This window comes from Limanda limanda, chromosome 7 (assembly GCF_963576545.1).
Source record: "Limanda limanda chromosome 7, fLimLim1.1, whole genome shotgun sequence".
In the NCBI taxonomy this organism is placed as follows: domain Eukaryota; kingdom Metazoa; phylum Chordata; class Actinopteri; order Pleuronectiformes; family Pleuronectidae; genus Limanda; species Limanda limanda.
Genome location: NC_083642.1, coordinates 30,351,869 through 30,413,191, shown reverse-complemented (window position 1 = coordinate 30,413,191; position 61,323 = coordinate 30,351,869). Strand labels below are relative to the sequence as shown.

The 61,323-nt window shown below is 40.0% G+C and overlaps 2 protein-coding genes across 5 annotated transcripts; one reads left to right on the top strand and one right to left on the bottom strand.

Moving 5' to 3' along the window:
- Positions 1-2,204: 2,204 nt before the first annotated feature.
- LOC133004503 (EF-hand domain-containing protein D2-like) lies at positions 2,205-19,441 on the bottom strand. The gene is made up of 4 exons (XM_061073964.1): positions 18,976-19,441; positions 8,099-8,246; positions 7,870-8,004; positions 2,205-6,354 (listed from the first exon to the last, which is right to left on the bottom strand). Exons 1-4 carry the CDS (start codon positions 19,260-19,262, stop codon positions 6,223-6,225), a joined length of 702 nt encoding a protein of 233 aa, XP_060929947.1. The 5' UTR covers positions 19,263-19,441; the 3' UTR covers positions 2,205-6,222.
- Positions 19,442-23,205: 3,764 nt separating this feature from the next.
- mthfr (methylenetetrahydrofolate reductase (NAD(P)H)) lies at positions 23,206-51,899 on the top strand. 4 transcript variants are annotated; one of them, XM_061074901.1, is made up of 14 exons: positions 23,206-23,498; positions 23,870-24,150; positions 28,185-28,446; positions 28,810-29,048; positions 30,983-31,093; positions 31,181-31,374; positions 32,843-33,093; positions 37,361-37,495; positions 37,691-37,871; positions 46,184-46,366; positions 48,084-48,185; positions 48,268-48,387; positions 48,690-48,916; positions 49,115-51,899. In XM_061074901.1, exons 3-13 carry the CDS (start codon positions 28,199-28,201, stop codon positions 48,903-48,905), a joined length of 1,980 nt encoding a protein of 659 aa, XP_060930884.1. In that variant the 5' UTR covers positions 23,206-23,498; positions 23,870-24,150; positions 28,185-28,198; the 3' UTR covers positions 48,906-48,916; positions 49,115-51,899. The 4 variants fall into 4 exon arrangements, with proteins under 4 accessions (XP_060930884.1, XP_060930881.1, XP_060930882.1 ...); XM_061074898.1 differs by having other exon boundaries at positions 48,690-51,899; XM_061074899.1 differs by lacking the exon at positions 23,870-24,150 and having other exon boundaries at positions 48,690-51,899.
- Positions 51,900-61,323: the final 9,424 nt, after the last annotated feature.

The window sequence follows — 61,323 nt, the reverse complement described above, 5'->3', positions numbered from 1 at the left end:
TCAGTCATCTAGCTTAATCAAGGAGAAAAGCGCAGATGCAGGAGAAAAGAAGTGCTTTGGGATAACAGAAGTAGATAATGTAGAAACTGATGAAAGGCTTGCTGCCGACACACACACACACACACGCACACACAAACATGTTACTCGTGGTTGCATTAATTAGCTACCAGCAATTAAGTTGCTATGTTTTTTTCTCTTTGTTGTAAACGAGAATTACAGTCATCAACCACTGACTTGGAGAAATAATCTAAAGCATGTTAATATAACACACGTAGAACAGTAAATTGACTGTTACAAAAAGTAAAAATACTTACACTTTGTATTTCACATTTCAAATTACTTATTACAGCCTGAATTTTCTTTATGAAAATGATCCTGTCTCTAAAGTGGTTGTTGGAATTAAAAGAATGGTGAAAAACAGCATCAACCTGGTGCATGTAGGCCTACACTTCAGATAATGCAGTATAATCTAAAGGAAAATGAAAAGAGACTTTAGTCCTACCTGAGGTGTACTTGTCCTTCATGAGAGGCTTCATGAGAGGCTGTCAGAGAACATTAGCCATCGTGTGGAGCTGACACACTGATACTTTGGAGAGTAATGTTACTTGAGAGCCCTGAATGTGGAACTCGTTCACTGTCTCCCTGTAGTCAGTCACACAGCCACAGTGTTTAAAGTGGACAAAACACAATCATACCAACAACCGTGCTTTTGTCTGTTTCTACGTCATATGATCTCCTTTGAAACACTGCAAAAAAAAACTGCTTATTATGTGGGCAAAACATTATTGTTATATAATAGTTATCCCTATTTTTACATATTACATAAGAAGTCTGCTTGATCGTTATAATAATGGCGGATCCTTTATCGCGTTGGCATCAGATAATTGTGGTGGACCACGACCGAGGTGGCAGCTGATGATGGATCCTAACTGGCGGCAGTGGACAATGACTGTGGACTATAGTGGCATCCGATCTTGATGGTGGATCATGATCTTGCTGGCTTGTGACCATAGACTATGATTGCAGCAGGACTGCTTGACATATAGTATTGAAGTTATCCTTCAAAATGTTTACCCTCATCATTGCTGCTAAAACCTTTATCTTGATGATGTTTTCCTACACTTGACATCTATTTCACCTCTGTCCATCCTGGGAGAGGAATCCCTCACATGTGTCTCTCTGAGGTTTCTACGTATTTTTACCCTGTTAAAAGGGTTTTTAGTAGTTTTTCCTAACTCTTGCTAAGGGTTAAGGACAGAGGATGTCACACCATGTTAAAGCCCTATGAGACAAATTGTGATGTGTGAATATGGGCTATACAAATAAAAATTAACATTTTCTCTCCATTTGACCATATCATAACTCTTTTGTTAAGGTCCTTAAATTATTTAATTTTAGTGTTGTGGGGGAATGTTACAAGTCATCATTACCATAAAGAGGAGCTTTGTCATGCATGAGAAAATAACTAATGATTTTGTAATTGGGTTGAGCGGTGATACAGATAAGCTCAGGTCTGTGTGTAGTTTGAATGTATTCCCTGTGTCTGTGTGGGTTTTATCCAGGTACTGTTGCTTCCTCCCACTGTCTTAAGACAAGCAGTTTAGGTTTGTTGATGGCTACTCTTTTAAATCTATATTTTGCCTTGAGTGGTCATCTAGACTAGAAAAGCGCTTAATAAATACAGACCACTTACCACACAGACCAGATAATCAGATCCTACATGTGAATAAAGTTAAGGTTAAGGTTACTATTTGTACCCGTAGGTAGATTTGTTTTGCAGCAAGAAAAAGAGAAAGCATTCATTCCAAAGCGGTACACAATTATAAACCTCAGACAGAAGACAAGACCTTAAAAACCATAACAAAGTTTAAGATCACCAAATAATTCAGTAATAAATGGTCTGTATATAACGCTTCTCTGGTCTTAATGACCACTCAAAGCACTTTACAGTAGTTTTCACCCATCCACCTACGCAAACATTCATACAGTGCATCTATACGTAGCACTTTATCATAAATCAGTCATACATTGCCTGCACAGCTGTCAATTTTGGGTTCAGCATCTTGCCCAAAGACATGGCTCTGGGAGACGGGGATCGAACCGCCAACCTTCAGGTTAGTGGACGACCAATTCTACTTTAAAAAACAAACAAACTATTATGTTATGCTTTCTGTTTGATGCTGTTTACAATAACACTGATAAAACACACTAGACATTTTATTGAAATTAAAACATAAGCTGCATTAGAACGTTCTCTTTTGTTGTTAGTAAACAAGACAGTACAACTTAACAAACTAACAAAAACAAGGAAGGAAAGTGGAAATTAAATCAAACCATAGCAGGGAAAGCAATTGTACAGGTAAAAAAAAAGTCTCAGTGATAATGTAATACAGTCCTTAACTTTTATAGCAACTCTCAGACCAAGTGGAAACATGCAAGAACTGCAGCAGAATTTTTTTTTTCCATGACATGAATGGTGGGATGGGATGTGTACCTACAACAGGATCACCACTAAATACTGCCAACAGTTTTCCAAATATAGAAAGATCAAATATTTCATCATTGTCATTTAATTATATTTCCATTCACATTTTTGCTGCCGTAGCATGAAAAGCCCCATTACAGTAGTTTAAACATTTGGCACTTTCCTTGACATAACAGAATGAAAGGTTTGGAGAATGAAAGGTTTGCGTCATCAGTAGATGACGCAGTGTGTGTACTCAACTCCAACTCATTGTTCTCTATCAGTATGAGGGAATGTTCAGTGGAATGAAATTTAAAAAAAAATGGTTTTGTTCCCTCTGAAACCCTAACTAATACAGTGTGGGCTTGACAATATCAATACGGAAATGAATCAATAAAATATTTGCATATTTAAACATTGGTTTTCTTTTAACACCAAAAAACAACCAAATGGAAATGATCTCTTTTGAAAATTTGGGAATTATACAAAAAAAACCCATCAATATAGTAACCGATCTATTACAGCAGATCAAAACCAAAAACAATGAGCCTTACTATAGAAATAATAAAAACCAGGAGATACATATGACAGATATGACAAAACCCACAGTTACAACTACTCATTGACTGTCCTCCACTTTGTTGAGCAACACAACACCACATTTGGGTTTTGCTAGAATGTTTAAACAATGAACAAGGAGTTTTCAAAGAAATGTTTCATCCTAGAAAAGATAGAATATTTTTCATACAGTGGAGACAAATCTGATATGCTTTTGATGTATTACGAACATTTCAGCCACAAAGTGCTGAGAAATTCTGCCATGCATCAACAGAATATCAATAACTACACTAAAGGCTCTTGCATATTATTTGATGTAGTTCTAACCAAACATGTGTCCCCAATACATTTACAACCTGGCTCAAAAGCTAAAATAACGATCTCTCCTATAAAGATTTGAAATCCCTCTATGACATCATACAAAAATTAGAGATCTCAGATTTAGATTATATTATGGGATAATCCTGAAGATCATGTAAAAATCAACGACTCATTAAATACACTGCGCCTGTTTTATAAATCATTTGAAATAATGAAGGAATTGGTCATAATGGTTGGATACAGCATTCATAAGAATATATATTTCTGATACATAAGGTGCCAATGTGTAATAATATGTAAAGTGTATCACACTCAAGCTTTATATTTAGTAGCTTGGAGTCACTCATGTGGATACAACGTTTGGATCAGTTCATAACATTGTCAATTAAATCAATACTATATGCTATAAATACAAAACTACTGAAAGGGAAATTACCCTTGCATGTACAGTATGGGTGCATTGGTCCATTAACTTAACTAACAAGAAGCTAATTCAGTTAAAGCCACAAACAAAACACTGTTTATGTTTCAAATATTAAAATTTGAAACAAACACGAGCCTGATCTGTGTGACCTGTTCATTTGTTGATTTGTTCTCATAGGCTGCATACTTAAAATAGATTTTTTGAAAATCTGTACCAACTGGTGGCCAACAGGTGTAATTATACATTTATTTGTTAAAGATGAGTGTATGTTAAAACATCCCATACTATTCCCTGATTATTTTACAAATAAATGGCAACGCATTATCTGACTATATAGAGTACCAGTTATTTTACTGATTAGCTCGGGGTTGCTGTCTGTGCATTTATGAGCCCCATCAGCCACACAATCTTCAGGATTAACACCATGTTTTAAAGACAGGGACATTTAATCTTGGATTAAATGTAACATTTACATCAAGTTTAATCCAAAGTTCTTGATAAAGACACTTACAACAAATTATCAAGTTAGTTCAAAACGCGCAACTTTGTTTGATAAATTATTTACCTGATTACAAAAAATACACTAGGGTTTCACATAGTAAGGGCAACAGAAAAGGGCTGATTAGGAAAAGGCTGGTTTCAACTACCGGTCGAGGATTTCACATTAGTTATGATTTTACCATGAGAATGTAAAACAGTGTAAGTGTCACTAGTCTAACTGCTATAATGGCACATGTGATATTGTGTGTTAAACCTCCAGGTTAATCAGGTGAGAGAACGTAGAGTGGGAGAAGTTTTCAAAAAAATCTAACGCGTGGGACTTTTTTTCAAAATTTTGATCATTCCTTTCAGTTATTGAAGCATTTTACTCAAGCTGATTTCAGGAATGCGGAGACCCATAACCTCCAGACATTCTCCAGAAGGGCTATGTGTGTGAACGCAAATGTCCGAGTGAAAGCCTCCGGACCTCCCCTAGTATTAAAGCCAGAGGCAGTCTGAATTAGCCGGGGTGAGAGAACAGCAGGAGATCATCCGAAGGGTTAACCATGAGCGGGTGAGTGTGAAATGAACAGATGAAGAAGCAGAGCCATAGATGTAAAAGACACAGACAAGGTTGTCAAGAGATCTTTTGGCCGACACCGGTGTCCATGTACGGTAAACAAAAAAACACGTGATACCACAGCATTACGTACTGCCTCTGCTGCATCACCCCTTAACGAAGGTGTCTGAGCGGAGAATCTCCTATTGTGCTGTGTGAAAGGCAGACTCTGGAGAAAATCCAGACCCAATTCTCCAGATATTCTCCGAAGGTCATGTCTAAAATCGGCTTTAGTGACATTTTTTCTCTGGGTACGCAAGTCCAAACCACTCAACTATTGATCGGGAAATGACAACTAAAGTAAATGCAGGTAAAAAAATAAGTATTTCCTGAATCATATCAGCCATTACCTGAACCAAGTAGACTGTAGACAACTGTAGATTTCAAACAGTCTGATGGCTCATGTGGTTGAAGTGAACTCCAAATTTAAGCAATACAACGCAGTCAAAACATCCCCTGATGTCAGCAATGAAGTTGGTGACACTAAAACTGCAGAGCTCAGCTATTTCTTCAACATGTGACATTATTATGTGGCAAGCATATTATGAGACTGTTAAGTGTCACTGTGGACTGAAATCTTTAATGAGTAAAGTTAATCAAATATAGTTTAAGCAAGCTGACACTGTAGTCAGGAGAGTTCATTAAGTGCATTCATCACCACTCGATGCGAATACTAGGAATGAGACTTGAGTCATTTCAACTACAGTTTAGGATGAATCTAAGAGCTATCTGTCCAAACACAGCAGGTACTGGGAGCTGTGTTGGTGTGTGCTTGTCGTAACAGGTACAGTGGAGACTGTCAAACTAGTAAAGGCTGATTTGAGCAACAGTTTGAAGGTTTATTAGATGCCAACGCACTGCACACCCGTTTACAACTCTATGAGACCAGATTTTAATACCCTGTAAAGTAATCATTTGTTTTGTTTTGCCGAAGCCCTCTGGGTCAGCAGCCCCAAAGTGCCAGCACAGTGCGCCACAGTAGATATTTGGGTAAAAATAGATTCTTTGAAATTGCAGACGCTATGCCTAATGACAAGATACTGTGAGAACCTTTCATTTAGATCAGCAAAGACTTCTCTACTGACAATCCTGCACTAAACTTTTATCAATATTAGAAGGCGTGACCGAGCTAGAGAGTTAAATATACAAATGAATCATTGATTTTCTATATATTATCTGCATAAGCATAGACAGTGGTAATTATTTCATTGTGTACCTAGTCTGACTATTGATAAACATGTATGGGACATTGAGCTGACTCAGGACTACCACTGCCTAACATACATGGCGCATTAAAAAACACTCATTGACTTTGTGCAGCACAGAGTGAAAGGTCCTGAGATGAGAGAAGGGTGGTCAATTGAAGGCTGACTGTAGGTCTTTGAAAGCTGCTCGTCTTTGTTTCTGGTCCTCAGCCTGCTTCTTCTTGTCCTCCTGCTCCTGGCGAATCTCTGCTTCAAACCGGCTGGACTCATTGATGGCCTGGACCTGTTCAACAGAAATACACATAGTGGTCAAGCATAGACGTGCAGCAAGGAGGGTGGAAGTAATGAGTTACATTTACTCTCGTAAACCAAGTTCTTGAACATGGACTGGATTGGTGATATTTCGCAGTGATTCTATATACCATCTCCCTCTTTTTTTCCACAGGACAAAGTTCATGCACACCTGACAATGGATGTTCATAAATAAATCATGTAACCATTAACTGGGCGGCTGTGGCTGAGGGGTAGAGTGGTCGTCCTCCAACCTGAAGGTCGGCGGTTCGATCCCCAGTCTGAACCATCTGCATGCCGAAGTGTCCTTGGGCAAGATGCTGAACCCTCAATAGCCCCCCATAGAATAACAAAGTGCTGCAAGTAGATGCACTGTATGAATGTGTGTGTGAATGGGTGAATGTGAAACTGTACTGTAAAGCGCTTTGAGTGGTCTTCATCAGACTAGAAAAGCGCTATATAAATACAAATCCATTTACCATTTAACTGACAATACGATTTTTGACTGATTAATACTTTCGGTTAAACTGTTAATAAACATTTTTCTATATTTTAAACAGACGCATCTCACAAATTTGGCAGATCTAGAGAGGAACCATCTCTGCATTCCCTTATAGTTGTTATTCTCCACCACGGGTCTCATAGTTTATAGGCTGCGTAGAGAACTAACGGAGGCAGGCCTGCTCTGTTTAAAACGGTTGATTATTGTGATTGCCCACTGAACATGCACACAGTTTACTCGCGTGAAAAACTACAGCAGATGTTATGCTGAGGTCGGCAAAGGACAGAAAGTATTTCATGGAGGTTTCGACCAACGCAACACAGATTTCTCACGGCGTTGCTGATAGTCAGTCTGACTTTGAGAGATAACGTTATCATATCATTTTGAAGCTCTTAGCATGATGCTACCCCGATGGAGACCCAATTATTACTTTGAGTATTTCTGTTGATGCCACACAGAAATTCCATCCTGCACAAAATTTTACCAACACATCACTCAACATTACCTTCAAGATGTTTTTAATCCATTCACCAAAGATTGTCTTTCTGATTGGAAAATATTGAACTTAAATGATGATAAAAATGTGTCACTCGTTCATCAGCGTCATTTATTCTCTCTTGTCGTATTCCTCCTTTTGCCTTTAAAATAGTTATTTTGAAACAACTGACCTTTCATCCTTTATAATCATATTCAGTGTCTGTATAAAAGACAGCATGACCTGGATTTGTCTACATTGTATATCACTGGATTTGGAAATGGTTGATATAGACTCACATTTGTGTCACTACAATTTGAAATGGACTATGCTGGTATTAGAGGTGGGTGGGTGGGTTGGTGGTGATGCTGCTGGAATGTTGGTGGGAATGTTCAACCCTCTCTCAAATTCCAGTGGCTGGCTTTTCTCAAAGTAACTGATTGTTTGCATGTGTAGTTTTGAATATTTTGGGTATTGACTGTAATGAAACTTTATCTGTGTTAATTTCTTACATTTTGGAGTCAACTTACTTTAGCTTCAAAGAAGGTCTTGGCTCCTTTGACCCCCTCTGTAGAGACATCGATTTCAGAGAGGCGAGCAAGGACACAGAGGCCACTGTCCTCTGACAGCTCTCCTGCTGCTGCCTTCCTGAAAATCAGCAGGAACTAAAGACGACAGGAAAAGCAGAAGAACACGGATGTAAGAAAAAAGGAATATCACATATTCTCACTAATTTGTATCTGGTTGACCTCTTTTCACCTCTCTGAAGCTGAGTTTGTTGTCCAGGTCCTCGTCCACCTCCTTGATCATATTCTTCAAGCCAATGTGTGTCTGTGGAGCACCAAGCTTCTCCATCATCAACTTCAGCTCCATGAGGTCAATGTAGTTGTCTTTCCCAGAATCATACCTTGACAGAATCAAATATGAAAAATGCTTGTTACAGCTTAGCAACAGATCTGAAAGATTCACTTCCTATCAACAAATACTGAGTAACTTCTGAGCCGTGCAGCTGGTTGATTTTAGATAGATAGATAGAGTACTTTATTCATCCCCGAAGGGAAATTAAGTTGTCATAGCAGCCGGTATATTTGAATACAATAAAATACAATACAATAAAATTAAAAATATTGAGGTAGAAAGAATAAAAAAACAGAAGCACAAGATAAAATACAATAAAATAGGTAGATAAGGTGCAGTGGCAAGATGATGGTAATAGTACTGATGATATGATGGTAATGGTATTGTTAGAATACAATAAAATAGGTAGATAAGGAGCATTGGCAAGATGATGGTAAAAGTACTGATATGATGGTAATGGTATTGTTAGACAGTATATAAGAATAGTACAGTATATATAGTATATAATATAACATAATATATATTTATATATGATAGTAATTATACCAATATAAAAGCAGTATATGGTAATAATGGCAGCAACAGTATATATAATAATAATAGTAATTATAACATGTACACATGTATAAATATGTGTATATAGACTTATGTAAACAAGAATATACAGAGAGTATGATATGATATACAGTAGAGGTATGAATATGAATATAAGTATTTGACTATACAATAGGTAATATAATATACTATGAGGGTTAGAGTGTGCAAAAGACAATATTATTGTATAAAAGGGGCAGCATGCAAATGGAAAAAAGAATAAAATCATGCAGTTATTGTCTTTCTGACATACTCTTGTCAACCTGTGCTCCCACAAACTAGATGAACTTCCACCTGAGCATGAGTACAACAATGGTTACCACTCGCCAGTCTGTGTGTTTACTATCTTGTATATGTATTTTTCCAGGGACTTCTGGGACAAATAAAGCAAGACAAGGTCAAATTTCACATGAAGGCAGATGTTCAGAGTTGCCGACTGGGATGGTAAACAAAGATACGAAAACGGGTAGAACTCCTTTGTGTTACAAGGTGCTCAGGCACGTGCTGATTATATAATTTGCCCACCCGCCACACCGTCTGTATCATTTATATAGACCTAAACAGAGTTTACGCTAAGTAACGCCTCCGTTTCAGGATCAGGATAGACGCACATTAGGCCCAGCGGCCTTGTACAGTGCTGAGTTATCCTTTCAGTGTCCTCCCTCCACACTAACATTGAACTTTATAAATAAACATCAACAACAGTTATTGAAGTTTACTTTGTGTTTATATGATTGGGCACATATTTTCCATAAATACACAACACAACAATTGTCACACATATTGTGCAAGTGCGCAATTCACTTGCCACACACACACAAACGATACACAAAGCCAGGACATCAGTCTTAAAGTGACTGCAAGAAAACTAAAGCAATAAATGACAGAATCACGGAATTTATCGCTCTTGTTGACCAGCCGTTTTCCGTGGTAGAAGACAAGGAATTTGGCCAGCTAATGGAGATAAGAGATTAAGACGCACTTTTACATTTTGTTTCAACTAATTGTGTTTAATCATTGACATTTCTGTTAAGAGATATTGTCAGTGCATTTGATTGATTTTCAATCAATCAAATTTTATTTGTATGGCCCATATTCATAAATCACAATTTGTCTCATAGGGCTTAATCAAGGTGTGCCATAACCTTCAACAAGAAAAAAAAAAACCTCAGAGAGAGCCACATGTGAGGGATCCCTCTCCAAGGACGGACAGAAGTGCAAAATATGCCACGTGTAATGGAGAACATCAGAAAGATAAAGGTATTTGCAGCATTGATAAGAATAAACACTTTGTAGCATAATGGAAGGTAAATAAATTGATGGATTATTGTCAGTAATGTTCGAGTGTCTGAGGAGATATATTGTATATCAAGCAGTCTTGTTGTAATCATATTCCATGGTCAGCAGCCACCACAATCACGATCCACCATCATCTGCCATCTTGATCGTGGTCCACCACCACGATCAAATGCCAACATGATACAGGATTCGCCATTACTATCACGATCTGCCAGCACGATTCCGGATCCGCCATTATGATCCCGATCTCTGATACACGATCCACCATCATAATCAACGATGTGGATCTGCGGACGATATGGCATAGGGACTCCGGGGAAGAAGTCAAGTCAGAAACTTGTATTGATGAGATATTCATTTCTTTGATGTGATAAGGAGGGCGAAGAGGAAGGAGAAGCTGGGATGAGAAGCTCTGTGTGTCACGTGTTCCCTGACATTCTACATCTATAGCCGCATAACTAAGAGCAGGTCTAAGACAACTCCGGACTGGCTTCAACTATAAGCTTTATCGTAAAGGAAGGTTTTAAGCCTACTCTTATGGTACAGATGGTGTCTGCCTCCCGAACTGAAAGTGGAGCTTGATAGCTAAAAGGTCTGGCTCCTACTCTACTTTTAGAGACGACAAGTAAGCCTGAAGCTATTAGAAGGTCATTAGTGACTTTTGCCAAGGCTGTCTCCATGTTGTGATTAGCTCTAAACCCTGACTAAAAGTAAATGGATTTGGTAAATGGATTTGTATTTATATAGCGCTTTTCTAGTCTGATGATGACCACTCAAAGCGCTTTACAGTACAGTTTCACATTCACCCATTCACACACACATTCATACAGTGCATCTACTTGCAGCACTTTTGTTATTCTATGGGGGGCCATTCAGGGTTCAGCATCTTGCCCAAGGACACTTCGGCACGCAGATGGTTCAGACTGGGGATCGAACCGCCGACTTCAGGTTGGAGGACGACCGCACTACCTCTCAGCCACAGCCGCCCTGTATATGAAAAGTCTTCATATACAGTACTATACTTGATGTACAATCATCCTGTGAAAGTGCACTTTACTTATAACGTTTTATACAAACCACTACAGTGAAAAGGTGTATATAACTTACATACTCCGCATTTTTCTTTTTTCTATTCTATTGTCTTTTTATATTTCTGAATTTCCCCAGTGTGTGGATCAATAAAGTTTTATCTCATCTAAAATCAGCACCACTGCACTGAGGCACAGTACTCCGCTGGTCAACAAGTGACTCTGCTCCTGTGATGTTTTGTAATCATCACACATAGAACTGATCTTTATAAAAAGTCCAAGTTTCCTTATAAAACTATTTGTAAATCTCATTCCTATGCATTCCTAATACCTGAAAAGGAAGGGCAATGTAAGTTAGAGATTAGCCCTAGAATAAACATAATTGTGCCTTTATCTGTTGGATTAAAAGACATGATACAATCAATATTTTTGTGGGGAGGCTTATTGGGAAATAGTGGGACAGACCCTGTAATAAAATGCCTTATCTGTAAATATATATAATTTAAAAAAATGGAACTGGGCATCCAATTTCCTTGTCTATAAAAGAGGTCATGAAAACGTTACAGGCCCCTCCCATGCCGCATGTTGAATGCTATGTCATGGGTTGAGGATAGGAAAAGATATGCTTCTGATCAAAATCTTAAGACCAGTTAAAAAATTGCATGAATTTGCATTTTGCACTGTTGGATCTTAGGAAGGTTCTAAGTAGAGTTTCAAAATGCAAAAAGAAGAAATGGGAACAAGAGACCAAAAGTTGTGAGCAGGCAATTTATTGAAAACAACAATTTAACTCAAATAGGCTGTTCATCAGCTGATCAAAAGTTTAAGACCACAGCCTTTAAAAGCCAAAATCTGTGCAAAAATTTGGATTCCATGTCATTTCCTGTCAAGTAATCACACTGTGAAGATCTCTTGATGGCAAAGGCAAAAAAGCTCACCGTCTTTGAACGTGGTAGGATTGTTGAACTGCATAAACAAGGCCTCTCACAACGTGCCATCGCTGCTGAGGTTGGACGCACTAAGACAGTCATTTTGCATTTCTTAAAAGATCCTCAGGGTTATGGAACAAAAAAATCAAGTGGTAGACCCAAAAAAATCTCACCGGCGCTGAGCAGGAGGATCCGAATGGCTATCCGTCAAGACACGGGACGATCCTCGTCCCAAATTAAGGCCATTACTGGTGCTAACTGCAGCCCAATAACCATCAGACGGCATCTGCGAAGGAAGGGCTTCAAAAACAAGAAACGTCTTCAAAGGCCACGTCTCCTTCAACGCCACAAAATTGCCCGTTTAGACTTTGCAAGGGAGCACCAAACATGGGACATTCAAAGGTGGAAGAAAGTTTTATTCTCTGACGAGAAAAAATGTAACCTTGATGGTCCTGATGGCTTCCAACGTTACTGGCATGACAAGGAGATGCCACCTGAGATGTTTTCTACGCGGCACAGTGGAGGGGGCGCCATCATGATCTGGGGTGCTTTTTCCTTCAATGGAACAATGGAGCTCCAGGTTGTGCAGGGGCGTCAAACAGCAGCTGGCTATGTGGAGATATTGCAGCGGGCATCCCTCATGACTGAGGGCCCTCGTCTGTGTGGTAACGACTGGGTTTTTCAGCAGGACAACGCTCCAATTCACAATGCCCGTCTGACCAAGACTTTTTTCCAGGAGAATAACATCACTCTTTTGGACCATCCTGCGTGTTCACCTGATCTTAATCCAATTGAGAACATTTGGGGATGGATGGCAAGGGAAGTTTACAAAAATGGACTTCAGTTCCAGACAGTGGATGCCCTTCGTGAAGCCATCTTCACCACTTGGCGCAACATTCGCACTAGCCTTTTGGAAACACTTGCATCAAGCATTCCAAAACGAATTTTTGAAGTGATCAACAATAATGGTGGAGCTACTCATTACTGAGTCAGTTTTTGACACTTTAATTTCTGTTTTAGGAGGTTTTTGGTTGTTTTTGAGCTGTGGTCTTAGACTTTTGATCAGCTGATGAACAGCCTACTTCAGTTAAATTGTTGTTTTCAATAAATTGCCTGCTCACAACTTTTGGCGTCTTGTTCCCATTTCTTCTTTTTGCATTTTGAAACTCTACTTAGATTCAACAGTGCAAAAGTACAAATTTTTTAACTGGTCTTAAGATTTTGATCAGGAGGTAGTTGAATGCCACTGGGCTGGAAAGGTACATATCTAGTAGGTTAAAATGTTTTCTGAATTGTGAGTAGATTCTAAGAGAGTGATTGACTACAGGAGTAATGTTAGATATGGACACTGGAAGGGCAAGGGCATTGACACCCCTATTAAAGCTGGTAAGGAGACAGAGCCACAGAAATGTGTCTCCATCCCTACCCAGGTGGGACAACATTTGTATAAATAATGGTGTGTCCAATATGACACACAATGCAGATTAGATTGACAGTAATAAAGTCAGAAATTTGGGAGGACGTGATTTTTCTAACTATACCTTGGCATGTCAGAGAGCCTACGGATACTCCTTGGCTGTGATTGGTCCGCTAACGACATCATTTCCGAACGACATCATTTCCGGAATCTCACATTTCTGGACCTCACACTTCCTGTTTCATTCCCTCCTCTTCTGCTGTTGTACTCGTCTCATAAAATATGTTACAAGCAAGTCCTCTTCCATGTCAAGCAGCTCCAGCTCCATCAACAGTCTTTGTCTGTTAGTTGCCATCGTTCACTGTGTGTGAGAAAAGCCGGGAGAAGGTAAATAAACAATCGACGACTTCTACATACAAAACGGCATGAGCCGTTGTGCCACCTACTGTTCTGGCGGTTAATTGTTTTCAACACCCACAGCCTTCAGAGAACCATTAATGAAAAAGAGTCCGTCGTATCCGTCCGTTCGTCCGTCCGTAACGGAGTCGGAGTAGCATATTTCAGCCTTTAGAGTGACAGTGTAGAAAGTCTCCAGTATTCATCCAGATCATTATCTTGAACATGCTAATGTATCTATCTGTATCATTTGCTTTCCAGTACATCGAAGTTTGTGGCAAGCCTTGGTAGGCATGTGTTGACATTTGCCATCATCGATGATCAGCAATTCAGATCTCACCCAAAGACAGCAATCGTCCTGGTTGATGAAACCAAAGGAACTTAATCTATATTCTTTGTGTCTCAGAAACTGTTCCTTGATGTCGATGGACTTAAACCAGTGCCGAAGTGCCAAATCTCAAAACATTATTTTGATATTTTGAGTTGACTTTTACATTTACATATTTTCAGAGTTTAGTACATAACTGCAGGTCAAAAAAGTTAATTGCAAAACTAATTTGTTGTGAATAAATTGATTTATTCAAAGCTACAAGAACAAATACTTTTAAAAAGCTAAAACTACTGAAGAATGTAGTTAAATGGTTGTCAACTTAAAACCTTGTGTTCGTAACTATTAAAATAAAGAAAAAAGACTTAAAAAAGTAGTTTGAACAACTTAATTTGAAGCAGTATTCAACTTAAACATTTGTGTTTATTGTAACAATTCTTAAGTAAGTACAAATTTTAAATACCTTTCCTTGCAGAGGAAAAGCTAATTGACCTAACTCAATGTTGGTTGTTGCCATGACTCAAAAAAAACCATCACAAAGTGTTGATTTTCTTTGTTGAGACAAGGCATTCGTTTTTAGAGTGCATTGTACTCAAAAAAGATCCAATGGAGAAAAACTGTCTTTTCAAATGTGAAATACTTTAATTTACAAGTTAATTGCTCAAACCATACAAGTCTGCTTGGGTTTTCTGTACAGAAAGTATGTGCAACTAAGCTGTGCAATTACAATGCCTGGACAAGCCCGGACGTGAGAGGAACCTGAAAAATCTGGGCAGAGCATCTCAAAGAAACAGCCGAAATTCATGGACATAGAAAAAACAAATCTCAGGGTCTAGTTTCCTCTCATGAACTAAAAAAGAAACAACAGAAGGCTCTGTCACAGAAAGATATTACCACGTATAGTTTAGTTGCCGGTTATAACTTAAATATCTGTGCCGATTTTTACATTTTCACAACTTAACATTGCACGGCATGTTGAGGCATGCAGGAAAAAAACTAGAGACGCCGGGCCGTCTCACTTGGATGGATGGATGTTTACCAAATGTCACTTTACTGTGATAGCTGCGGTGCTGGTGACTTAAAATGGCATCCCTATTAGGGTTGGTAATGAATAATCGATATTCGATTATTCGTCATTAAGAATTCATTCAAATAAAAATCCAAGCCTAATGAATAATCGTTCTAGTCCCGCGCATTATGAGAACAACATCCTCCGGAATCTTGCGCGAGCGCGACTTCCTACAGCAGATGAGTGTAGCGGGTGCTGAATCCCCGTCAGATATCTTAACGGACTATTAGTTCAGGTCAGTGATGTGTACATCTAAAGAAAATATGTATTCACTCTAACCGCCCCATCCCTTCCCGTAACTCACAGACCAGGGTTCCTTAACTGAAAAATAAACACATTTATTTATTGTATATATGTATATTTATTTATCATTCAGATAATAGAACATATATTTTCACAGTGAGCCTCTTTAACGCAATTCAATTCAGGTTGTTGTTTAGGTTTGCTGCCTTTTGCCTAGAGGTTCCATGGTGGAGGAAAGTATACTATAAAGGGTGTTGTTGCAACTTAAAGGTCGTTGACCATGATAGCATAGGTAATATTTGAGCCTTAATGTCCAGTTATACTTTTATAGTAAGCAATAATAATACAACCATGCTATATTGCTAATGTTTCATGTTGAAATATCAATTATCTCATCTATACTCCCCAGTTGAATGCAAATGTGAAGCAAAAAAAAAAGTAAAATCACAGAAGCAATCTATTCTGTTGCCATAACATGTGATGCCTGGACGTCGAGAGCAACCCAATATATATTTGAGATATGAAACTCTCACATGCCACCATATTTTTCCAGAAATTGTCTCACGTGTCCTGCAGACCAGAGCTATGTTTAAAAGCCACAACGGGTAAAATATTGCAGATTTGCTACGGGACGTGCTGGATGAATCGGAGCTTGTTGAAAAGAATCCTGCGTTGGTGACATATAATGCCTCCAATATGACAATCGTGGCACAGCTGGCGAAGTTAGTGCAAGTTAGTGCTCTAGCAGATTTATTTTGAGAGACATCTTCTCTACCCAAAAGACAGGACTCTATCTCACAACATGATCAGGCACTGGATGAAATCAAGAAATACAAAGAGGCAGAGCCATTGGCTCTTTCTTGGGTTCCACTCAGTTTGTGGAGGGAGCACCAGACTGCTTTCTCCTTACTGTCTAACTTAGTAGAGATACCCTATGCATCCCAGGTATACTTGTAGCTGCAGAGAGGGTGTTCTCCACTGCTGGAGACATAGTTACAAGTCAGAGAACTGCTCTGAAACCTTAGTAGGTTGATCAACTCTTGTTTCTGCACAGAAATCTGGAAACATGTTTAGCCTTAGCTGCCAGTACAAGCATTTGTTTGTTAAAACAGATTTTTTTTAAATATATATATATATATAAAAGAACTGATATGCCAGGTGGACATTTTTACAGCAAACAGAAGTGCATTTAAAGTCAAGTGAATCCAGAATATTATTGCTGCATCGAAAAACAAAATGCATAAGAGACAACAGAATAGGCAATTTTAGTTGTGCAAATCCTTAAAGCTTTGCCTTTGGTGTTATACAGAATAATAAAGAACAGCTGTTTAAGGGATTCCTGTGCAGGACATTAATCAAAAGCAACGTGAAGCGCGATACGTTTGGTATCATGAGGTTGTAGGCAATACCCAGCCCTAGTGAGGACCAGACTAGAGGACCCAGCAAATGGAAGCGACAGCCAGTTACTGTGATGATGACTCTTTTGATGAAGACAGTCCAGCTGCAGTAGTAACATCTAACCCTTTCACCTCTTTATCTTTTGCATTTCAGCCCTTAATAGGCTAATATTTATTGTTGAGGCAGCAGATAAACAAGTAACGCTAAGATTCCCAGTTCAATTCTGTCTTTTAAACAATATAATTTATTATTACTATTATTATTATGTTAACAGAAAACTTCAAGTTGTGGTAAATGGGTAAATTTTTTGTAAAACCAGCTCCCCATGGCAAATAATTCAGACCGGTCTAATCAATAACAAACGTCCTTGGTGTTTTTATAGCAGCGGCCATATCGTGCATCCCTATATATTGATTTATGAGGGTTTTTTTGGACATTTTACTTTGTAAAAATTACTTGGGTAAGAAAGACAGCCACATTAATTGAAGGTTTGATTAAAATGTTTTAACAAATTAGTTTAATGTTTTCTGTTCCTTGTCTCTACTATACTGAAAAGGTACCAAACCTTGACCTCAAAACCAAGGTACATACCAAACTGGAAATTTTGTGTAACGTTACACCCCTACTTTTGAATGATACACATCCCTACTAACCTCACATATTATAGAAGAAGAGCTAAAATATTAATTGATTGGCAAAGATTTAATCATCTTAATCTTTTACAGCACCTTCCAGCAGCACAGCCTGATTTCTGCTACAAGGCTTTGTGCATTTCCGGTCATTCATTTTAGGCAAAACATGGTGTTAATGACCTTGTTTCAGGTCGAATTTTAATGTCGGGGTTTACTGACAACTGGATGACACCACACAAGCAGTATTGAGGCATGATATGTTTTTTCTGTTGTTTTATTACGTCTGAAGCTTTGGTCACTAGTTTGGTCACAAGTGTTTTGTGGACTCAAACACTTCACCCACCCCTCCATCGGCATAGTGTTGAGTAGATAATGACTGAAGGCCGGAGCATGCTTCTGCGTTGTCAGGGGCCCGCAAGATCGCAGTTGTAACGCAGGACTCGTTCTCATTCATGGTTTTCCAAGCGTTGCGCGTGTTGCCATGCAATTCCCCGCCAGACGACTAGGCGGAGTAATGTTTTTTGTCGAAGTCGGCTCTTCTTCGTGTGTGGCACGAAGAAGAACGATTTATTTACATCGCCACGGCGGCTCCGCAGAGCCTTTTTCTGGCAGAAAAATCCGCCGGTCAGTGATGGGTTATACTAGTGGTCATAGTTTCGGATCTCTTCTGCCAAGTGCTCTTCTATTTGGTCCATATTTGTTCTTCTAAATCTTCCGTGGTTTCCAGGCATGAACCGGAAATGATGTAGTTAGCAGACCAATCACAGCCCTTGCGGGTGGGTTACACTTGCGGGGCTTTGCCGTCTAGTTAGAAAAATTGGCCGACGCACATAAGCACGTAAGAAGGGCTACGATAGCACGTAAGGGGCCCGGGAGGGCTCTTGCACTTCCGGGCCCGTGAAAACGCAGAAGCATGCTCCGGCCTTGAGAGTTTCACATTCAAAATGGTAGTGTTATTACATTTTTGCATCACTTGTCATAAAAGCTAAACTAACACTTAAACTGTAAACTCTTCCCAATCAACTACAGAAAGAGGGTTACTGATGAAATCAATTCATCACAATTTTGTATCTATTAATCACATCAGTTCCTGGTTTGAGAAAAGTCTGTATGTCATTTCCTCATCAGTGAGTAGTGGGAGGTCCCCAGCCTGCAAATACTCTACATTTTCAATTGGATCTATTACCTTAGTTGACTCAACATATGATGAGTTAGTGCGCTCAGAGTAATGTCTTTATGTTTCCTCACTGATCCTGATTTTCAGATGAGTGGTTCATTCAGCTGTGACCTACATAAGCGATGTGCCAACTGGACTTCCTTATATGTGCAATCTCATCGTGACTTCCCTTACTGAATCACGTCATATCACATGGGACCAGTGGCCTGGAGGCATGATTAACACACGTTAAACATATGTAACATGTTGAGAATTCCGTGACACTCACATTTTGAACATTTTCTCCATGTCCTTGATCTGCTTTCGGGAGAATTCCTTGAACTCGGTGTAGGGGTTGAAGACCTTCATGCTGGGCTGACAGTGCTCACCCTGGCCCTCGTTCAGCTCTCCTCTCCGGGACAGTTTGGCGCCCAACTCCGAATCTGCGTTGGCGGTGCTTGGCTTCTCCTCGGAGCCATTCTGGTGTCCGGGCGGGTCCAGGGCCACAGGGTCCTCGGCTCCGTCTTCTATCTGAAGTCGTCGGCTGAGCTTCGACGACAGCTCATCTGTCGCCATGTTCAGACTGCGGTGTGGCTCAGTGACTAGAGAGGGGGAATACAGCTGCGAGTCCCTCTAACAGCTTTAAAATGGTGTTCGAAGAAAACGTCGCGCTGCTCTCAAACAGTGTGCGTGTTTTTGCTGCGTTCAGGGATCATCAACACAGCTCAGGCTTCAGGATGTAGTGTCATGGCTCATCAGCTACGCAGCTTTGCGTGGTCGTGTCACGGACACGCCGCACCTTTTAAAGAGACACCGCACTAACTGAGGTTTCCCTCCAGTCAATCAAAAAGTCCTGAAAGTCTTCATGAAAACACTTATTAACAAGACAATGCATCTTTATGTATGTATTAATGTACAGAGATGTCAATACAACACAGACTAAATTAAAAGAAAAATACTTTAAAATCAGAAAGCAGAGTTTAAGCCGCACAATAAAATAAATAAAAAATAAAATAAAAAGCTAAATAAATTGTAAGAGTAGAATAAAAGAGGTACATTTAAAAAACCTTTAGTAAGTTGAAGGAGAACATTTTTTGATAATACTTATAATACAAATATTTGTAACATACAAAATAGGAAGAGAGCATATTTTAAGACACACGCTAACATAACATTTAACAGGAAGGTAAAGAAAAAAGAAAAAATGCAAGATCTAGTTAAAGGCTGAAGTAAAAATAAATGTTTTAAGTTTTCTTTGAAAGACGTTTACTGAACTAGCTTCTCTCATATCTAGCGGCGGTCTGTTCCACCACTTTGGAGCATAATTTACAAAAGCTGGATGTCCGACTTTCTTTCGTCTGTTGTTGGGAACCCCTTATAGACTGCAGATGATCTCTGCGTTCTATCAGTCCTAGCCCATTCAGAGCCTTGTGTAGAATAATAAAATAAAAATAGAATAAAATAGAATAATGGTATGATCTTGTAAAATAGTTTAGTTAAAGGCCCTTGTGAACTTCACTCATGTTCATTTTTTACATCATTGTATCCATGTTGTATTCATTATGTGAAATACCAGGAGCGAGAGAAAATGTGTCTGTGTGTGTTCCCAGACAGCGATCGCACGCACACACACACACACACACACTATCTCTCTCAGAGACACACACAGTGAAATCAGAGCTCGTTCAGGTGAAGCAGCCGGTCAGTGACTTTGTGGAAGAACAGTGGAAACAGTGAAAACGCAGAGTTTCTCTGGTCTCAGCTGTTCAGTGATCAGAGCTGAAACTGCAGCTGGTTTGTACCGAGCTGGAGTTTCTGTCTCCTCCTCCACTCTAACCTGCTCTCACTAGAACTTATAAACACTCATCACTAGTTATCAGGACCTGATCAACACATGAAGTCACTTAGTTTTTGTTTGATTCATCTAGAGTTTGAGACTGCATTTAAAACATCATGAAAAATTCCTCACCATTTTGTGCTCAGTACACCAACTTGTAGGCATGATCCGACACAATTGATTCATAACCAAAGACATGACCATACGTTTGTCACCTAAATCCTCCCAATAACAAATGGAAAAAATGAACATGAACTATAGATCATTTTAATCTGCATTAACTTAATTCAGTTAATTTTAATTGTGAACTGGCACAACACTGAGTATAACTATATATACAACTTTATAAGCTGTGTTATCAAATATGTTTTGCGGCTCTAGACAAATTGTATTTGGTGGAAGAGGGGGCCAAATGTCTCTTTTGATAGTAAAGGTTGCCGAACCCTGGCTTAAGTGGTCCTCCAAAGGACGCAGCTCCTTATTAAAGACACAGCTTAAAAGGTGCTTTCCCCTGGCCTGGGTACCACTAGCAAACCACTCCCTCCCTAGTGATCTCTGAGGCCACACAAGCAAGTCCTGTTTCATGTACACTTGTACAACTTCTGAAGATACCCTGACCTGGATGACTGAGAATCAGATATGCTTAAACAATATTTAAGGCCTTACAAATTTCTACGGTTCTTTTTCCTTTATTATTCTTCAATCCATGTAATGTTTCAACATAATGTTAGATAAAACAAATAGTCTCAGTTTCATTATTGTAAAACACAACATTTACATCAAAATTCTCTTTGAGTCTAGAAAGCACATCTAGAATTCCACAAAAACTTGGCAGAAGGAGTTGTGGACCCCTTGCAAATGTACCTAAGATGAATATTAGAATAGTTTTTGTCTTTGCTGCAGACACCATCTAATGTAAGGTTATATTTAAACTGTGAATTTATGTTCTAAAACGAAGGGGAAAATTGCGGGAGAAGTATGAAAGAAACAGGCACACAACTCTCACCTTCACTTCCCCTATGTGCAGGGGTGGATCAGGAGCGGAACAGAAACATTTCTCAAAAGCAATTCCTTGTAGGTGATGAGGGCCCCAGTGGCCTTAGTGGTCAACTCACTCTTTAACAGCAAGGGGCCTGGGGGCATTGCTAGCGAGTCAATAAGGCAAACTAGGCGATTGCCTAGGGCGGCACTTTGGCAAGGGTGGGCGAAATGTGAATAGCTGAGGAACATGTTATTCACGCTTCACCTACAGCCGCCGCTTTCAACGCCTCCTGCCCACAGCTCTCAAGAACCAATGGGGGATTCAATTTGACTTTGTTTAACTATATTAGAGCTTGTCTTTGAGAGGAAAAAAATCACTGAGAGGATACTGTAAGTCGGCCTGAGTGGTCCAGACACCCAGAGGGGAAAAACACACTATACAAGTTATGGTCAGGCTTGAAGCTATTTTATTCACCCTGCTGCACAGGTGATACAGCATCGCCACACATCCTCAGACTGGCTCCTTATATAGAGATGCCTTTCAATTTCTTCAGACAGCACATACCATCTTCCAAGAACCCCGCACATAACCCCCAGTATAAATATACAATAAATATTTACACAAAACTATTACCAAAAATATGCATATACAACTAATACATATTTACCTACCAAACCATCCCAAATCAATACTATAAAATATCATATAAAAATCTAATAAGAAACGCAGATTCACTATTTAGGCAAAGACATTCAAAACGATGAATGAAAAAGAATCTTGACTTATCTCATGCACTGGCACAGCTGAACGTGATGAAAAAAATCCTGCTGGACTATCGCACATCGCATACCCGTCTCCCAGCTGAGGGCCACAGCGCTGCTCACGTTTCCTGTCAGCCTTGCAGAGATCTTCTACAGGGGGATGTTTGGCTCTTTACAGACACTGGAATCCGTGGTCCTTTTTCACAACGCGTCTCAGTGTATTCTCCGGGTGAATTGGATGATGACAAGCCTTGTTTAGTTTTTCTGTTTTGATGGTGCACAGAATCCATGATGTGGTTGATGTTTGGGGACCATGAGGGTGAGATTTTCACCGCAAGTTAGCAACCACTTAGGGTGGGTTTTCTTCCTCTACTTCTTTTATGCCCGGATCCTGATATTCCACCGACGTTTGTACATTCCAGGTCTAGGACCCGGTCCCTTAGCTCAGTGTTGTCTTTCATTAATGCCGTCACTTCTCCCAATGTGGGTAGACCTTCATGATGGACGACAGTAAAAGTGTCTTAATCTGAATCATGTGTTATTTGTTTAGAGTTAAAAGACCATTCCTCTGTATTGAATTGATAGCAAAGTTAAAGTTAGCTATTCTTGTTTACACTTTAATGTGAAAAATATATATAAATCTTGAATTTGCACCCAGAGTTGTTCTTTTAACTTGCTTCTCTCCAACCTTTAAAATATCTGGTTGAGATCTAGTGACTGCAAAGGCAATAGGATTCTATCTTTATTTTACTTGATGATGAACTTATTCTGATTTCACAAATTATCAACTTGCAAGTCTCAGCGACAAAGACAGTGTTCATTTGATGGAAATAAACCTTTAAAACGACATATCATCCACCTCGCTAGGTGGCGGTGTTGTCAAAAACCAAGGATCCTGGAACATTGGTCCTTTAACTGCAGCCTCCGGTTTTTCAGGAATCTAATATTGATACTGTACTCATCGTGCATTTAAAATTCGTTGTTTGTTTTCGGGGGTTCGTAGCAATGTCACATCCTGTATGCAGGCAGGTCAGTGATTCTGCAGCACGTGTTTTCAGACCATAGACTGTACCAGACAGTGACAGAAATGATCGATAAAGTCTGACCCGCTTCAACTTTTACCACAAAGTTGTTTATACGGGCGCACTCCAGGATCCGGTGGCTGGTTTGACTACGGAGATCCAAACAGCGCTGGCCGCAGTGGTAAACCACAACATCGTCGTCCGAAGGAGGTGGGAGAACCATTGTTTGCTTTATTTTGCTACGGGCTGGACATGTTACCTCCAGATGTAGTGTGGTTCTGTCTTTGTGTTTTCATTGAGTCATCACTTGGCTAATATCGCTCATGTAGCTAGCTGAGCTCAACATGAGGTAGCAGTTGCTAAACACACGTTTGCTGTCCAACTTTGAACGAACATGCGCGTACAAGTGATATTAAGCGACCGTCTTTTTAACTCTTTAACTTTGAGATCTGTTTTGAAGCTTTGCTGTAACAGGACGTACCACGTGGCTGTAGCGGTATTCTGATGCATTGTGTGCAGAAGCAGATGTTGCAGTTTAACTGGTGATCATGGCAACTTGTGATATGTTGTCTTTATTCCAGATGTTGCTGGTCGGTTGCAGACTCGGTCGCAGATTCGTCATTTTCACAAAGTGCCTGTGTGTGAAGTGCGGTGACTACTGAAGGTGTCGTTCAAATAAACAACAAAACCCCATCACGAGTTAATGTAACATGTCAACATCACGTTGAGACAACAATATAAATCATATGGGTGAAAAAATAAATTGTGTAAAAATCTTATACGGGATTCGAGACTGCAAGCCGAAGCCGATTTGTCTTCTGGCCGAATGACGATCAGACTACGCCACCGAGTCGCTGTACAGGTTTGTGCACTTTACTTTAAAAATCTGTCTTTTTACTCTGTACGCTGTATAATACCAAATGTGGTTTCAGGTAACGCCCATGTGACCTGGTGATAGTCCGAAAACAAAATAAACGCTCCATAGTTAATACCAGGCCTGTGGCCAGCTCCAAAGTGTTTTCGTTTGACGCTGGTGATCATTACAATGCGCACACAAACAAGTATCATATGAAAACATCCTTCATATCAACAAGGTGGAAGATCGTGTGGTGTTTTTGTGAGTAATTTGGTGAACGTGCTTTTATTGGATGTGTTGAGCTTCATGTGTCCTCCTGTCGCTGCTTGTTAAAGTTGTGTGCAATCAACTCAAGTGGGTCGAGTGTGTTGTCAACATGACACGTGTGACGAGGCAATTAGTAATGATTACGTGCTTTGTTGGAAATGTGTCAGTCGGAGGATTAAATAAAGTTCCCTGTGTAACTATGACAACTCTGGCAAATTATAATGATAAATAATAATAAAAAAACGATTTGGATTTTCACGAACAATGTGGTGTGGTGATGCAGGCAATTGTGGCCGCTTCAGGAAACATCATCATTAAAAATTAAGTGCCGTCTTGTGTCAGCAGCATCTTCAGACAACCACTAAGTTGTGGGGCTAAATATAAATGTGAAAGAAACCCCTGCAAATCGATGCGCTGTGGTCCACATCACGTCTAACGTAATGGCGCTGCCCACTACGCCACTGATCGGGCTGAAGTGAAGCGTCACCTCTATGTTCCACTGACTGTGAAGCTTGTGAACCACTTACCATGTGTCATTGTTTCAGGGAATACGTCCAGGTTCACATGTGACAGTCACAACTTAACCGTAAATTCGGACTTATCGTTCATTCTAGACACATTTGGACACCGCTGTGCCCGTGTGCTTATGAAAAACGTATCTCCTGCGCACAGACAAAGAAAAGACACAAATATTTTGCGTGCTTACCATTAGTGCGCGTTTCGTGATCTCGTTGATATACTGGTTTTGTCATCAGTTTGTGAAGCCTGTTATTAAGTCTTCAGCATGTATTCTGTGTTTGGACTCTCACCAGATAACATAACAGATTTATATTGTTTTCTTAACGAGATGCTGACACGGACACATTACATTATATCGTGATGGGGTTTTGTTTGATGTTTATTCGAACGACACCTTCAGTAGAGATCAGCGCACACGCGCTTCGTGAAAATGATGTCTGCAAGCGACCAGCAACATCTGGAATAAACGTATCACAAGTTTCCTGGAACACCGGTACGAACCTCTAAAGTATACGTGTTCGTGCTGAGAGTTGTAGTCAACAAGAGATGTAACTGTATTTGTTTTTATATCGCTAATACCTCAAAGTATTGATTGAACAGAGTCGGACTTATTTAGTGTCTTCATCTCGTTTCTATGGGGGACGAAACATGACTTAAGTATCAATTATTTAATAAATAAATTCATAAGGAAATTAATAAATAGACACAGAAATAAATGTCTTAAATTTATATCCACATTTATTTATTCCTGTTTCTACCAGCTGCTTCACATGAACAAGCTCTGATCTCAATGCTTGTGATGCTGTGAGCGAGGGGAATTTCTGTAAGAGGTCCTAACCACAGTCTCGAGCAAGATTGTCAACTGAGTGATCCAGACAGATGCAATCTATTCCTAGCCAGTCTTCAAAATGTATGCTCCCAGACACATATGCTCCCCCCTAATCACTGCAGTGAATGTGTTACTGCCATCAGGCGCACAGAACGCACTGGAGATCACTTACAAGAAATGAAGAAAAACTATTCACTTTCCAAATTATATCCCAGAGTTGAGGTTAGGATCCACTAATGTGAGGTAATCGGTCCGTTTGCTCTTATAAATGAATACTGCCATGACACTGGTGCACCATTCTGTTTGTTGTATTCACGCAAATGGAAGGATGAGGAGGAAACGAGGGGTCAGCAATGTCTGATCAGCATCTTTGTGCTGAACTGAATCCAGTATCACACAGATCGACCGACGGAACCGAACAATCCCAGTACAAACACAAGCCTATAAATAATTCTGTTAAATTCTATAGATTGAGTCCATCACATCTGTCTCTGAATTTAATAATCCTGCAGTTTTGGATGATTAAAATAGGAACAGACAATACAACAAGTTCCCTCAAATTCTGAGCGGTTGTTTTTTTTGCCTCAACCTTTTGAATTGGATCTTTTTTTATTTCAGGCTCCGTTCATTCTATCGTACTCACTCTCACTCACTGTATTATCTGTAGCAGGAGCAGAATATCAGTGTATTTTCTGTATTGTTGACATCACTGCTGTCCCATAAAATCGCTCTTCACCTCCACCTCACTAACAAACACATTGTTGTCAGTTTCAGAAAGTTGCTTTCTCTTCTCATCGCTTGATGCCGTGACTCTGTCAGGACTCGCCGTGGAAACCCATTAGTCAGCAGCATAATTTAATATTCAAAAGTGCTTTGCATTGACCATTTATGGTTGAAAGTGGGCTTGTAGAGGGCGGAGTATGAGCCAGATCCAAGTACAAACGTTTCCAGGTGGACTGTGATTTATAAAGCGCCTGGTTTTATAAATCAGAATTTTCATTTGCGTAAGCCATTTCCGGCTTTTGTGCGCATGTACCCTTTTAGTATGAATCCCACGCACTGTTTTATATATGAGATTTCTGAGCTCGTTCTCGTGAAGCAGCCGGTCAGTGATTTTGTAGAAGAACAGTGACATACAGAGTTACTCTGGTCTCAGCTGCTCAGTAAACAGAGCAGAAGCTGCAGTTGGTTTGTACCGAGCTGGAATTGCAGTGTCCTCCTCCACTCTGCTCTCACTCTAACTAATAAACCCTCATCACTAGTTCAGGACCTGATCAGTACATGAAGTAACTTGTGTTTGTTTGATTCACTCCAGAGTTATGAGGCTGCATTTAAACATCATAAAAAATGACTCGTCCACATTTTGTGCTCAGTACAACATGAGACGAGATGCTCAGTCAGGACCTGTGACCTAAATCATCCCAATAAATAATATAAAGTAACTCTGATCGTGAACTAGTTTATTTTCATCTCCATGAACTGAACTTTGAATTAGTTCCTTTTAGTGTGAACTTGGCACAACACTGAAAACAGCTAGTGGACAACAGTCAGCATTGAAAGGCTGAAGTAATAGAACTGGATCATCACACTCCTGTGACCAATCCTGCATGAGACTGAGGTTAGAACCGCATTTCTCATTAGCATGCGGACACAAATACAGAAATAAATCAATAAGCCCCTTCTTTTCCTAGATTTGTTTTGTTTTGTTATGATAATATTTTTTTATTATAATAACAAATAGGGGCAAGCATATGGCACCAGTAAAGCCATCATCATCATATATCACAACATCACATATCACAACATATATCACAGCCTTCTCAGCAGCTGCCACAGCTTTGAGACAGATTTAAAGTCCAGCCTCCTTTGTTTTTGGTTGTAGCCTTTGATGCTGAGCCGTCAACAAACAACTCCACTCCTGCATTATCAGCATCAAAGGATTCATGGTCCATGTATGTCTGAGATTCAGAAGCCCGTGTTTGATAGCGTGTCAAACTTTGACGCCATGCCACGGTCACACCGAAGACGAAAAATCGATCTTTGAGGTAGTTTTTGATCTCCATCTTGTTTAGACGACTCTCATCTCAATTTGAAGATGATCTGGTGAAAGCCCTGGGACCAGATCGTCAAAGTAAAAAAAATTGAAAAATGGCCACTAAATGCAAAATGGAGGGCTTCCTGTTACGTTTTTCATAATGTCCCCATAATGTAAATTTTCCCCACTTTCTAATTTTCTGCAAACTTTGGTAACAATTTGAGCATGATAAAGCCATCAAAGAGCCAATTCATTTGCCTGAAAAAATAAAAATAAACAATCCTTACAATTTCAATAGGAAATTGTATGTCGTTATTTATTTCTGTATTTATTTATACATTCATTAATTTATTTATACTTAAGTTATGTTTCGTCCTGTATACTTTTCAGTATAATTTACCATCATGGTGAACAAGGATCAACGAGTGGACGCTACTCTGCAGCCATGTAAGAGTGACTCTAGCGGAGCCAGCAACAGCAGCGGGGAGAGCTCGAAGGAGAGTTCCCGGTGTTCCACGCCACTGCTGGACGCAGACCGGTCGGTCAGGCTGCGGGACAAGATGCGGAGGAGGATGGAGTCCGGAGACCACTGGTTCTCACTGGAATTCTTTCCTCCTCGCACAGCCAGTGGAGCCGTCAACCTCATCTCAAGGCATGTGAGATCAAGCTGGAATGAACATAACATTTGATATAATGAAGATGAAGTGATTATACTCCTCAAAGCCCAAACACAAAGACACAAATGTGCTCAAAGAATTTAGGGGAAAAAAACTCATTAGTAACTTGTTAATATCTGCTCTAACAGAACAAACTGTCAATTACAGCTGTAGCCGACAAGAGGTTCTTTGTTATCATTGCAGTGAAACAGCTCAATTTGCACAGTAACCGATTTTGATTTAGCCAAAGTTCTCAAGCTCTATTGTTAATGATCACAACATTTTTACTAATCCTTCAGGAATTGAGTATTGTAACCAAATAGCTGGAACAAATCTCAAGTCATGTCACTGTATTTCAGATTTGACCGAATGGGTTCTGGTGGCCCCCTGTTTATCGACATTACCTGGCACCCAGCAGGGGATCCAGGCTCAGACAAGGAAACCTCATCCATGATGATTGCTAGCACAGCCGTCAACTATTGTGGCCTGGAAAGCATCCTCCACCTGACCTGCTGCAATCAGACTAAAAAGAAGATTACTGGTTACCTGGCCAAAGCTAAGCACTTGGGCCTCAAGAACATCATGGCACTCAGAGGAGGTAGGAGAGCTGACATTTGTATACCTTTTATATAAAAGGACTATCTCTTTCTCTTTTCAGTGATTCAAAGTGGTAAGGAAAATAGCATTTATTGGATGTAACTCTAGTTCTATGAGTATTTGCTTCTGTCCTGTGATGTTCAACCTCAGCACCCTGAGACAGACCTTTGCAGTCCCTGACCAGTCAGAGGGTAGCAACGATAATGCAGTCCCCTTTAAAACATTGTGGCTGTATGCTTGTGATCCAAAACCATCTAAAATACTCTCAGCACCAGCAAGTTTGATGAATGATGATGATTATAATGATGATGAATTGCTACTGACCACATACTGCCTGTCATTGCTGGGTAAGATTTAAAATATACACTGCTCAAATAATCCTACTGCTAGGTTGATGCCCTTCTACGGCCCTGTCCAGCTCTCCCCCTGTTACAGCTGATCTTCGGGTATCTCCTCCATGCTTTTGAGACTGTGCTGGGTGACACAGTAAACCTTCTTGTCATCGCACGTATGGATGTGCCATTCTGGAGGAGCTGGACTACCTGTGCAGCCTGATTGGGCTGCAGGTACCACCTCATGCTACCAGTAGTGACAAGGACACTAGCAGAACACAAAACTAGAGAAGATTCAGTCAGGACAGATACGTAGAGAGCAACTGTCTGTAGACACCACATGCAAAACCAGGGGGGGGGGTCTTGCTTTCGCCTCTCCATGCATGAAAGTTGTCACCTTCATTTGGACCATAGCAGGTGAAATTGATTCATAATCACTTCTGCCTCCTAAATGAACAGATTAATATCTCGAGTTTAACTAGCTTGCTGTTATACTGTGACGATTAAGTGTTCTCTTCATTTTTTGGAGAAGTGTATTCAATCATATATACTGCACCTGTTGACTTGGTTGAAAAATACTGTGCAACAGTATTGCACCTAAGACTTTTTTGTTTGTCTGGTCATGATACACCTGTGTATCGATTTTTGTGAAGATCGGTCAATGTGAACACGTTCCGGGGGTCTGGTTGAGCACCGTTGAGCCATTTTGCGACGCCCATTATAAATTCCTCCAGAATACGTACATTTTCACCACTTTCTAACTTTCTGCAAATTTTGGTAAGAATTTGAGCATCGTAAAGCCCTCAAAAATCAAATTAATTTGTAATAATAATAATCCTTACAATTTCAACAGGGCCTCACCTGACCTTTGATGTCAGTGCTCGGGCCCTAATAAATTGTTTGCAATAGAAAATCATCATGGCTTTCAAAGGCTGTCACTGTCAGAGTGGCTTGTGTTGGCCCTTAGTCAAGACCGTGAATGCTACCTGATTACCTTCATGAGTGAAAGGATGACTAGGAGAGTACTACTGGCTCTGACGTTAACTAGTTGGGTCACCGAGGTCTGCGTCAGTGGTCATTAAGTAGCTTTTTCAAGCTAACTGAGAAACAGTTGTTTAATGTCTGCAAAACAAGCTGCTATCATAGCTAGAGGTTGATGAGGTTCAACAAAGATTCTACAGCAAGGGAGAGTTGGGACGACGATCAGAGAGGAGATAACATCATAATCCCCACAGCCTGAGATAGACTTCTAGCCCCAATTATTGCTGCTATTTTATGTGCAATAATCAAATGTTCGCCACTCAAGCACCTCATTGATATTACCAGTGTTTACGGTTACTCTGTGCAAGAATCCAACCATTGTGAGATGAAGTGCAAGTTTGTCAAACTTTCAATAAAAAAAAAAAAAATCTATGTCTTAGTTTGTCTTAAGGTCTTTTTGTTGTATTAAGTTTCTTGCCTTTTTCGTTCTCCTGTTCATTTATTGTTTCATGGTCTGAATGACAAAGTTCACTTTGACTTAGTACGTGGTGTGTGTGTATGCATGTATTTGTCTTTTGTTTTTTACTAATTTTAAGATTTTTACTTCATGATATCTCAACAGACCCAGTAGGAGCAGACTGGGAAGAAGAGGAGGAAGGCTTCAACTATGCCATCGACCTTGTTAAACATATCCGTTCAGAGTTTGATGACTACTTTGACATTTGTGTTGCTGGTATGTTTTCAACCTTGTGATTAATTGTTGTTACTAAAAAGTGGTATTGTTCAGTGAATTTATATTAAAATATGCTGCTATGTCCAGGCTACCCCACAGGCCACCCTGAAGCAGAGAGCTATGAGGCGGATCTTAGACACCTTAAAGAGAAGGTGGATGCTGGAGCAGACTTTGTAATCACTCAGTTGTTCTTCAGGGCAGACACTTTCCTCAAGTTTCTGGATGACTGCAGAGCAATTGGTATCATGTGTCCCATCCTACCTGGAATCTTCCCCATTCAGGTATCTCACTGCTGCTTCAAGAAACCAGAATACTGTTATTATCATCATGTGAAACAGGTTTATCACAGTTAAATTGAGAAATTCAGCATGTCCTGTTAAACTAAAGATATTTTAGCAATTTCTATAACTCTAGTCCTTTTTATAGTTTTGACCACAATAAGAGAAGGGTCTGGGATGCTTTGAGTCTGGTTTCTTGCAGTTAATGAGGGAGTTTTTTTCTCTCCACAGTCACAAAGGGGCCATTCACATTGTGGAAACTGTTGGGTTTCTCTATAATTTGAGTGACAATGTGAAGGATGATTTAACTGACCTAACCTTACCTTCTCTGACTGGAAATCAGATGTTCCCACATCACAGATAGATGACAAAGAAAGGCATTATTATTGTTCACACCATGCAGCATCTGTCCTGCCTTTTTACACAAAGAAAGAAATAACTTCATCTATAAAGTTTGCTGAATTTACGAGAAGGCTCAAATAATTTTAGAATTAGTTGTAAATAGCATTTTCGAAAGTTTCTCCTCACTCAACAACTCTAAAAAGTGCATGATTGTAAAAGGAGTTTGGTGTTATTATGGAACACAAACTGCTGCTTAAACATGTCAGGCACCTGGTACAACTGCTAGACCAGCGGAGCCATGATGCAGTTTTCATTGTCATGTTTAATAGATACTGCGCATGTGCAACTCTCAGAAAAGATGAGAAGCGAAGCAAGATGCCTCACATGTTAGCTATTTCCACCATCAGCTCCAGTAAAAAACTAAAAAGGTGTCATCAAATAACTACCTAAGTAAGAATACCAAAGTATTTTATGAAAAAAGGATGAGTGAGCCATCTCAATTCCAAGTGGTCTCAAACGGAGCATCCTTACTTTTATTTTATCATGAGAAATGTAAAAAATTCAAGATCATTATGAAACTGTACTGAGACAAATAAGACTATACCTAACAATCAAGGTATTTAATGGAAAACCCTTTCCCTCCAGGGCTGCATTGATGGACTGAAGCCAAATCCTTATTTTCAGCCAACCTGTGGATCCCTGTGTTTCTCATTAAGCAATTTATTAAGATACATTTATTTGTCCCAAACATGCACAGACACAGACATGCACAAGCACACTCATGCAAGTAGGGAAAGTTAACCTCTGCTTTTAACCCATCTGGTGCAGGACATACAGAGCAGTGGGCAGCCATGTACAGTGCCCGGGGAGCAGATGTTGGGGGAGCAAGGTGCCTTGCTCAGGGGCACTAGACAGGGTAGGGAGAATCCTCTTGGATTTTGGACAAATCAATCCAGGTTCGTCTTTTTGTTGTTTCTCCGTGGAGTCGAACCAGAGACGAACCAGAGACCTTTTCTGCCCATAGTCCAAGTTTCTGCCACTACTCCACCGCCTTTCCCTTATTATCTCTTTTATAAAATTCTATTGAACAGTTCAGGATAAAGATGGATTTGAACCTGCTTTCCCCTAGGGTTACCAGTCCCTGCGTCAGTTGGTCAAGCTGTCAAAACTTGAGGTACCAGAGGAGATCACAAAGGTCATCGAGCCCATCAAAGACAATGATGCTGCTATACGTAACTATGGAATCCAACAGGCCATTGAGATGTGCCGTGTGCTGCTGGACAGTGGCAAGGTACCAGGCCTTCATTTCTACACACTGAATCGAGAGGTCGCCACCATGGAGGTGCTCCGACAGCTGGGCCTGTGGATAGAAGACCCAAGGTCAGTTATCCCCGTGCCTGCTTACAGAATCTTGGTAATTTTATCCGAAGTCAGTAGTCATGGATTTTTAGGCAATAAATAGTTACTTCTTTTACTTTAGTTAACAAGTTAGTCAACTAATAATGCATTCAGAGAGATGCCACATCTGCGCCCGCAGTCGTAAATATTCAACATGTAAACAATTATTTAAATGCTGAAGCATCAATATTCTGTTGTTAATTGCTACAATGACAAAAAAAGTCAAACTTTACAATTCTGAGTGATGCAGGCCAGCAAAATAATACAATGATAATGCCACTGTAAAGTGAGATTGTAATACCTGGTTTGTAGTCTATTCTATTAGGTGGGTTTATGTGGTGTAGCGATCAAAGCTTTCAAGCTTTTTATTTGTTTTAATGGCTAATTATAGCTCCATTAGGCCGATTGAGGTGGAATTTTGTGCAGGGTTTCCCCCAGTGCTGTATAGGCCTGGCGGGCTGCCAGGCTTTTCTCCCCCCCCGCCAGGCTAAGCGTCGCTTGTTTTTTTTATTTAAAAAAAAAAAATCCGTCACTCGCGCACATCAACAACACTTCACTTCCTCCATGAGCCCCGATCCCCAAGCAACCCCATCCTATTGGTCCAAACAGTCACATGTCCCACCCCGACCCCTTCACTGACCCTCAGACATCAGAACGCTCCTTCAACACAGTGTTTTACTGAACATAAGTCAAAACCCAACATAAACATAAACCTAGTCCGTTACACGATTAGGCTGCAGCTATTTGGTTTTATTTATTTAAAAATAGGGTACTTCTTATTTCATACATTTTCCACAAATATGGGGAGGACTCAAATAGCCCTACAAAGTTCTGTGTTTAATTTATTTCAAAGTAGGCCGACACTTGCCTGTGTATTTTGTTTGTTTGTTATTTTGTTGCTTGTCTGTTTGAGTAGCTGGCTGAAAGCAAAGAAGTAGTAGGCTTACCTTTTATTGGTAACCAAACTGTTACGGTTCATTGTTTCTGAAATAAGAGGCCTGACTGCTATGTTCACAGCAAACTTGAATTTTTTTTAATATTAAGTAGGGCTGCCACTAACGACTATTTTTCTATCGATTAATCTGACGACTATTTTATCGATTAGTCGATTAATCTAAACGATTAATTTTCCTCCAAAAAAATCAAATTGACCATTTCAATTCAGTTCATTTTATTTTGATAACAACAAACTGTATGTCATCGTATAATGCAGCACAAAACAAAATGTAAACAAAGGCTCAAATATTAAAGTGCAAAACTGTAGGTTTAAACTAGCAACTCCAACGTTATAAAAAAGAGGGCTCATAGGTTAAGTCAGCAGTGCAACTCAAAAAGATATCAAAGTTTCTATTTAACCCCTTATCAAAATAAAAAAGTTAGGTCTGCATATTAAACAAAGTGCAACATGTTTAGAGTATAAGAAACAATGGTGTCCAGCTCAAAATCCGACTCAAACCCCCCCCGCGGGCGCCGTAGCTGAGGTGACCGCATGAAGGCTTCTCTAGCAGCCCTACCACCACGCTTAGCAAGTTTTCTGGGGGAAACCCTGCATTGTGTCACACCATTTCTTGGTTAAAAAAAAAAAAATCTATTTCTTTCTTAAAATAGATCTTTAATTTTAATGATCTGATATCAATTAGTAAAATGAAGCAATAGAATATATACCTTGTATCATGGGTGTCCTCAATGCTCACATAAGAATGACGCTGACATTTTGGTGAGTTGTGCTGTTTCTCTTATCCCCTACATGGGGAGCAAGGCGGAGTTTACCGTCACACACATATGCCAGCTCCATCCACACACTCACACATAGAGAAACAGAGAGTTAACCAGCCGGAGATGAAGTGAAAACAAATTGAGTTTAAGATAATAGAGAAGAGCCCATTATCGCAAATAAGTCGGTATGTTGAATTTGTTTACAAATATTGGCAACAAAAAGTGGGAATTTATTGCTTCCACTTGGGCGCACCGCTCCAAAATTATTACTGATGCTGCTACAGAATCCGGATCACCAGTTGGTTTGTACCATGCAGTAGTCTCCTGTCTACAGTGGGGCAACAAAGTATTTAGTCAGCCACCAATTGTGCAAGTTCTCCCACTTAAAAAGATGAGAGATGCCTGTAATTTTCATCATAGGTACACTTCAACAATGAGAGACAGAATGGGGGGAAGAATCCGGGAAATCACATTGTAGGATTTTTAATGAATTAATTGGTAAATTCCTCAGTAAAATAAGTATTTGGTTACCTACAAACAAGCAAGATTTCTGGCTCTCACAGACCTGTAACTTCTTCAAGAGGCTCCTCTGTCCTCCACTCGTTACCTGTATTAATGGCACCTGTTTGAACTTGTTATCAGTATAAAAGACACCTGTCCACAACCTCAAGCAGTCACACTCCAAACTCCACTATGGCCAAGACCAAAGGACACCAGAAACAAAATTGTAGACCTGCACCAGGCTGGGAAGATTGAATCTGCAATAGGTAAGCAGCTTGGTGTGAAGAAATCAACTGTGGGAGCTATTATTAGAAAATGGAAGACATACAAGACCACTGATAATCTCCCTCGATCTGGGGCTCCACGCAAGATCTCACCCCGTGGGGTCAAAATGATCACAAGAACGGTGGACAAAAATCCCAGAACCACACAGGGGGACCTAGTGAATGACCTGCAGAGAGCTGGGACCAAAGTAACAAAGGCTACCATCAGTAACACACTGCGCCGCCAGGGACTCAAATCCTGCAGAGCCAGACGTGTCCCCCTGCTTAAGCCAGTACATGTCCAGGCCCGTCTGAAGTTTGCTAGAGAGCATTTGGATGATCCAGAAGAGGATTGGGAGAATGTCATATGGTCAGATGAAACCAAAATAGAACTTTTTGGTAAAAACTTGTCGTGTTTGGAGGAGAAAGAATGCCGACTTGCATCCAAAGAACACCATACCTACTGTGAAGCATGGGGGTGGAAACATCATGCTTTGGGGCTGTTTTTCTGCAAGGGGACCTGGACGACTGATCCGTGTAAAGGAAAGAATGAATGGGGCAATGTATTGTGAGATTTTGAGTGAAAACCTCCTTCAATCAGCAAGGGCATTGAAGATGAAACGTGGCTGGGTCTTTCAGCATGACAATGATCCCAAACACACCGCCCGGGCAACGAAGGAGTGGCTTCGTAAGAAGCATTTCAAGGTCCTGGAGTGGCCTGGCCAGTCTCCAGATCTCAACCCCCTAGAAAATCTGTGGAGGGAGTTGAAAGTCCGTGTAGCCCAGCGACAGCCCCAAAACATCACTGCTCTAGAGGAGATCTGCATGGAGGAATGTGCCAAAATACCAGCAACAGTGTGTAAAAAGCTTGTGAAGACTTACAGAAAACGTATGACCTCTGTCAATGCCAACAAAGGGTATATAACAAAGCATTGAGATTAACTTTTGTTACTGACCAAATACTTATTTTCCACCATAATTTGCAAATAAATTCTTTAAAAATCAGACGTGATTTTCTGGATTTTTTTTTCTCATTAAGTGGGAGAACTTGCACAATTGGTGGCTGACTAAATACTTTTTTGCCCCACTGTATGTGCGCTTCCTCTACACTCCTTCCTCCCTCTGGCCTTTGCTCACTTTTCACATTAACGATAAACGCCAACACTGATCAGAAGTTATAAGGATCCGTACAGTTCTTAAGGTTTACTTTGTGTTTGTTTGATAAGCTCAAGAATTTATGAGGCACACTTATAAAAAAAAAGTCCAACATTTTCTGTGCACTTTACTCACCTGCCAGACACAACGTGACACGCACACAGCCAGGAAATTGGGTTTAAAGTGACCAGAACTACCTGGATTCATATTTCGACAACATCGATTTAATAAATGTGATAATCCTTTTTCTATCTTTGTAGAGCAACAGAAACAAGCAGACGCATACACATAATCTTAGAGGAAAACGCTGGAATCCTAACCTATTACAATACAAACCCTAAAGCTCCTCTAAAGTAAAACAACCCTTTTGTTTTACCACATATATGCTTCAAATGTTTTAATCAAGGCCCATTTTTGTAAACTGTCCATCTCATTCATTTTTTTGGTAGTGTGTGTGGTTTATTTGATTATGCTTCTAAAAACAAGTATATTAGTAACATTACTTTCTAATTCAAGTCTACATAATTATATTTAATATTTGTAGAGATTTGTTACAACCTTTTTATGTTTTATTTAATTTTGCTACTGTATTGTACTGTATTTCTCCCCACCAGGCGGCCTCTTCCCTGGGCAGTAAGTGCCAATCCCAAACGGATAGTAGAAGATGTTAGACCTATCTTCTGGGCCTCCAGACCCAAGAGCTACATCTACAGGACCCAGGACTGGGATGAGTTCCCCAACGGCAGATGGCAAGCTTCCATACCCATTAACTTAACAGATGACAAAACAATGGCATCTTCCTTACTTATGGATTTGAATTATTTGATAAGTGTAGAATTAATTACAATTTTACATTTTGAATAATAGAGTAATGTGAATTCAAGCATATTTGTACAATGGTAAAGCCTAATAACAATGTCAAATAACAGTGTTGATGTCTTTAGGGGAAACTCCTCATCTCCAGCTTTTGGCGAGTTAAATGACTACTACCTGTTCTACTTGAAGAGCAAGTCATCTAAAGATGCACTGTTGCACATGTGGGGTGAGGAGCTGATGAATGAAGAGAGTGTCTATGAGGTCTTCACCAGCTACATCACAGCCCAGCCAAATCGCAGTGGACATAAGGTAGATGGGATGGAACAGATCACAATTCTACAAAATTCCTAAGATAAGACTTTTGGTAGTGTGTTTCTCTTGTGTGTTATTCTCTTGTTCATAAACAACCCTCAGTTTGGTTTAGCAATCACATCTCTTTTCTCTACCGCTCAACACAAGAGCACCTCAGGTCTGTTTGATCAGCCCAATCCTGGTCATGCAGCACATTCAGTTTTCTCTTTGTAAGCCTTTAGATGATAGGAGTTTGGATGGACAGCTTCACTATAGTCAATTGTGTTGTGGAGTCAGAAACAAAAAGTGCCAGTTCTTGTGTCTAGGTGTCATGTTGCTTTACGAAATAGGTCTATAATAGTAGTGAGACATAATGAGGTTCGTGTCTTCATCACCCACTTTCCAAGACTGACAGATGTATGGGAGAGTCAGATATTACACTCACCAGCAGTTAGGGCTGTGCAGTGAGTAACTCGCTTGCACCCTAACTAGGTAGGGCTGAACGATTTGTGAAAATAATCTAATTGCGATTTTCTTCCCCTTTTTAAACACTGTGCAAAATTTACCATCTTAAGAAAAAAATAATTTAATATTATAGCTGTCTTACTGCGCCCAAGTCAGTAACATTTCACACAACTGAAACATAGAATTTGCCTCTACTACTTTGAAAATATTTTGTAAAATCAAAGTAAGTAAAGTTATAAATAAAAAACGGAGAAATGCACAGGTCACACAAGTCAAACAGTACAACTGCATGTATGAACAGTTTCCTGTGATGTGATGTTAATGAAATGGTCCCACTCCTCAGACTTGGTTTTTAACCCTTTTGAACACAAGTCACCTAACAGACAGAGTGTGTGTGTGGAGCCACAACACAGCAGACATGAGGCGGTGTAAAGACCTTGACCGTCCCTTCATGTCCGGGTGGTCGTGCAGCGGTATGGAGGTGCCGGGCCTCATCAGGAGCACCCCCATGCTGAACACCTCCGTCTAGCAGATGTGCATGTAGGTGACCAGGGGGCTCCGCCGCCCCGGAGCTCGGCTTGCTTTTCCGGGGAGCGATTTTGAGGTCTGCCGCCAGCACCGCGATCACCAGCGAGATGAGCTCGCTCTGTGTGTCCGCTATGTTCGGTATCTTCTGGATCAGAGGAGTTTTGTTTTCCCGCGGCATTCTGGCTGCGGGTGAGCCCAGTGCCCTACTCTCTTTCGTTGTAATCGGGCACGTTGGGGTTAGAAAATCGCGAACATAAACATCCAGAGAACCATGGAATTCCTGCTTTTTGGACCGATATATCCACCTGCTTGATTTTTACTAAATAAATTGTCAGCCTTTGGGCTATGACGCTAAAGAATATCTTGTCTTCTACAATAAGGACACTGATGGGCCAAAATTGGCAAATTTTTGAGGATTACTCTTTCTCCCAGAATAAAACTAACCAAAACAATAAATAAAATTGCCTCTGTGGCTCTGTTAACAAAAATTTCTGTTGAATAAATATTAAATATTTGGCATATGTGGCATGGTTGTTGGTGCCAGATGTGCTGGTCTGAGTATTTCAAAAACTGCTGATCTACTGGGATATTCACCCATAACCATCTCTAGGCAGTTCAGGCTGATGGTGGTGGTGTAATGATGTGGAGGATATTTTCTTGGCACACTTTGGGCCCCTTAGTACCAATTGAGCATCTTTTAAACGCCAGGCCTTGTTGAATCTATGCTACAAAGAATTAAGGCAGTTCTGAAGGCAAAAGGAGGTCCAACCCGGTACTAGCAAGGTGTAACTAAGTGCACCTGTCTATCTAAACCTAGTAAACGGGTTGGGATGTAGATGCCAAACTTACGATCATGTATTTAGTTATTAATTGATGTTGTTGCATCATGTATCCAGATCGCTCCGGTTGAAACTCTGTTGTGAAACTCTGTACTGTAACGCCGAGTTCACACCGGATGCGGAAGCGCCGCACAAGGCGGCGCCATTCTCAAGCGCGCAGCCTGGCTGTTCACACCGGACATTAATTTCTCCACGCCGGTCAGAGCGCGATTCTGCTTTCTCTGCTTGTTGTTGTATGTAACCCGTTCAATGTAGGGGTTCGGGGGTAAATGATGATTGTCTTCATAGCCCCTCCCTTTTTATCTCTCTGTCTGTCTGCTTGTGCTCAAAGTATGGGATGCATATTTGATCATTTATATCCTACATAATGTCATTTATATAGTATAAAATCATTTTCAGTGTGTTTTCTGGCACGATACGCTTTCAATCAGCGAAAAAAATTCGACTTGACGCCTCGGAATCAAAACACAGAATACGGATTTACATGGAGATAGAGCAAACATAAATTCAGTTCTTTGGAGAGTAAATAAGTGATAAAAAGGTCATAAAGGTTTCAGGTCATAAAAGTTTAGACCATAAACAGTTCAGGTCATATTTAGACAGGTAATATATTTATTTAGACAGGTCGTGAAAGTATTTAGACATGTCATAAAAGTCTTTAGACAGGTCTGCAAAAATGAACTTTCAACTACAAAATAGGTTTCAACCACACTTAGTTATTTTTCCACTCAATTTCCCTCCCTTTTGTCATTTATGACAACAGAAGATAATGCACTACTACAGTAAAACATTATATTCATCAATTCACAAGGATTCTAAGGTTGTATAAGGAAGCAAGGTGTCATAAGGCCTGACTGAGGAGCCGGACCAATATCCAGATTAGGGCTGCCGCGATTCGTCGACGTCATCGATTACGTCTACGCATTTTCAGCGTCTATAAAATGCGTCAACGCATTTTTTTTTTTTAAACCCCTGGGCACATGCCGCGGCTGGGGGAGCAGGCGCTCTCCCCTCCACGCAGCCGGAGGCTCGGTGTGCGGCCCGCCTCAAGTTTGTTTTTTTTGGGGGGGGGTCCTCGTCCATGGCGCCTCACGGCGTTGCTGGTGCGGGGGCTTCCCTTCTCTTGGGCCGCGGGGCGGTGTCCGTCGCCGGTGCGTAAGGCGGGCCCTGGACGCATGTCGGGCTTCCACTCTGGGACACTGGGTCATTATTAGAAGTGTGAGCATCACATTTACATACTGCAATCTGTTTGGGGAGGAGGATAGCATCAAGCATCTGAGACACTAGAGCATGATGTGCAATTGGTTTGCCTTATGATGGAAGGAATTGTCTGTGTTTCCAAATCTTGCCATAATCATAAATTACACCAATTGTATATCTACTGTCAGTGTAGATATTCACCCTTTTCCTTTTAGACAATTTGCATGCTTCAATGAGAGCAGTGAGCTCTGCTGCTTGTGCAGACAGAAAAGCAGGGAGTGGTCGTTCACTCAATGTATTATGTGCTGTTACCTAAGAGCACCAACTTGATTTGCTCCCATGTCTAAATTGCGAGATGCTGATCCATCCACAAACAGTTCAAAGTCTGGATTCTGCAATGGTGTTTCCTGTAAGTCTGGTCTGGAGGAACAGACATAGGTTATTGTTACTACACAGTTGTTTTGTTCACCATATCCTTCTGTTGGAAGGAGAGTAGCTGGGTTTAGAACCTTACATCATTTCACAGTGATATTAGGCATTTAGAACAGAATGGCATGATAACGAAGCCAGTGTGCAGCAAACAAATGAGATGTCTTTCGTTCCAACAAAATCATAGACACAGCATTTGTTGAGTGGGGAGTATCCTACTAAATCCTTGGATGCCATTACAGCCTTCTCTGCAGCTGCTACAGCTCTAAGACAAGTAGGCAGGCCTGCAGCAACAGGATCAAGTTTTACTGAGAAAAAGGCCACAGGTCTTTGTTTGCCCCCATGTTCTTCGAGTAGCACTGATGTCTTGTAGCCCCCCTTCTCATCAACTGCCTGTGTGGAAGGTCGGTCAGGGTTTGGTAGTCCTTAGGTCAGGGTCGATTTTTAGGTCAGTTTCAAGTCAGTGAAAGCTTTCTCTGCATTGTCAGTCCATATGACTTCACTATATGCTCGTAGGCCCGTGTGCAATTGCGCTGACAATAAATGAATCACCAATCATCAGGTTGTGATTTATCAAAAATATTCGTGGCCGTATAAAATTGGAATGTATACTATTGAATCCTTGCAAGGAACAGTTACACCTGCCTTCAATAGAGAGTTGAAAACTAGTGTAATACCATCAAAGGCTTTCTGTTTCAGTGGATATTGTCAGATTTTGGTGTGATAACCACAGGTTCCATGTTTTGAATTAAACCAACATCAGGTTTGCCTTGAGCCCTTGAAATGTTGTTTGTATAATGTAAATATGCATGTGCATATGGGGCGTCTGTATGTGTATCTGGTACCAGTTAAACAGTCCTGAAAGTGTGAAAAATCATTTTCTATACATTTTCAAAAATGGATTATACTGAACTACAGGATCTGATGTCTTTTACCAAAAGTCAGCATTGACACTTTTTGTGCCATTCATAATTTGTTTGCTTTGACAGTGAGACATGTGGGTGTGAACCAGGAACGTCAAAAAAGGAAGCAACCTCTGAACATCTGTGAAGGAACTGAGAGGGTGACTTATTTTCTGGTTTAAATAAAATTACAGACACAGCACATCTATTTTCATTCCAGAACATGCAACTTAGCATTTTGGGTCTCTCTCACAAAACTTTCTCTAAACCATCTTTTTTCAAAACCTGCATTTTTCCCTTCGTGTGTATGTGCAGTGCAGTGTAAATCTTCTGGATGCATATATGTGGTGTCTGTTCTTAGTATGACTGAATGTGCCTTTTCCACTAGATCAGTGTTGATCGATGTGAAACAGATGAACAGAACTTCCATTCATATGCATAAAACTGTGAATCAGCATTATACTTAATGCATGTGTAAAGCTGTGATGGATCCAGATCAGCCGTTGGGATCACTATGACTCCTGATGGGGTGGAAACGAGAGAAAAGCCCAAAAGACACAATACATATCTTCCCATCAAATTAATTGGACAACACAAGGATAGCAAAAATGAACACTTGCATTTTGTAGTGATGCTATCACTACATAAAGTATTAAGGGAGTTGTGAATGTTTCAGCCACGGTGCTTTCTGAAGTCCCCACAGATCTAACAACTCATTCGCTCATTTTAGGATGTGTGTCAAACATATCAATCTTGATGATGGGATCACTCGTGTTGGTCTTGAATCTACAAGGAATGTAATCTCTTTCCCGAGCACTGTGAGTCCCAGTTGGAAACCCACATTCTTTCATTCATACTTGTGTCAGACTAAGTGCTGAGTCACCATAGTTCCTCCACATGAAGTTCACGTTAGGACTTCTCAGATCAGTTCCATTATCCAAATCTTCACATTTTTCATTTACCTATTTCATTTTTAGTTACCTTAAGTCTTCAATCAATCTCAAAAACATGTTCGTGCGGAGCAATAGGAAACTTAGTTATATAAACATCCTCAAAATAATGTAATACCCCTATATAATATAATACCCCTATATAATATAGTCAAAATGAATTTCCCCTTGTAATTACTTGGTCACTGGTAATTTCTAAATTAGTCTTTTTTTTATTTTAAATTGTGTAATACACTTTCAAATATCCTGCCTGATCAACACAAATCATAGTTCCTTAAAGAAATTGTCTTTGTAGCGCACTTTTGGAGTCACACAATCCAAATAATACCCAGTATTATGTCATTCCGTTGTTGTGGTTTTAACAAACTCTAAGGTACCTCCTCAGTCTACCTTCCAGGTTTGTTGTAAACTTTGGTTAAAAATGTACGGGGCTTTCACCCATCGGAGGATCCAATCCCCTTAGACCAACTTCTCCGCAACACTATGTTTGCTGGTATAAAATACACTTGAACTTTCAGATTCTCCCCAGATAGATCGCAGTGCTGATACGATCCGGGCTCGGGTCTCTGTCCCTCCGTCTCACCCATCCTTTTGGGGAGGTTAAGGTTGGAACCTACTTTCCCAAGAAGGCCACTCAACCGAAGACACCGGGTTCAGATGCGTCCAGCCGTTCGATCCCACTTCTGACACCAAACTGTGATCGAAATCTGAAATTACAAGAGGCTGGAACAACAAATTTGTCTGTGTATTTTAATAGGGGCTTTCTGCAGAAAGGATCAACACAGAGAGTCCCAGAGTGAAGATGCAGGACAGTCAAATACAAGGATCTTATATAGGATAACTAAGGCTGTCTCTCTGAGCCAGTTCAGACTGGTTCTGTAGACGCAGTTTGAGAGAGGAATCTCAACACAGACAACTGATTTACATATGTTTCCTTTCGAGATAGAGCAGAGGTACATTCAGTTCTTTGGAGACTAAAGAAGTGATAAAAAGATCATAAAGGTTTCAGGTCATAAAAGTATGTAGACAGGTTATATACAGTGGAAAAAATTCAAGTTTTTTGTGATGTAAACAAATGTGACAAAGATAAATCCTGTCTGAACTTTTTCCACCTTTTAATGTGACCTATAACGTGAACAATTCAGTTGAAAAACAAACTGAAATCTTTTAGGTGGAAAAATAGAAAATAAAAAACCTACAATAACCTGGTTGCATAAGTGTGCATACCCTTAACCTAATACTTTGTTGAAGCCCATTTTGATTTTATTACATCACTCAGTCTTTTTGGGTGGGAGTCTATTAGCATGGCACATCTTGACTTGGCAATATTTGCCCACTCTTCTTTGCAAAAGGGCTCCAAATCTGTCAGGTTGCGAGTGCATCTCCTTTGCACAGCCCTCATCAGATCACCCCACAGATGTTTGATTGGAATCAGGTCTGGGCTCTGGCTGGGTCATTCCAAAACATTAATCTTCTTCTGGTGAAGCCAGGCCTTTGTTGATTTGGATGTATGCTTTGGGTCGTTGTCATGCTGATTGGTGAAATCAACTCTTCATCTTCAGCTTTCTAACGGAAGCTTGAAGGTTTTGTGCCAAAACTGACTGGTATTTTTTAACTGTTCATTATTGCCTCTACCTTGACTAAGGCCCATTTTCCAGCTGAAGTAAAACAGCCCCAAAGCACGATGCTGCCACCACCATGCTTCAAGGTGTTCTTTGAGTGATATGCAGTCATGTTTTTGTGCTAAACATACCTTTTGGAATTATGGCCAAAAAGTTAAACCTTGGTTTCATCAGACCATAACACATTTTCCCACATGCTTTTTGGAGACTTCATGTATGTTTTTGAAAAATTTTGCCGGGCTTGGATGTTTTTCTTGGTAAGAAAAGGCTTCTGTCTTGCCACCCTACCCCATAGCCCAAACATACGAAGAATACGAAGATTGTTGTCACATGTAGTTCACAGCCAGTCCTTGCCAGAAATTCCTGCAGCTCCTTTAATGTTGCTGTAGGCCTCTTGGAAGCCTCCCTGACCAGTTTTCTTCTTGTCTTTTCATCAATTTTGGAGGGATGTCCAGTTCTTGGTAATGTCACTGTTGTGCTATATTTTCTCCATTGGTTATTGGCTGTCTTCACTGTGTTCCATGGTATATCTAATACCTTGTAAAAGATTTTGGACCCTTCTCCTGACCGATACCTTTCAACAATGAGCTCCCTCTGATGCTTTGGAAGCTCTCTGCAGACCATGACTCTTCCTGTAAGTTGCAACTAAGAGAATGTCAGGAAAATGCTACTAGAACAGCTAAACTTTATTTCGGATTAATCAGAGTCACTGTAAATGATGGCAGGTGTGTACTGACTACTATTTAACATGAGTTTGAATTTGATTGGTTAATTTTGAATACAGCCACATCCGCAGTTATAAGAGGGTGTGCACACTTATGCAACCACATTATTTTATTTTTATTTTTTTATTTCCCCCCCTAAAGATTTCAGTTTGTTTATTCAATTTAATTCTTCACGTTATAGGACACATTAAAGGTGGAAAAAGTTCAGACAGGATTTTTCTTTGTCTCATTTGTTTACATCACAAAACCCTTGCATTTCAACAGGAGTGTGTAGACTTTTTATATCCACTGTATTTAGACAGGTACTTTTATACTACAAAATAGGTTTCAAGCACAGTTAGTTATTTTTCCACTACCCCACTGATATATCATCTTAGTGGTACCAACCCCTTAAATTAAATCCTGGAAAGATGTAAAATATTGCCCCTTTAAAAAAATAAAATAATACGTTGTACATATTTGGAAGACTCACTGGTGTAATACAAATTTAGTCGCACTGTCTCCAAAAACAGTACAAAATGCATGTTTATAATTAATTGGTTGAGGTATTTCCTTGTTAAAAAGCTGTACAATTTAAACAATAATATAATGATTATTAGGTTACATACTTTACACTTTTTGGAAAGTGCTGTACAAATAAAGATTGTTATTTTTATTATTATTATTACAGGTGATGTGTTTGCCATGGAATGATGAGCCTCTGGCCCCAGAGACAAACCTGTTGAAGGATGAGCTGGAAAGAGTGAACAGAAGAGGAGTCTTAACAATCAACTCCCAACCCAACATCAACGGCAAACCCTCCACAGACCCTGTAGTGGGCTGGGGACCTGCAGGGGGTTACGTCTTTCAGAAGGTAGGAAAACGTTTTGTCTTGTTTGTACGTTTGGCAGCAGTGAGTAGCGTACGTTTGTCTAACGTTAGTACAGAAACCAAAGTGTTTTATTTTTTTCTTTAACAGAGGCCACATCGGAAAATCAATTACGGACCGCAAATGATTTGGTTATGAGTTGGCTTTGATTGTACTTGAGCAGTAACATGATCCAGTGAGTAGCATACGTTTGTCTAACGTTAGTACAGAAACCAAAGTGTTTTATTTTTTTCTTTAACAGAGGCCACATCGGAAAATCAATTACGGACCGCAAATGATTTGGTTATGAGTTGGCTTTGATTGTACTTGAGCAGTCCATATCAAGGATCATGTTACTGTTTTCAGCAACTGACAAAACTAGAATAACAAAAAACAATTACAATTTTGGACCACCCTTTGATTTGGTTTAGTCCAATCTGTCATTGACCAATCTGAGTAAATGGACAGACAGAGCAGAGCTTTACTTCATAATGTGAAGGTTTCTGAATAAATTGACAAATGTTCAATGATGGAAAGTTACCTATGTAAACTGACTTTCGTATTATTTCCACTTTTATATATAGTTATTTAGTTTTAGTAATAGTTACTCTGTGCTGGGCTTCCATTATTGTGATTATTCTCTAATGTTCTCATACAGGGTAAATATGAGGCCCAAGTTTACTCCAGGACTGGTTTCACAGTGAGGCCCAGATCTTGACGGAAATTGCCCTTTCAAAGCTACATCAACAATGTTTAAGATTAAAAATGCATCATTGTTAATACTTTTATCCGTAGCCTTCACATCACTATGGAAATTTTAAGTGCCTAAGATGGAGAACTTGAGAAATAATGCTGACCCCATATTAGTTTGTAAACTCCGGGGCCACTTTTTAATATTGACCATATACTGTAGATCATCGTTTCCCAAACTGAAGTGGCTCAGGGGGTACGCGGGGAGAAAATTCGATTTGCGTTTTGCATAGTTCCTATCGCCCGCGCTCCACCTCCCGGACGGTGCGAGCGAGACAGGCCGGCCCTCACTTCCATTGCGCCACAGGGTTTCGAAACGAGCCCTCTGACTCGCGCCCGTGTTACGCCGGGTTCACACCGGACGCTGAAGCGCCGCGCAGGCGCTTGGTTGTTCACACCGGACGCTGAAGCGCCGCGCTAATATTATCACATACTTTTGCTGTGATCAGCCTACAGTAAAAACAGCATTTAATCATTAAACAGGCATTTGGCATGTGTATTGTTAGGAGGTACAAGAAAGTCCAGTGATAAATTTGATGTGATTTCTTTTTGAGTTCAATATTAATTAAATTTGAATGAACCGGGTAACAGCGCCTTGCAATCAGTGGGGGTTAGGCACTGTTCCTTCTGCTACGTCCTCGAATAATGTACGGCAGTGATGAAGACACTTTTGGCCGTTGGGTCATAACTGGCACACCTGCAATAATATCTGGCCCACTGGTGGGGGTAGCATAAAATAACAATCGTTAATTAATTGAATCAGGGTAAATGTTTGAAATAATTGTGATTTGGATTTGTACTCGTTTCGCCCAGCCCTAGTATTAGTTCACTTAATGAATTTGCATACTTCCTCAATTTTCAATGGATATTACCAATTTAGAAATTTTGTGAAATAGAATTGTTTAAAGACTGCTGAGACCATTGCAACCCTTATGTTGATATGTTGCCTTAATCCTCTTTGTATAATTCCCAGGCCTATCTGGAGTTCTTCACCTCCAGTGAAAATGTGACTGCTCTCCTCAAAGTACTGAAGAAGTATGAGCCCCGTGTCAACTATCATATTGTTAATGTTCACGTAAGTTTGAACAAAAAGCACATTCCATGTTTATGTATGAGTGTAAGTTATTAATATGTCGCAATGAAAAATTTGTGTGCAGGGGCGTAACCTGACAAATGCCCCTGACTTGCAACCTAACGCTGTGACGTGGGGGATCTTCCCTGGAAGGGAGATTGTTCAACCTACTGTAGTGGACCCAGTCAGCTTTATGTCTTGGAAGGTAAGATGAAGATTGTCCTGCTATTGTGTGGGAATGACAATTATACCCCGTATTTATTGGCAGATTATATGTTGACAGCTGAGTGAAGCTGGTAAATTGCCAAGTTTATTAATGTAACAATATGTTATAAGCTTTAATTAACATTAAATTACCCACATTGTGTGAAATATTGCTTTAATATGTAATATGTCCTTTGATAGTGTCCAATTGACACCTCCACCCAAAACCCTTGTTAAGACTGAATGCTAGTCAATGATCTCTGTGACTGGTGTAGTTCACAAACCTGTTCATGTTTTCCTTAGGATGAGGCCTTTGCCCTGTGGATTGAGCAGTGGGCCAAACTCTATGAAGAAGAGTCTCCTTCACGGATGATCATCAAGTATATTCACAACAACTACTTCCTGGTCACTCTCGTGGACAATGATTTTCCTCTAGAGAACTGTCTGTGGCGGGTCATTGAAGATATGTTCGAAATGCTTGATGCTCCTCCAGATCCACCCAACGACGGAACATCCTGAAAAAAAAAAAAGTAAACTACTTTAAGGAAAGTAGGAGCACTATGGAACTGTCAATTGTTTATGCATTGTCTGAAAGTTGCTATTTACATTGTAGAGCATAGAGTAAGTGTACTTAACAGTATTTTTAAAGACTTTTTCTAAATATTTTTTTTAACAGCTGAGTGAATAGAAATATGATGAATTAAATTCTTCTTTCTTCCCTAAACTAGACTGGAAACCAGGGAAAGAAACAGGTGTTGGCCAGACTGTTGACCGGAAACCAGGAACGCGTGTCAACCAGACTGCTCATGGGGAACCGGAACAGAAACAATTTTTGGCTGGACTGCTGACTGGGGATTACTCTATAGTTTGAGAAATGTTCAGATGTGGAAGTTGCTGAATAATACTCTAATATAGATGTATAGTGAGGAGATTGTCCACCCATTAAGTAACTCAACAAATGTACCTTTATAATTCATCACCATTCAGGAGAATGGTGATAGATGGTAAGTAGAATAAGAGAAGTCCAACCACTACACGCACCAGAAGCCTTGCTTTGAAATAATATAGATCACAGAGATAGCTTTGCCAAATATAACTATACAATCCACCTAGCAGTTTTGACACACAAAAATTAATTGCTGAAAAATTACTACCTCATAGCAAAGTTTGTTATTAGTGAAAGATTTGGCAACCATGTGATGTGATGCATCCCCCTCATCTTCAGTCAGTGGTGTGGCCATTTTTTGCACCTTGTCCCCAGTCTGCAGTTTGACCGACACCTGCCACTCGTCTCCAGTCAGCAGTCCGGCCTGGTTACCCATTGACAGTCCGGTCGTCACCTGTCCCTGGTTTCCCATAAGCATTCTGGTCGACAACTGTTCCTGTCCCTGGTGTCCTGTGGCATTCCTGCAAAATACACTGATCAAAACAAACTAAGGCAGGGGGGTTGTCTTGCTATTGCCTCTCCATTGCCCCTGTTGTCACTTTCCTAAATTAACAGATTGATACCCTTGTCGGTGTTATACTTTGGCGATAAAGTTTTCCATTAACTATTTATAGCTATATATATTAACTTAACACTTTTCCTCTCGCCTTCCCAAAAAAGACCCTTTTTGAAGCTTGGGCTCAGTGCCTAATAAAGGTCTTGCTTTAAGATTAACAGCACATTTTAGAGTGGCTTTTTTTCAAGACCAGTCCAAGGCACATCTGTGCAATAATCATGCTTTATTATCAGCATCATTTGATGTGTCACACCTGTTAGGTGGACGAATGATGTTGAGTTTTGTGTAGAAATAAGCTTTTTGTTTGCATAGAGGAAATCCTACATTTCACACCTACATTTATGAAAAATGGGAGTGAAAATAATAGCGAGGATTTTCAAATTTTGTTAAGTATAATTTCACATTGGTATACTAAATAGTGCATTATGTGTAGTGTAACTATATAAAGATGCATCAATATATTGGTATAAATTACCCATTAGTATACAATATCATCTGAATATAAAATAACATGCAAATTCCTTCTGCTCTTACAAGGTTTCCCAACTCTGAAGAGGTATAATATAAGCAAATAGCAATGTGAAAGACTAGAAGAGAGCATGCCAAGAGGTTTGAAAGCGAAATTGAAAATTTGGGATATTTTCACTGGTTCACTCTTCACAATTGACCTCATTCACCAATATCCTCTTAAAATTATCTCAGATTGGCTCATAAGAATGTTTCTAGGAAAACTCAATGTCAGACTTATGTGTTCTTTAACTGCAGAAGTGTTCACACATGTAATCTTGTATTGAGGATTCCCATATCTCCGTAAATTGAAAGTGCTTGCTGGTAATATGGCCCATTAATATGGCTTATGGACACTTAAGGGCATGAGACTGCTCTGGCCTGTGGAAATCCTGGAAACCACAATTTCAATACAATACAATTGTATTGGATTTGGCTGCAAAACTGTTTACCGCTGAAACTCCAAAGGTCTTCTGTGGACTCAGACACTTCACTCACCCCTCCATCTGCATAGTGGCGAGTAGATAATGAGGGAATTTTTACTTTCTAGCCACAGAATCTGCAATCAGGTTGAGGCATGCCGCTGCTTTGTCTGACGAGGTCGGGTTCTACGCGAATATGTAAAAATGTTCTCTTCAACACGTTTTACATAGAAAATACCTAAAAGTGGTTGATGGATGTTGGACCAATGGATACCTAGAATCTGGTCAAGATTACACCTTACATCTACACAAACCTCTGTAGGTCAAGCTTGTGTTGAGCTATAGGTGTTGACATAGCACCCAACCTCAGGAATTTAAAAATAAACAAATTAAGTTTTCTGATATGAACTCTTTTATTAAACAAAATGGAAGCCCCAGAAAACACACACAGAGACAAAATCCCCATAATGGTATCTTTTTGGTGCCTACTAACTGAATATTTCAATAAACATGTTTTATTTCCAGCATCAAAGTCTTTTTATTCCACACTTCCTCCTTTGCCTTTCCTTTTGTTTAAGGGCTCTACCTGGATCTTTGCTTTTTCAATTTCTTCTTCACTGCTCATCCTCTCTAAAGGCTCCTCTTACATCTTCAGTCCATGTAACTAATCGAGCTGTATTGTCAGAATTGTTAACTGATATGCTCTTACACCAGAAGGGACTTTCGTTGGAACCTTGTCCTTGCATTCTAGAGATCACTTGGTTTGACAAACTAAATATTAACGAAGGTTTACAGATCAAATTCCCTAACAAAATTATCATTTGGCTATTTAACATGAACTTATCCCCAAAACACAATGGCAAAGGTCCAATTTCTTAACATCCCTTTGATGTAATATAAATTGTTGAACTATATCAGTTAGTTTTACTTATTTGTTTACATGTGTTGTCAATCATACTTACTATGGGTGTTTTGAGAGTGATAAAGATTCAGGGGAACAATGGCTGGAGATGGTCTCATCGATGCTTGCCTTACCTGTAAATTGAAATAAATGCAAGAATAAATAAATGATAAAAAAAACAGCTTTGTTTTGACATTTATTGTTTAAAAACAGATCGGACCTACAAGAATGTTCTATTTTACTAAGAATTAGACAATTTAAATAAAGAAATGACATGTGTTCATGAATTCGTTATTGCCTGTGGCGATTTATTAGCAACATATTTTTTAATATTTCCAGTGTTTAGGACTCCTTGTCCTGGTATTATAAATGAGTCACCACCATGATTAGATTTAATACAGGTTTTTGCTACTTCTTGTGACCTTGCTTTTTCTTGAGCAGCTGGTAAGTCCTTTGTAGCACATGCTCCTCCTCCTTTCGCTTACTGTTCGTTCAGTGCAGTTTTCGTATAAACCTACGCCAACCTATTCATGCAGGCTCATTTCGCTCATTTTGGATTGAAAGATTCTAATGTGTGGAAACGCTGCAACCAATAACCCTTGTGTGTCTATACAAGTGACTGTGTGTGCAAAAGTGCATAGGGTACCCCGACTTACCTCAGGTCCAACAGAAAAACTCCCTCCACAAACCTTACCAATACTGATAATACCAAACAGCAAAACAGCATGCGTAGCAGCAGATCTGAGACCAACTCAAAAAAAAAAAGGCCTTAACTCTCAGGGTTTGCAGCCTTTATTCTGGAACCCTGGGTTGCGATAGGCTGACGGGGAATGGGGGGAACCAATGAGCTGAGCCAATGCAGCAGCTATCGAGGTGGCAGCCGTCATCATCATCATTATCATCATCCTCAGTAGCAGCAGCACCTGGGAGAGAGAGACAGACAGGAGGAAAAAAAATATACAGGCCCTTTGATCCTACCTGACATGTTCGTCAGGTAGGGTCAAACGTAACAATGGCCATGAAAAAGACAAAGTGAGAGCACCATCAGGATGTTCAATGTTGAGTTAATCTTCTTAATCTGTAGTGACTGTACAAATTAATCTGTAGTGTTTTTTGGGGTAGTCACTAATAAACAATACATACTAAATTTAGTATAAGTAAATATGAAATCTCACCGCATTTCAATTTTCCTTTCTCAGACGTTTGCCTACTGTTACTTTACTATAGTTCAAGGAGGTTTGTTTGGAGTATCATGAAAACAACAAAACATTATTTAACATTTATTCAGGTATGTCACAAAGAACTAAATCAATATCTAAAAAACTGATATTAGGCAAACTAAACCTTTGAAAGACTGACGTAGGATAAAACTGCAATTGCAACAGGACATGAATGACAAATGATAATATTCTAAATGTATTTTCTAATTTCTATATCTAGCCATCATCTACAGCCATTATATCATTACATATATAAATAAGCCAGCATTTGAAAGTGTATTATTTTAAACTCTTTTTGGTCACACTGGATGCGGTTGCACCGCAGAATGACAACTTGTTTTTTAATTTTTGAGCCCATTTTAACAAATTAGAGGGGCCGTACCGAATCAGCTCCAGTGTTTCTGTTGACTGAATTCAATTCATTTGACTAGATGTGGCAAAATAAGCAGTCCCTCACTCACTGCGATCTTGTGCTCAGACTATACATAGTTTTTTAATTAATTTATATTTTTTAATTGTTTCACTGTTATGTTACAGACAAAAAATGATTAAAGATGTGTCACTAAAGAGGACCTGGGAATCCAACTGCCATATCATTGAACAGAATGTTAATGCTGGTTTTGAGGGAGAGTTCTGTTCTAAATGTTCAAATAAAATGGAACATTCTGACCAGCTGACCCAACATCTTAGAGTCAAACCCACCATCACCTAACAAGCCTCTTGTGCTTTTAACAGGGTCGAAATTGAGAAGTTGGGTTTAATATGTAATATCATATTAATCCCTACCTGTGATATTCCATCTCTAGGTTGCTTGGACCTATACATACATCTTTTGCTGCCAAAAGTCCAGGTGACGATTTTTACGTCACTGGCGGACATTTGCATGCTCTTTGGCTGTGTGTTAGAACTACAACATGAGGCGGGGCAGCGGGATCAAAACATTCTGGTCGAAATCAACAGTTATAGCAACAACTATATTAAACCAATAGATATGGAAGAACACTATATTGACAATGTATTAAATGAGCGTGAATACACTGTGGAGGAACTACGGCGTAAGGAGGAGGAAGAGGCTGCCACTGCCGAGAGTGAAGCTGCCTCTGTTGCACAGATGCCAAAAAAAGAGGAGATGCTGTGTTGCATTTAATTCCAAGCTCCAGCATTTGTAAAGTTACATGAGTGCTTTGGGCCACATACAAATAAAGGAGTACACTGCAGATGTAGTTCAGGATCCCGAACAACAAAACAAAACAGGAGAAAACAACCAAAAACCAGCAAGAGATCCGTGCTGCGAATGGTTCGGGCCCAGTCTACATCCAGGACATGGTTAATCCTTACAACCCAGCGAGTCCACTCCGCTCTACATCTGCCAATCGGCTTGCTGCTCCCTCACTGCGAGGGACAACTCGACAAAATCAGTACTGTTTGCCGTCCTGGCTCCTAAATGGTTGCATGAGCTCCCTATTGACATCAGAAGAACAGCAGAAAGTCTACACATCTTCTGCTGCAGGCTAAAGACACATCTCTTCCGACTACTCCTTGGCTAAGAAGATGATAGTCTAGTTACCATCGTCAACTCTGGTGTTTCTATATATAGACTTTAAAAAATTTAGTTCAGTTGCACTTATATGGCACTTACATGGAGCACTTTATGGTTTGGCTTTTTTGAAGCAAATTGTACTTCCACGCTGTTCTTGGTTTGTACCCTCAAAGTTGAATGCACTTTGTAGGTCGCTTTGGATAAAACAGTAGACTAATTATATAATGTAAATTTGGTATGTACTTGTTCATGAATGACTACCCTAACAAACACTTCAGATTAATTTGTACAGATAACTCTGATATTTGGAGAAAACTTTTTTTTTAATATGCATTAGGGACATCATGAAGTGAGAGAAGGAAGGGTGCCCACAGGGACTGCTTGTTTATCGGACTAGGAATCTTGTGCTACGCCCCTGCTTGTAGGTCTATAAGACTTTCCATAGTAGTGTTCTCACTATATGTGTGTTTGTTAGCAGCCTGGAAACCTACGAAAACTCCTGCCAGTAATTTATTCTTCAGCTCCTAATAACAGGGAGCGATGGACGTAGAAATCATTGAAACCAAAAATGTAGGTTTAACAAGATATTAAACTATGAACTTCTGGCTCCTACAAGCGGTCTTCAGACCCTGGCTCTTCCACAAGTATTTGTAAACAAAGGTGAGGTCAATTATCTAATAGGAGAAATGTCTGGAAGCAACGTTCTGTGGAAAAGGGAATTTCACAGCACCCTTTGTCTGTTTCCTCCAGTCATGCTGCACCAATTACATTTTCCCACATTTCTGCTGCATAGGGACACAAGCCTAATAAGAATTGAAGAAATAGTTTTTTGTGATGTTTTTTTTTTTTTTTTTTTCATTGTTTTTATTGCATTTTTTTGTTTCTATTCAACAAACAAACAGTGTCTACAAAACTAGACACAAAACAAACAAGCACAAAACATACATGACAGCTCTTACATAAGGGATAAACATATGGCATGATACAAAAGGTGATGAATCTCACAGTGCACGAATGTCATTCAAGCCCACAGCAGTCCTTTTAATAAGGTGGAGGAAAGGTCTAGACCGATATAATCCAAAAATGGGCGCCACACTCTATAGAACTGATCTACACTGTGATGTATGATGTTGGTGAGATATTCTAAAGGGATCAATTCATAAATTATTTTGTGCCAACCACAGACAGAAGGGACCTTGTCACTAATCCACTGCACAAGAATGTTTTTCCTAGCTGCAAATGTTAAAATATTATACAATCTTTTGTTGACTGCTGTTTTCAAACAGTCACTTGGGAGACCTAGAATCAGGGATATGGGGTCCATTCCTATATTAATATGTAAAATTCTCTCTATTTCCCTTATAACTTCAGCCCAATATCTTTGAAGTTTATAGCAAGACCAGAAACAATGAGTTAAAGTTCCCACATCAGTTTTACACTTAAGACACAGAGGGGAGAGAGAGCGGTTGAAGAAAGACCTGCGGTGAGGGGAAATATGTAATCTGTGTAAAATCTTAATTTGTATTGCTCTAGCCCGAGTGCAAATCTTTTTAGCAAGAGACCAAATGGTATCCCACTTGTCTTCTTCTATGGTCACAGACAACTCCCTCTCCCACACACCTCTGACCCCCTGCGCAGCAGTGGTAGAAAAAACGTTAAGTACATGGTTAAATGAGCTCAGAGATACTTTCAATTGTTGGTGAAACAGAACCCTCTCAACAGCAGATATTTCAGGGTGATCTATAAGGGTTGTGCTATGAGTGATGTAATGCCGTATTTGCAAAAAGCGAAAGAAATCTTGTTTAGACAATTTGTATTTGTTAGTAAGCTGTTCAAATGACATAAGCTTATCATCTGACAATAGGTCACTGAGGGATTTAATATTCTTATTAAACCATTGTCTAAAGCCAGGGTCCGAAGAACCTGGGGGAAAAACGGGATTATTAATTACTGGGGTGAAAATGGATGTTATGTTTGATCTTCCCTCAAGACGGCGGACAAGCCGCCATGCTTTTAGAGTGTTGATTGTTACAGGGTTTACACAGAAAGCTTTGATTTCTTTAAAAGTATTAAGAAATAATAGATCACTTAGTCTGCACTGAGATAATGCTGTCTCAATATCCATCCAGATGGAAGTTTTACCCTTAACCCAGTCGTTTACAAATCTTAAATGGGCACAAAGTTGGTAAATTTTAATATTAGGCAAGTCCAGGCCACCCCTCGAACTTGGTAGATGTAATACTGCCATCTTAAGTCTGGGTCTACGCTTGTTCCAGATAAAAGAGCTGAGCCACCCATTTATATCCTTCAGCACCCTTTTGGAAAACAAAACAGGAATCATTTGGATAGGATACAATAACCTAGGCAACACATTCATTTTGACCAGGGCAATGCGTCCTAGCCAGGAAACAGGAAGTGACATCCATCGCTCTAGGTCCTGCTTAATTTTACAAAATAAGGGTACAAAGTTGGCTTTATATAATTGATCAAAGGATGGTGTGATGAAGATTCCCAAGTACACAAACCCATTGGGAGACCAATTGAAAGGAAATGAATGTACAGTAGTTGGTATTGTTGAAAGGGTCCCAAGGGGCATAGCCTCTGATTTAGCCAGGTTGATCTTATAACCAGAAAAACAACTGAATCTGTCAATCACATCAATAAGACCTGGCACAGATGTTTCAGGGTCGGTCAGAAGAATTAAAACATCATCCGCGTACAAGGTTATTTTGTGACACAGCTGTCCAATCTCTAAACTGCGTATTATGGGTGTCACCCTTATGGCCTCAGCAAGTGGCTCTATGGCCAGAGCGAATAGGAGGGGCGATAGAGGGCAGCCCTGCATCACCCCTCTGTGAGTATTGAAGTATTCAGACCTGAGTCCATTAGTCAGGACTGCTGCCTGTGGTTTAGTATATATAATCTTGACCCATTTTATAAAGTTCTCCCCCAAACCAAATTTACCTAGTGTATACAGTAAGAAAGACCATTCAATTCGGTCGAATGCTTTCTCTGCATCAAGAGAGAGCACCAGACCATTAATAGACTCCTGTTTAGAAGCTATGATAGCATTCAACAAACGTCTAACATTGGTAGCTGAATTCTGACCCCTTACAAAACCTGTCTGATCTTCCTTTACCAGTATAGGTAAAAGATTTTAGAGAGCAGCTTCCTATCCACATTTCGGAGGGCTATGGGCCTGTAGGATCTGCAAGAGTCAGAACACTTCCCTTTCTTTAAAATTAAGAAAATATTGGCCTCCTTCAGTGTCTGTGGAAATTCTCCTGTAGTGAAGGAGTGATTGAACATATCAAGAAGAGGATCTACAAGAATATTTTGGAACTGTTTATAAAATTCACAACAGAAGCCGTCAGGTCCTGGTGACTTTCCATTTTGTAATTTATTAATAGCTTTAAGCACTTCAGTTTTAGTTATGGAACTATTAAGGGCAGTCTTATGCTCTTCTGACAAATTTGGCAACTCCAATTGAGCAAAGAAATTGTCCATTAATTGCTCTCCCTCTGGAGCCTGTTCGGAAGAGTATAGGTTTTTGTAAAAATTCTTAAAACAGTTATTTATCAGTTTAATTTCGGATACCTTATGGCCATCTTCATCAGATACAGCTGCAATAGTTTGGGACTCTGCACGCTTTTTAACATAATAGGCCAGGTATTTGCCTGCTTTATCTTCGTGCTCATAAAACCTCTGTCTAGTATATTTCATTTTCTTCTCTGCATCCCTAGTAAGAAGGCAATTTAAAGCTGTTCTGATTGCCGTGATTTCTTGCCACAAAGGTGGTGATGGAGAGGCAATGTATGCTTTTTCTTTATCCGTCAATTCACTCTCTAAAGATTTTTGTTTCTTCTGTCTTTGGTGTTTTTTTGTTGCAGAGTACGAGATAATTAAACCTCTGGCATAACCTTTGCATGTTTCCCATAAGACGGAGGCATTGCTGGCCGATGAAGTGTTGATTTCCAGAAATACTTTAAGTTCAGTAGAGAAGTTGGAAGTAAATTCCTCATCTTTAAGAATAATGGTATTAAGTCTCCAGTGACGAGACTGACGTAACGCTGTTTTGAGATTAAAGTCCATAGTTACTCTTGCGTGGTCTGAAATAATTATACTGGTTATGTCGCATGATAAAACTGAATATAAGTCAGTTTTTGGCAGAAAAAAATAATCAATCCTGGATTGACACTTATGTGGGGCCGAGAAAAATGTATATTGTTTATCAGAGGGGTGGGTGCACCTCCAAGCATCAATAAGCCCAAACTCCTCACATAGAGCATGGAGCGTGTTGGCCTGAGGAGAGGGGGGCGCATTACTATGAGGAAATTTGTCAATAAGCGGATTTAATATTAAATTAAAATCACCGCCAACAATAACAGTGGAATTAGAAAGGAATGGAGCTAAGTCCAAAAACATTTTGGTAAGGAAGGTAACTGGGTGGGCAGGTGGGTAGTACACGTTCATCATTACAATATTTTGACCTTGCAAAATTCCTTTGATTATCACATAGCGACCATTAACATCCCTAACACAGTCAGATACTATAAAAGGTAGGTTTTTCCTAATCAACACTGCTACTCCCCTACTTCTTCTTGTAAAGGATGAGAAAAATACTTGTCCGAATGGCCCTTGTTGCAACTTTAAATGCTCTGTGTCATCAAGATGCGTCTCTTGTAACATAGCAACATCTATATTATCCTTCTTTAGACATGTAATTATTTTTCTCCGCTTGATAGGGCTGTGGACTCCCCGTATATTCCAGGTACAAACTCGCAGCTTATTCATTATTGGTATTGTTCATGTATCATACAAAGGATATTGAGCCAAGAGACCCCCCACACACTGGGTAAGAGAAAAAAAAGCAAATAAAGAAAGAAAAAACAAAGAGCTGTACAACAAAACATTCAAACATAGACATTTGGCGACGACCCTGCTAAACATGTAGGGAAAACCCGTCCTTCTCCTGCCTGCGGCTGAGAGCCGACAGGCAGGACATGCGCTTGACACGCGCCTACACATAGACATAAACACGCTGTCCGCCAAGAACACGGTGAAGTAAAACATTTCACCTGGTTGATTATAAGCAGTGGAAATGAGAGGGGCATAGTCACAAACGCCTGAGTTATGCAGATACTCACGTATGGCACAGTCCAGGCGCGATGTTAAAGAAAGGGGGAAATCCGATGGTTACAGAGATTTAGGGAAGCCACTTTACGAAAGTCGCAGCTGTCTCCGGCGTGTCGAATCTCTTCACCACACCGTCAACAAACAGCCTCAGCGTGGCGGGATATAGAAGCGCATACTCCACGTTCTTCTTCCTCAAACTTCCCTTCACCTTGTCAAAAGCCTTGCGATTCCTGGCCACCACCGCCGAGTAATCGTTGAAGAAAGAAACTCTAATCCGGTCCGCTGGCTGGTTCGGTTCCGCTCCAAGGCGCCGGGCTGCAGCCATCACTCGTTGTTTATCAGCGAAGTTGTGAAGTTTCATGATGAGGGGTCTGGCGCGCTGGTTAGTGCCCGGCCTCGGTGCTAGGGAGCAGTGAGCGCGATCCAACTTGATCTTCCCGGATTTAGTTGTGATATTGAGATGGGAGGGGAGCAATGTCTCCATGAAAGTGACCGGGTCCTTTCCCTCCGTGCCTTTGGGCAGCCCAACCAGACGAAGGTTACATCTGCGGCTGCGGTTCTCCAAGTCATCTATGTGATCTGCCATGTCGGTTATTTGTTTCTCGAGTCCTGTCACCTTAGCCTGCAACACGTCCGATGTGTCTTCCACGCCAGAGATCCGTGTCTCGGCTTCACAGACCCGCGTTGCCAAAGCCTGGATCTGAGATGTTTGTTCGCGTATGGCAGCGAGCACAGTGTCAATTTTAACATTAAATGACTTAGTAATGTTGTCAGTTATCTTGCTCAAAGCCAGGAGAATACTTGGGTTAACAGCGCTCCCGGGATCCTCCACCTCGGCAGCGGCTTCCACCTCGTTGGCTTCTTCAGGTTCAACCGCAACGGGCTCCATAGCTTCGCTAGCATGCTTCTCCGAAGCAGTATTTTTCTTGGGTTTGGATCGAGGCATTCTCAAAAAATATTCCTCCAGGCTCATTATAGACCTACTCCTACGCTTGAATATAACGTTTCCCCAGGTGAACACGTAATTTAAACGGATATTTCGGTGGACCTCACCGGAGCTCAACAGGCGAGGTGCTCACACTACGACGCCATCTTCGTCTGTCTTGTGATTGTTAATAGTCAAGTTTGTGTAGATTCTGTTCTTGTATAAGAACAAATTCCAGATTCCTTAAAACTGGGTGAGTGGATTTAGGAAGAAATGTCTCATTGGTGACAACAACAACAACCACAAAGGCAACAGAGTGTGTTCATATCAATTGAAACAATACACCAAATGGATTTTTATTTAACTTAAAATAAAAAAAAGGAAATTACTATCAGATACTAGAAAACAATTGTAATTCAAATAATTTACTGAAGATTCACATTTTCAATTTGACAGAATTTCTCTATATAACTTGTATTTTGTGTTTAAATATGTACAGTCTAATTCCACCCTGCTGTTCCTGCTGCAGTACATCAAAGCCTCTCATTTGCTTTATTTAGCGGCTTGTTTCATTTTAAAAATCTCTGGGATACAATTTTAATTAAAAAAGAGAAGTGCATATCAGAAATGGAAAAAACAATTACATTTTAATTTTTTTACTACATGTTTGGATTTTCAATTTTGAATAAGAATATTTTCATATAGTTAAACTTGCTAAATTTATATAAATACTTGTATTTACTTTAATCCTATGGGATACCATTTTCAGTGATGCAAGTAACCT

Coding starts and splice junctions, on each gene's coding strand:
- mthfr (XM_061074899.1), top strand. CDS start 28,199: ATGGTGAACAAGGATCAACGAGTGGACGCTACTCTGCAGCCATGTAAG. Junction 33,094..37,360: donor CTGTGGATAGAAGACCCAAG/GTCAGTTATCCC, acceptor TCTCCCCACCAG/GCGGCCTCTTCCCTGGGCAG. Junction 37,496..37,690: donor GAGTTCCCCAACGGCAGATG/GCAAGCTTCCAT, acceptor TGATGTCTTTAG/GGGAAACTCCTCATCTCCAG.
- LOC133004503 (XM_061073964.1), bottom strand. CDS start 19,262: ATGGCGACAGATGAGCTGTCGTCGAAGCTCAGCCGACGACTTCAGATA. Junction 8,247..18,975: donor ATGGAGAAAATGTTCAAAAT/GTGAGTGTCACG, acceptor GATTCTGTCAAG/GTATGATTCTGGGAAAGACA. Junction 8,005..8,098: donor ACAAACTCAGCTTCAGAGAG/GTGAAAAGAGGT, acceptor TGTCGTCTTTAG/TTCCTGCTGATTTTCAGGAA.